The sequence below is a fragment of the Cottoperca gobio genome, chromosome 8, assembly GCF_900634415.1.
Source record: "Cottoperca gobio chromosome 8, fCotGob3.1, whole genome shotgun sequence".
In the NCBI taxonomy this organism is placed as follows: Eukaryota; Metazoa; Chordata; class Actinopteri; order Perciformes; family Bovichtidae; genus Cottoperca; species Cottoperca gobio.
The window spans coordinates 12,151,170-12,208,512 of NC_041362.1; the positions used below are offsets into that span (position 1 = coordinate 12,151,170).

Consider the following 57,343-nt stretch of genomic DNA (forward strand, 5'->3'; position numbering starts at 1 on the left):
TAATGGTCAGGTGATCACCAAAGTCTAAAGGATTTATCCTCTGGGGACCATTAATGTCAGGACTATATTGTTAAAACTCACTTCTTATGGAGATTTTAAAGTATTTTTAAACTGTATTAGTCCTACTGCTACCTTTACTTAAGTTAAAGACTTGGATACTTCTTCCGCCCCTGCAGATGGATGCTTAAACCTTGTATGATAAAAACAGTAATCTGCATGGGACTTTTTAGTGATTTTTATCATGTATAATTACAGTAATCACTAAACCATGTAAGGTTTCATTACTAGTGGCGTAATTAGGGGGAAAGAAAAGGTGGGGCAAAAACTATGCTGCTCAATTCCACGTAAATGTTACCCCTGTTGTCTTGCTGCATTCATGTTTGTTAATCCTCTCAGAAAGCTTAAGATCCTGAAAGTCTGTTCTTGACCAGGCAACAATCCTCTTCAAATAACATCCAGAAGCAAAATAAACCTCTTTGACAAGCTAAACGTTGGCCGTCTTTTCCTGGAGAACCACTTCCCGTTAAATCTGAACAATATCAGGTGGGCACCGAGGGGTTTGATCTCAAGTTTTCCTATAAAGAGCAACAGGCAATCAGCCCTGACGGGTAAATTCATGCCATCCGTTTTCAATGCATAAGGCATTGAAAAGTGTAGTTTTCCTACACTCGGGGCAAACTATATACTAGAGACCCTTTGCAATGGGATCACACCAGGCTGGTCAAACTGGCCCTGTGTTGTTTGGTGTTTGTGTTATTAGTATTACGGTAAGAGCAAGGAAGAAGTGACTTCAAAATAAAAACTAGGTTCCGGTTAATGTGATTTGCAATTTCATATTTATTCATTAAGTAAGTCAGTCTTTCAATAAAAATAAATAAAAATGCATTAATAATATTAATAATAATTTTGCATTGAAAGGAGCCAGTTGAGGTGGTTCGGGCATCTAGTAAGGATGCCACCTGGGCGCCTCCCTAGGGAGGTGTTGCAGGCACGTCCAGCTGGGAGGAGACCCCGGGGAAGAGCCCGGACTCGGTGGAGAGATTATATCTCCTCACTGGCCTGGGAACGCCTCAAGATACCCCAGTTGGAGCTGGAGGATGTGGCCCCAGAGAAGGGAAGTTCGGGGTTCCTTACTGGAGCAGCTCTCCCTGCAACCCGACCCCGGATAAGCGGTAGACGATGGATGGAAATAATATTAACACATAATATCTAAATTAAATGAATATTATTATTTTTTAAACCTAACATCTGCAAAATATTTTTCTGGGAAAAAATGAATTTCAATTGCATGAATAATAAGTTCAACTAAATAATAAAGAATACATTTCCAAAGACCAATCTGACTTCAAAATGACAGTACAACCAACTCAGAGTGTCACTCAGAAAATATCAGGACATTCTGATGTTGTCACGATCTGGTACTTCCTGTCTGTGTGTTTCCCCTCATTTTCTGATTGTTAATTTGTTCCTCCTGTGTCCATTTACCCTGCCCTGGTGTCTTTGCCTTTCTCCCCCAGCTGTGTCTTGTTCCCTCATTTGGTGTCTGTGTATATATCCCTGCCTGCCCCAGTGTGCCTTGTTGGATCGTTCTGTCACGGTTCATGACAGGGGAGGACCCAAATGCAGTAACCAGACGAAGATTATAACAAAGAGTGAGCCTTTGATAAAACAAAGCTGAATCAAAAATACAAAGTAACAAATAAAACAGAAAACACAAACCATTTCAAAATAAAACAGGAAACCAAAGTACAACCAGATCGTGACAGATGTAGGATTTCAGAATTGAAGCTCTTTAAATTGTGTGATTAAAGCAATATGTAATTCATTTTCAGATTAGAATCAAAAGGAAATTGCCTGTTACCACAGACTAGTTCCACTTAAGAGTCATATATGACCACCTATGAGTGTCACACATACATTTTTAGTATATTTTGATGTGGAATCTCAAAATGAAAGCCCTTCAAAATGTAATATTTATTCTGATATTCTCCGAATGACACTCTGAGGTCTTCTTCTCTCACTTTAAAGTGAAATCAGTTCCTGGCAAAAGAGTGTTTCCTTTTAAAAGGCGATTCCTTTAAGTCACGTGGGTGGGAAGAACACGAAAGTGAAAGCGAGCTGTCCGCTATAACGCTCAGTCATTATTCCCGTGAACATTAAAACACAGTAAAAGCGTCATTTCAGTGTAGAATAGTTATGGTGTTATTATTATTCTACTCTCAAATACTTAAACGCCCTGTAGACCTACAGCTTTAAAGAAAAAAAGAATACGTAATCGGGTAATGTAGGTACCTAAACGTTAAAGTGAAAACTTGTGAACTATAACTTGTGTTTCGTTTTTAAACGGGACTACCTACTATTCTTATCACCTTCTTCTTGTCACAGTTTAACTGCTAACATTGATTGCATAACATGTTTATATATTTTTTATTATTATTTGTATTGTGTCTATAACGCTGTAACAGTTGCAATATACAGTAGGCGGACAGTATAGATTTACAAGATAAAAATTACCAATAAAAACTAATTATGAAGAGAGAGAGAGAGACAGAGAGAAGAGAGAGAGAGAGAGAGGAGAGAGAGAGAGAGAGAGAAGAGAGAGAGATCTGCTCTTCTCCTCCTCCGCTCGCTTCCTCTCGCGCTCTTTCATACTTTCGCTCGCTCCGCTGCTCTCTCGCTCGCCGAGAGACTGAGAGAGAGAGAGATAGAGAGAGAGAGAGAGAGACCTCAGTCCACTTTTAGATTTTAGGCAACAATAAAATCTTTCTCTTAACTTTTTATTCATGCACATTTACATGTACATTTCTTACTTTACAGCTATGGGAGGAGGTAGTCTTGACCTGTCACACTTTTTAGGTTGTAAGATGTTCCAAATATTGCGAAAAGTTATTGAAATGTTGATAATGAAAACATTCACAGAAAGGAATGCATGATGTTGATGAAGTTTTGAAATACAACTTTGTCACACTGTATGTAAACATTATGCAATTTTCCCTTTAGCATCATTTAGTCAGCCATGGAGGTCTATGCCATGGTGAGTATGAGTTGTCACAATGTTGTGTATTCAGTAATAAAAATCGTACATGATTTTATTCCAATGTTTTTTCTTTCATTAAAAAGGACCAACGAGGAGAATCTCAATTTTATTAAATCTTACAAACCTCAAAACAATGATGTCGAAAATCTCAGAATTCTGCTTCATGGACCAGTCGGTGCTGGCAAGTCCAGTTTCATCAACTCTGTTGAAAGTGTTTTACTCGGCAGAGTTACCGGTCGAGTTATAACGGATACAATCTCTGAGAGCAGCTTTACCAAAAAGGTATGAATAACTATAGATAGTGGTGATTCTAGATTGTGATTGTGTATTTATTTTTGCCAACCACACAGTTGTGTTTTTTTCATCCATCATTGTCAAATATAAGTCCTGCACGCTGTGTGTAGCTCTCATAACCACCTAACTCGTGTATTATAAAGTAATTACATTCAATATTTATTCCTTTGCACTATTTGTATTTGATTTGTATAAAGACATTTTATGTTGTTGGCCATTGTTGCTTTTATATATATTTATATTGTATATAGCTTACATCTGTTTTTCACCTACTTGTATGTACATACTAGTTCTATGTTCATGTATACCTATCTTTGTTCAGCTGTGTGTTTGTTTAGCTGTATGTGTATTTGTATCTTCCTTTAAATTGTTCTTTGAGCTGTGTGTGAGTAGACTGAGACCAATTTATAATCGGAGTCAATGTCACATGGCCAATAAAGCAGATTCTGGTTTGATTCTATATTCAGAAACAAACACATTTGCTTTATTTCAATTGCATCCAGTTATTATTTGGTTACTCTTCAGATATAATGTACAAGCTCAGAATTGAATCCAATGCCATCCTGTGTTTCTCTGGAAGAAGCAATGACTTTGACTTTTTATATTGCAAACTTATCTGGGATTTGCTAACATTATGTAAATAACTACACCTTCTGCTTTACAGTACAAAGCTTTTAAAATCCACAAAGACCCCGAGAGCTTTTACCCTTTCATTTTCAATGACACCATGGGCTTTGAGCAAAGGAATGGAGTGAATGTGGAAGACATCAAACTGGCCCTGATGGGACATGTGACAGAAGGTTACAAGGTACAACCCTTTGAACTCTGACATCATTTAATTTACTTTATTTATTTTTTATTAATATTTTGCATTTACCACTTTTTAAACTTAATTATGCATTGCATTGTGCCAAATGTTATTGGTGTTGTATTTTTTTTCCAAGTCCATTCCTGGAGTCCAGTTGAAGGAAAGTGATCAAGGATACAACTCATGTCCCTCTCTGGACGACAAGGTTCACGCTCTGGTTTGTGTCATGCCTGCCGACTTGGTATCTTTAATAAGTGATGAAGTTGTGAAGAAGATGAGAGACGTCAGACTAGCAGCCAGTGACATGGGTAAGAGCAGACATCTCAATAGTTAGGAACCCCCCCCCCCCACCCAAAAAAAATTAAAAAAGCAGAAAACATGTTTAAAATACTGATTAGGTTTGTGTCTTGACAGGGATTCCACAACTGGCTATTCTCACCAAAGTTGATGAAGCCTGTCCTGAGGTGAAGAACAACATAAACAATGTCTACAAGAGCAATGTACCTAAAGGAACAGGTACGTTTCTATCTGGGGATTTTGTATTTGTTGTTAGATTTGTAATATCAAAATGTTATTTAAGTTCAATTTGAAGAATTTCAGCACGAAAATCTCCTTTGGTCACCACTTTGCAATTTACTGATAAACTGAAATGCCGTTACTCAGGTCGACAAATTCAGCTTGATACTGGGAATTCCACAAAACTGCATATTTCTTGTGAAGAACTACGAATCAGAACTCCAAACAAATGAAGACATTAATGGGCCGATACTGATCGCATTGAGACAGATGATTGTCTATGGAGAAGACTTCATCAACAACCTGTAGACCCACATACTGCTGATCTGAGACAGACCTTAGGATCAAAGCATGAAAACAACACTACTCTCAAGAGTCTTTTTCTGAACAGTAATGTGCAGGGTACTTAAAAAAAGAAAATGTCAAGCATGTTATGGATATACTGTATCATTTATATCATACAATGCCATGTACATCAGCATTGTATCATGTGAGGCTTCATTCCTGGCTTTTTAATTTAATTGGAAATTCTGTTTGAAATGTGTTTGTTTCTGTGATTGGCTGCTCATTCAGATCGAAGCAACAGCTTCACTTGTCCCTAAGAAAACTCATTCAATGTTTGAAGACAAGGTGTTTGCATGTGGTTATACTCACAACTGTCCATGGTAAAAGGTTTTATGGTACAAATAAACTATGCTGCCGTCGTCATTGTCAGCATATTTGTTTATTTCACATTAATTGAATGTTTGACTTATTTTCTGACCATATACATTTGGAGATAGAAGTGCGTCTGAGAGGTCAGCTTTTATTATTTTAATGGAATCAATTCTTCATTCAATTGTACATTCTGATGTAGGATATATTTAGAAATTAAAGCTCTTTAAATTGTGTGATTAGAGCAATATTTAATTCATTTTCAGATAAGAATCAAAAGGAAATTGCCTGTTACCACACACTAGTTCCACTTAAGAGTCATATATGACCACCTGTGAGTGTCACACATGCATTTTTAGGATATTTTGATGTGGAATTTCAAAATGAATGCCCTCCAAAATATAATATTTATCTTGATATTCTGCGAATGACACTGAGGTGGTCTTCTATCAGTTTTAAGTGAAATTAGTCTGTAGCAATAGGATGTCTCCCTTTCGTTCTAATCTGAAAATGAGTAAAAACATTGCATTAATAACACATTATAAGGGCTTTCATTTTGAAATCCGACATGAGAATGTCTTTTATTGACTCAGTGACTTTCTGAGGTGGTCTGCTATCAGTCTGAAGTGAAATTAGTCTGTGGCAACAGGCCGTTTCCTTGCTTTAATAAGACATTTTAAATCGCTTGACTGCCGTAAATCGATCCAGAGGCGTAAATTTGCGTTTACAAAATCTGTAGACAGACAGACAAGCAGACAGACAGAATTATATACACCAGGCACAGTAGGTTATTCAAATCGGCTTCTGTGGTAGTATCCAGGAACACATTTTTCCACAATTACACAACACACACACACACACACACACACACACACACACACACTGACTCGCAGGGTGAAAACAAAAAACACAATTTTTTCTGTTGCCAGTAGTTGGAGCTTTGTCACCGTCTGTTTGCAGGTTAAATAGGAGGATAAATAAAGACAAGATGACATCTTCCGATCCTCTGCTGTGCTCACAAACGTCTGTATTCTGGTCCATCATAATGCTGAAGCATAAAGTAATGCTGAACAAAGTAGAAACCAAAACTTTACTTTATGTGGTCGTTATTAGTAAAAACATTGTTTTTGCGAGACATTTTCTTGATGTGGGAGGAGTAGTTAACCAAATTGTAAATGCAAATGGGCGATTCCTTTAGGGCACATGGGTGGCAGCAAAACGAAAGTGAAAGGAAGTGGTCTGCAATAACGCTCATTATTCCCGTGAACATTCAGTTGAAGGGCACTGTCTCCAGAGCCATGTAAATAAAGGTAATGACTTTCTAATATGTCTACCAACAAAGTAAAGTCTCTTTATGCTACCGTAATTTTTAGTATAAGCGTCATTTTAGTGTAGTAGGCTATAGTTACTGTTGTGGTGTTACTATTCCACTCTCAAATAAGTAAACGCCCTGTAGATCTACAGCTAAAAAAATAAAATGGAAATGTAATCCTTCCACTTCAGGGTAATATGAAACTCTTTAACTAATTAGGCTACTTAAACGTTCAAGTGAAAACTGTGTAATTTGATGTACGTTTACAACCTTGAACTATAACTTGTGTTTCGTTTTTAAACGGGACTACCGTCTTCATGGTTTTACCTACGTCTCTCGTTATCATATTCTTATCACCTTCTTCTTGTCACAGTTTAACTGCTAACATTAATTGCATAACATGTGTATATGTTTTCTATTAATTATTTATATTGTGTCTATAACGCTTAGCCCTTCACTCTGCATCCGTCATTTTCTATTTAGCAAAATCCCCATTAAAAAATAAAATAAAAATTAAGATAAGTCTCCAACGTAGTAGATAGATAGATAGATAGATAGATAGATAGATAGATAGATAGATAGATAGATAGATAGATAGATAGACAGACAGACAGACAGACAGACATATATACAGACAGATAGATAGACAGACAGACAGACAGACAGACAGATAGATAGATAGATAGATAGATAGATAGATAGATAGATAGATAGATAGATAGATAGATAGACAGACAGATAGATAGATAGATAGATAGACAGAAGATAGATAGATAGATAGATAGATATATAGATAGATGGATAGATGGATAGATAGATAGATAGATAGACAGACAGACAGACAGATAGATAGATAGAGACAGACAGACAGACAGACAGACAGACAGACAGACAGACAGAGAGAGAGAGAGAGAGAGACAGACAGACAGACAGACAGACAGATAGATAGATAGACAGACAGATAGATAGATAGATATATAGATATATAGATAGATAGATAGATAGATAGATACATAGATACATAGATATAACTTAATTTATCCCGAGGGAAATTGTTGTGCAACAGTTGCAATATATAGTAGGAGACGGTATAAGATTTGCAAAACAAAATAATTTACATGTTTTTTACAAATATATATATAAACATTTCAGAATGAGATGAGATGAGATGGGGTAAGGTGCAGTATTTGGCAAAAATAACAACATAAAATCACAAGATAAAAATTACCAAATCAAACTAAGTATGAAGAGGGAGAGGGCGAGGGAGTGAGAGAGAGAGAGAGAGAGAGAGAGAGAGAGAGAGAGAGAGAGAGAGAGATATGAGAGAGAGAGAGAGAGAGAGAGAGAGAGAGGACCTCAGTCCATTTTTAGATTTTAGGCAACAATAAAATTCTTTCTCTTGAACTTTTTATTCATGCACATTTACATGTACATTTCTTACTTTACAGCTATGGGAGGAGGTAAGTCTTGACCTGTCACACTTTTAGCTTGTAAGATGTTCTAAATATTGCAAAAGTTATTGAAATTTCAATAATTTCACAGAAAAGACTGCATGATGTTGATGAAGTTTTGAAATACAACTTTGTCACACTGTATGTAAACATTATGCAATTTTCCCTTTAGCATCATTTAGTCAGCCATGGAGGTCTATGCCGTTGTGAGTATGAGTTGTCACAATGTTGTGTATTCAGTAATAAAAATCGTACAGTATTTTATTCCAATGTTTTTTCTTTCATTAAAAAGGAACAACGAGAAGAATCTCAATTTTATTAAATCTTACAAACCTCAAAACAATGATGTCGAAAATCTCAGAATTCTGCTTCATGGACCAGTCGGTGCTGGCAAGTCCAGTTTCATCAACTCTGTTGAAAGTGTTTTACTCGGCAGAGTTACCGGTCGAGTTATGACGGATACAATCTCTGGTTGCAGCTTTACCAAAAAGGTATGAATAACTGTTATTCTATATTCTATACTGATAGGAAAATACAGGAATACTGATTGTAAAGCACAGCAGGAGACAGGAGGTGAACTGCTCAATCAAAGAACAGTCCTCAGTCGATTGAATTAGCACAGTCTGGGACCTGAGTTGAGTAGTACATCTGTGTTTACTGTAAACCCCCATCTTGTAGAACAAAGGAAGACTGACCTGGAAGCTCTTCATGACTTCCTGTTCTTTCAATGGGTATAAATTGTTCCCTCGGGATGAATAAAGTACCTACCTACCTACCTACCTACACCTACACTTACCTACCTACCTACCTACCTACCTACCTACCTACCTACCTACCTACCTACCTACACCTACCTACACCTACCTACCTACCTACCTACCACTGGGAGAGTTGTTCCGGTGAGCAACACAGCAGACCTTACAAACCTATATATGTGTGAGTTTGATCATCCGTTGTATGTATTAAACTCAAGCTCCTTCTTGCAAGAATATAGATTAAACCCTTTTATTTGATTTGAATCCTGACTTTGTGGTGTTATTAGGAAAAAAATTCTAACATATACCATTTTTGCCAACCACACATTTGTGTTTTTTTCATCCATCATTGTCAAATATAAGTCCTGCACGCTGTGTGTAGCTCTCATAACCACCTAACTCGTGTATTATAAAGTAATTACATTCTATATTTATTCCTTTGCACTATTTGTATTTGATTTGTATAAAGACATTTTATGTTGTTGGTCATTGTTGCTTTTATATATAATTATATTGTATATAGCTTACATCTGTTTTTCACCTACTTGTATGTACATACTAGTTCTATGTTCATGTATACCTATCATTGTTCAGCTGTGTGTTTGTTTAGCTGTATGTGTATTTGTATCTTCCTTTAAATTGTTCTTGGAGCTGTGTGTGAGTAGACTTGAGACCAACTTACAACCGAAGTCAATTTCACATGGCCAATAAAGCAGATTCTGGTTTGATTCTATATTCAGAAACAAACACATTTGCTTTATTTCAATTGCATCCAGTTATTATTTGGTTACTCTTCAGATATAATGTACAAGCTCAGAATTGAATCCAATGCCATCCTGTGTTTCTCTGGAAGAAGCAATGACTTTGACTTTTTATATTGCAAACTTATCTGGGATTTGCTAAAATTATGTAAATAACTACACCTTCTGCTTTACAGTACAAAGCTTTTAAAATCCACAAAGACCCCGAGAGCTTTTACCCTTTCATTTTCAATGACACCATGGGCTTTGAGCGAAGGAATGGAGTGAATGTGGAAGACATCAAACTGGCCCTGATGGGACATGTGACAGAAGGTTACAAGGTACAACCCTTTGAACTCTGACATCATTTAATTTACTTTATTTAATTTTTTGTAATAATAATTTGCATTTACCACTTTTTGAACTTAATTATGCATTGCATTGTGTCAAATACTATTGTTGTTGTACTTGTTTTCTAGTTCATACCTGGAGTCCGGTTGAAGGAAAGTGATCAAGAATACAACTCATGTCCCTCTCTGGACGACAGGGTTCACGCTCTGGTTTGTGTCATACCTGCCGACTCGGTATCTTTAATAAGTGATGAAGTTGTGAGGAAGATGAGAGACGTCAGACTAGCAGCCAGTGACATGGGTAAGAGCAGACATCTCAATGGTTACGAACCCACCCCCCCAAAAGAAAAAGAAAAAGCAGAAAACATGTTTAAAATACTGATTAGGTTTGTGTCTTGACAGGGATTCTACAACTGGCTATTCTCACCAAAGTTGATGAATCCTGTCCTGAGGTGAAGAACAACATAAACAATGTCTACAAGAGCATGTACCTAAAGGCACAGGTACGTTTCTATCGGGGATTTTGTATTTGTTGCTAGATTTGTAATATCAAAATGTTATTTAAATTCAATTTGAAGAATTTCAGCACGAAAATCTCCTTTGGTCACCACTTTGCAATTTACTGATAAACTGAAATGCCGTTACTCAGGTCGACAAATTCAGCTTGATGCTGGGAATTCCACAAAACTGCATATTTCTTGTGAAGAACTACGAATCAGAACTCCAAACAAATGAAGACATTAATGGGCTGATACTGATCGCATTGAGACAGATGATTGTCTATGGAGAAGACTTCATCAACAACCTGTAGACCCACATACTGCTGAGCTGAGACAGACCTTAGGATCAAAGCATGAAAACAACACTACATTATTGTTTGAAATGTGTCCTATTTGACCTCTTTTGTATAAGTATATGTAGTATATGTATAAGTAATCTGTTCAAAACCTGATGCTTGTTTGTAGTGTGCAAGATTATATGAAATACATTTTTGAATAAATTATATGAATAAATACACAATAATAATAGCCATTTAAAAAAATGATAATATTTTTAAATGACACATACTTTTTGTCTGTTTGCTTCCGTGATTGGCTGCTCTTTAAGAAAACCCTCATCAGGTTTGAAAACAAGGTGTTTGCATGTGGTTACACTCACAACTGTCCATGGTAATAGGTTAATATGGTAAATGTTTGTTTATTTCACATTCATTTAACATGTGACTTATTTTCCTACAATACGCATTTGGAGATAGAAGTGTGTCTGAGAGGTCAATTTTTTTATCATTCAATTGTTTTACATTATTTGTTCATCCATATTTTGCGACAATGGTGCACTGGTGCAAAATCATGTGACCATTAGAGGCAGCCTTCTACAGTATTTTTAGCCTGTGATGGTTAAATTATAAGGCATTGGATTCTGTTAAGATGTAGAGCACTGCTGGTTGTGGGAGGGCAGACTATTATGTTGCTCTACATCATTGGTTTGATTCTGATCAAGAATATTTTGAGCCGTGAATGCATTCACTTATTCAGTTGTGATTTAGTATACTGTCGTCATTTGGTGGCTCTTTCAGAAATCATTGTAATAATGCTGTGATTGAAATCTTAATTGCTGATGAGTTAAGATTGAAACATTGAAATAGCTGAACTACTTGAAAATATTTAAGTTCAAAATGGAGGCATTTATAAAGGTGAAAATATCAGTTGAAGTGTAAGCATTAAAAGAAGTTGAGGTATCAACTGCACTTTCTTCAAACAATGAAATGGGGCAAAGAATGACTGTCACAAGTGTAAGCATTACAAGTTGAAGTTAGAAGTTGGATTGCAATCACTGAAAAGCAGATGAACTTGCAATTGAAGAATAAGGGATTTAAGTAGGTGAACTGCCAGCTGAAGAAAAAAAAGGGCATAAAAAAACTGCAATTACAGAAAAGCTTACAAAAGTATAGAAAGCTGAACTAATATGATAAAGTACAAAGGGAAGTGACTCGTTTCTCTCCGGGAACCATCACCTTACCGTGGTGGAGAGGTTTGTGTGTGTTGTCTGGAGCCTGGTACTCCTGGTAGGGTCTCCCAAGGCAAATTGGTCTCAGGCGAGGGGCCAGACTAAGAATGGTTCAAAACGACCTCATGATACAGAGGGAAAGAAGGAGAAACCCTGCCTGGAGGAAGCCCGGGGCCCCTGTCTGGAGCCAGGCCCAGAGGGAGGGCCCGACAGCGAGCACCTGGTGGCCGGGTTTGTCACAGAGCCTGGTCGGGCACAGCCCAAAGGAACTATGTGGTGCCTCCCATCCATCCATCTTGTGGGCCTACCACTCATGGGAAAAACCGCTGGGGTCGGGTGCGCTGTCACACGGGTGGCAGTGATGGTCAGGGACCTCGACGGACCAGACCCGGGCAGCAGAAGCTGGCTCTGGGGACGTGGATCGTCCCCTCTCTGTCAAGGAAGGAGCCGGAACTAGTGCGGGAGGTGGATCGCTACCAGTTGGATCTGGAGGGGCTTACCTCTACGCACAGTCTTGGCTCTGCAACCGTACTCCTCGATAGGGGTTGGACTCTATTCTTCTCTGGAGTTGCCCAAGGTGTGAGGCGTCGGGCGGGTGTGGGGATACACACAAGTCCCCGGCTGAGTGCCGCTACGCTGGAGTTCACCCCGGTGACGAGAGCGTCGCCTCCCTACACCTTCGGGTTACGGGAGGGAAAACTGACCCAAACAGCAGTTTGGAGTATTCGGCCTTCTAGGAGACCCTGAATGAAGCCCTGCAGGGGGCTCCAGTAGGGGACGCCGTAGTCTTGCTGGGAGACTTCAACGTGCACGTGGGAAACGATGGAGACACCTGGAGAGGCATGATTGGGAGGAACGGCTTCCCTGATCTAAACCTGAACGGTCGTTTGTTGTTGGACTTCTGTGCTAGTCACGGAATGGACATAACAAACACCATGTTCGAACATAAGGATGCTTATAAGTGTACGTTGTACCAGAGCACCCTAGGCCAAAGGTCAATGATCGATTTTGTGATCATATCATCTGATCTGAGGCCGCATATTTTGGACACTCCGGTGAAGAGAGGGTCGGAGCTGTCAACTGATCACCATGGTGAGTTGGATCAAGGGGTGGGTGAAGACTCTGGACATACCTGTGGAGGTTGGGGGCATTGAACCTGAGTGGGCAACGTTCAAAACGTCTATTGCTGAAGCTGCAGTCAGGAGCTGTGGTCTCAAGGTCTTAGGTGCCTCAAGGGGCGGTAACCTTCAAACACCGTGGTGGACCCCGGTGTTTAGGGAGGCCGTCCAACTGAAGAGGGAGTCCTTCCGGGTTATGTTATCCGGGAGGACTCCGGAAACAGTTGCAGGGTTCCGACGGACTCAAAGGGCGGCAGCTATGGAAAAGGACTTTCGGTCGGAACCGAGGTGCTTTTGGAAAACCGTCCGGCACCTCAGGAGGGGGAAGCGGGGAATCATCCAAGCTGTGTACAGCAAGGGTGGGACCCTGCTGACTTTGACTGAGCAGGGTATCGGGTGGTGGAAGGAGAACTTTGAGGAACTCCTGAATCCAACTAACACGACCTCTATGGTAGAGGAAGATCTGGAAGCTGATGGGGGACCATCGTCAATCGTCACTGAGGTAGTCAAACAACTTCACAGTGGCAAAGCCGCAGGGGTTGATGAGATCTGTCCAGAAATGCTGAAGGCTTTGGGTGTTGATGGGCTGTCTTGGTTGACAGGCCTCGTCAACATTGTGTGGAAGTCTGGGACAGTGCCTAGGGGGTGGCAGACCGGGGTGGTGGTTCCCTTATTCAAAAAGGATGACCAGAGAGTGTGTGCCAACTACAGGGGTATCACAGCCTCTCTGGTAAAGTCTACTCCAAGGTACTGGAAAGGAGGGTTCGGTCAATAGTCAAACCTCTGATTGAAGAGGAACAATGCGGATTCTGTCCTGGTCGTAGAACAACGGACCAACTCTTCACTCTCGTAAGGATCCTGGAGGAAAGAGAGCTGAGCCAGAAGGCAAAGCATCTCCCTTAGAGATAGGGTGAGAAGCTAAGCCATCCGGGAGAGACTCGGAGTAGAGTCGCTGCTCCTTTGCATGGAAATGAGCCAGTTGAGGTGGTTCGGGAATCTAGTAAGGATGTCACCTGGGCACCTCCCTAGGGAGGTGTTCCAGGCACGTCCAGCTGGGAGGAGACCCCGGGGAAGATCCAGGACTCGGTAGAGAGATTATATATCTTATATATTATCTTATTATATTTCCTCACTGGCCTGGGAATAATAATAATAATACATTTTATTTGTAAAGGCTTTTTTGAAAAGAACCGACCCTTGAGGGACACCACAGGTTACTGGGTGTATCTGGGAACTTGCACCTCCCAAGGTTACATATTCTGTTCTTCCAGAGAGGTAGGACTGGAACCAGCTCAGGGCAGAGTCAGAGAGTCCAATGGTGTAGTGGAGACGCTGAAGAAGGATCTGATGGTCGACCGTGTCGAACGCTGCAGTCAGATCCAGGAGGTTGAGTAGAGATGGGGAGCCAGAGTCAGCCGCCATTAGGAGGTCGTTTGTGACCCTGACTAGAGCTGTTTCGGTACTGTGGGTGGAACGGAAACCGGACTGAAATTTCTCAAAGAGGCAGTTGGCTTTGAGATGGTCCTGAAGCTGGGCTGCAACTACTTTATCCAATACATTTGATAAAAATGGCAGGTTGGAAATGGGCCTGTAGTTGGTGAGGACATCCGGGTCTAAGGTGGGTTTTTTGAGAAGTGGTCTGATGACGGCAGTTTTTAGAGCAGATGGGACATGACCAGTCTGGAGCGAGTGGTTGATGACTTGGGTGATCAGGGGGCTTAGAGCATAAATGTTGGATTTTACCAGGGCTGTGGGAAAAGGGTCCAGGTGGAAGGTTTCATCCTGTGGATGATGTCCTCAACCTCTTGCTGAGAGATCTCCCAGAAGACGCGAAGAGGCGGAAAAATCCCAGGCTGTGGGTTGACAGTAGGGACAGACTGAGCGGAGGAGCTGGAGAGAAAAGAGCGGATGGTGTCGACTTTAGTTTTGAAGAATGTAATAAAGCTATTGCACTGCTCTTCTGTGGTATCGGTGTGTGAGAGAGTTTGTGGCCTGAGGAGATGATTTATGGTGGAGAACAACGCCTCGGGATCCCCCAGTCGGAGCTGGCGGATGTGGCCTGGAGAAGGGAGGCTTGGGGTTCCTTACTGGAGCTGCTGCCCCGCGACCCGACCCCGGATAAGCGGTAGACGATGGATGGATGGAGGAAGAACACTGTGATAGCTGCAACCCAACAATTAGACCAAGACCACATCCTGGTCCTATCACAGGTGATGCAGTGTTTGACAGCTGGGTCAATATGCCAGGACTTGACCCTGGAGAAAATATGCAAATCTGTCTGCAGAGTTCAGGTAGGCCAAGTGCTGCCAGTGGTACTGCATCAGGTATTACGACTTTGCTCTTGAAGCAACCAAAATAGGCACCTGCACAACAGACAGTCACCTCAGCATCTCCACAGCTTTCTATTGGACCCATGGGTGACCAAGAACTGCTGAAACTTTTCAACTTTTCAATGTGTGACACACCCGACCCACATACATCCAATATATACTGTGACATCCTGCAGCAGAGCATGATCCCCTCTCTTCGGAAACTGGGCCGTAGGGCAGTTTTCCAACATGATAATGACCCTAAACACACCTCCAAGATGACAACGGCCTTGCTGAAGAAGCTGAAGGTTAAGGTGATGGACTGGCCAAGTATGTCTCCAGACCTAAACCCAATTGAGCACATGTGGGGCATCCTCAAGAGGAAGGTGGAGGAGTGCAAGGTGTCCAACATCCGTGCGCTCCGTGATGTCGTCGTGGAGGAGTGGAAGAAGATTCCAGAAGCAACCTGTGCAGCTCTGGTGAATTCCATGCCCAGGAGGGTTAAAGCAGTGCTAGATAACAATGGTGGTCACACAAAATATTGACACTTTGGGCACAATTTAGACATGTTCACTATGGGGTGTACTCACTTTTGTTGCCAGCTGTTTAGACATTAACAGCTGTGTACTGAGTAATTTTCAAAGGACAATAAATCTATACTGTTATTCAAGCAGCACACTGACTACTTTAAGTTATATCAAAGTTTCAGTAGGATAATGTTATCCCCTGAAAGGATATAACAGAATATTTGCAAAAATCTAAAGGGTGTACTCACTTTTGAGATATACTGTAGCTCCCACATGCCTGAGATAGGCATGACAATATTTGTAAAAATTAAATCACATGACCCAAAGGAAACCGAAAGGATTTGAAAACATTTAAAGCTACGTCCTCACACCATACACATCCATGTAGATGACACCAAAAACGCATCTTAGCACTCTTAGGTAATACACTAGTTAAGGAAGGACAACTCGTGATTATGAACTGCTTTAATTTGAGCTCAAGAAACTGTGGTCAAGTTCTATAGTCACATCATTTACAAAGGTGATTAAAAAGGAACTTGGAATACAGTATAAAAAGCCAAATTTCTCAATTTCAGAGTTTGTAGTTGAGGTAAACCATCACCACTTCCTTCCACGGACGCAATATATATATACATATATATATATATTATATATATATATATTTGTATACGGATAAATGTTATATTAAAGTTTCTAAGGATGGAACAATTAAAAAAAAACAAGGAAATGCAGTCATATTACTAACTAAATGTTATTTATAATGGCTTATAACTTTGCTTTCTTTTCATCCAGGTGGTGTTGTAATTGCAACAAATCCGACGGTAAGTGAAGCCACCATCACAACAGCTGAGTTGTTGACCAGATCACGTGATGACGTCACGTCATGCCAACAACGTAATTATTATTTACCACAAAGCATAACGGTATCTTTTTTTAGAAGAAGGCTACTGTATCAGTACTACTTTTGATCGTGTGAAAGTGAAACATGTTTCTTTGTTAGTTTACCTGTGTAGTTTTCACTTGAACACACGTAATTTGCTGTACAATATATTTTCTGCGATAAAAATGTAATAGAATGAAACATATTCATAAAGACTAAATAGTTTGCTTGTGCACCACACTTGAGTCAGTTTTACTGGTGAGAAGATGCGAAACGTCTGAATTTACAAATAAATATTCTGAAATTGGGAATGGGAAACATTTGGTTCAATTCTGAAAGTAAGATACTCAAAATATTTCTGAACATTGTTTAAACTCATAGATAAAAAATAACAGATTCATCAGTTGTCAACAAGTTTTTTCCTTTGAATGTATTACATCAACATGTGCACTTTACTTGTCAGTTTTACCTCAAGAATGGAGGGACATACCATGGGGGTAAGTAATGTATTTTAAAACCAAAACAATGAAACTGCACACACCCCTTTGTTGAAGCCGCCTTTTGTAATGTCAGTTCGTGTTTGTTTTCACTGACCAAATGTGAAAACCTCTTTATGCTTTCTGAATTTTGTCATTTCTTCACACAATCTCTTTCAGAGTATGGTTGAGTTATCTCTGTGACACCATATGCAAAACTGATAATAATATTAAAGTACATTTTGATCTAAAATGCAATCTAATCTTTTCTTCATTGAACAGCAACAAAGAGAAAGACCTGCAGTTTGTGGAGAGTTATCAGCCTCATAACGAGGTCCAGCTCAGGATTCTGCTTTATGGACCTGTTTGTTCTGGCAAGTCCAGCTTCATCAACTCTGTGGATAGTACTGTACGAGGCAGAATCAGTAGTCTAGCTCCAACAGATACAATCTCTCTGGAGAGCTTCACCAGAAAAGTATGAATCCCTTTTCAGTGTGGTCAAAGGTTATGAAATTGAACAACTCACCTAATATTTTATTTCTTATGTGCACCTGCAACAATAATTGCAGTACACAGATCAGGAGAGCAGCAGTGTTGAGCATGATGAAACTAATGAGCAAAGAACAAACGGCTTACGGACATTATTCAATAGGTGGCACTATTGTCATTATAACGGCATTTTTCTGTTTTACAGTACAGAGTTTACAAAATCCAAAAAGGACAACCAGGGACATTTTACCCTTTTGCCTTCACTGACATCATGGGCCTTGAGTCAACAAAGGGAGGAGTTGGTCTGGAAGATGCATATATTTCAGTAATACAATCCAGCTTTGTGATCTGTTTTGTACTAAAAATGTTATTCATATAAAATATAAGAAACTATTGTATATGTACTATACACATGCAAAACTCATTCTTTGATTTAATTTTACATTGTTTTCCAGTTCAAACCTCTCGCTACCTTATCTGAGGATAGCCCAGACTACAACAAAGAGCCTACTCTGAATGACCAAGTTCATGCTCTGGTTTGTGTCGTCTCTGCCAGCACAGTACATTTACTGAGTGATGATTATTTGAAAAAGATGAGGGAAGTGTTCGGGGGGCAGACACCCTCTCCACATTTCCACAAGAGCAGGCTAAAGACTTTCCTTTTTGATAAAGCTTTTGAATTATAATGTTGCTAGTTATGCTTTGTTGATTCAGGTGGTAATTTCTGATGTTGCAGTCTTCCAGTAATTGTCAAAAGACATGTCTCGGATAAAACTGGGCTATTTTTGGTTAAAGAGTGAAACCATATGCTGTTGTTCCAAGAGTATTTTCTATTTAAATGTTAGGACTTGCTATGTATTGAGTCATTGTGCTACAGTACTGCTGTTCAGGTAAAAAACACAATAAATAACAAAAATATTGAAATTTGTCATAAGTAATTTATCTATTAATTTCTTCTATTTCAAACACCATCACATGTCTTGTAACGCAAACCATAGGAAATGATTCACATATTATTATAATATTATGTGATACAGTGGTAATGCATTAACACTATTCAAGAAAACCCCAAAACTAAACTGAGGCATGAAGTGGCCCCTTATGGTGACAAATAAAATTGTAAGTAAAATGATTGTATTAATATATATATATATATATATTTTAATATATATATATATATATATTGAATATATATATATATTGAATATATATATTGAATATATATATATTTTAATATATATATATTAATATATATATATATATATATATATATATATATATATATATATATATATATATATATATATATATATATATATATATATATATATATATATATTAAATAATCATTCAAACAAATAAAAAACTTGCAGACATGTACTCAACGGTATAGAGAAACAAGAAAATGAATTTGAATAAAAACATTTGGTAAATAGAAATGGGATTAATACACTTCAATAATATACAATTACAATGAAAAAAAGGATCTCGTTATGCTTTGTGGTAAATAATAATTACGTTGTTGGCATGACGTGACGTCATCACGTGATCTGGTCAACAACTCAGCTGTTGTGATGGTGGCTTCACTTACCGTCGGATTTGTTGCAATTACAACACCACCTGGATGAAAAGAAAGCAAAGTCACCAACATGGATGAAGAGCTCTTCATTCTTTATAACCTCAGAAGTGATATCATGCACATGTCTTCCTGTGTGAAAGTATTAATACATTTCCCAATACAACAAATCAGGCTACATAAATAAATGGTGTTTTTCCAGCGTATATTACCTTTTTGTTATGTTGGAGTACCACCGCCGTGCCACATTACTGCGATATATTACTATAACATTTGTATATAATATTACCAGAAGATAAAAAATATATATTTCGTTACTTCGGAGTCTTCGGATTCAATTGTGTGATTTCGGTCTTCCAGTGAAACTGGGAAGTAGAAGCTTTGGAAGAGCATTTGAAGGCAGCATGGGACAAGTGAGGGGAAAAGAGGAAGAAATCCACGTAGCCTGTCCTGCATCGTCCAGCCGTGTAATGTCCTCAATGTGTACGTTTATTTGAAGAAACGCTGCTTTCAATTAAGCGGATAACGGTATTCATAGTGGCAGGCTAACGTGGAATAACCCAAATTGGTCCAGTTTGCTGAAAGGGAGAGGACTAAAATGGAGCTGGAAGACGGAGTTGTGTACCAGGACGACCCGGGGACATCAGCGATGATGTCTGAGAGGGTATCGGGCCTGGCCAACTCCATCTACCGCGAGTTCGAGAGGCTCATCGGTAAATACGACGAGGACGTGGTGAAGGAGCTGATGCCGCTGGTCGTGGCTGTGCTGGAGAACCTTGACTCGGTGTTCGCGGAGAACCAGGAGCACGAAGTGGAGCTGGAGCTGCTGAAGGAGGACAACGAGCAGCTCATCACCCAGTACGAGCGGGAGAAAGCGCTGAGGAAACATGCAGAGGAGGTGAGTTGAATGGATCTGGGGGAAAACGGAACTAGGCATCCTTGTGGGGAGGAGTGTAGGCTGCCTCAGGTGTTTTGTCCTCCCTGCATCCCTGTGTGATGAATTAACCTAAACACGTGGCCTGGCAGCATCCAGACCCTCCTGTCCTGGTGCTCATTGGGGATGTAAACAAGGCAGTGTCATGGCTAACGTCAGGCTGAATTGGCCCTCTCTTTGTATTAGCTGTGTGTCATAGCGGGATGGTCAGTGACATAACACAAAGTATCTCTAATCCAAGGATTGGAGTTCTTACTCTGGGTCTCATCAAAATGTATCTAACAACATAAACACCTCTTCCAAGTCCATCTATAACCACCAGCTTGCCTTTTGCATCAGATAGTGAAGTAACGTCTGAGCTCCATGAGACCCTGAGTGAGGAAACAGCAGGTGAAGTGACTCAGCTTTTTGACTCAAACTCAAACATACAGGGACAAGAGGATAGAGACAGACAAGCAGTCACAATGATGAAAGATTTGCTTGTAATAGAAAGTAGGTAAATGTCCCAAAGCATCCAATCACAGCGTTACTCAAACTAAATCTTATGATGAGCATGTTACTATATATACGGTCCGCCACTTCTATCAACACCCTGCACTGCCAGCAGGTCATCACGTCCAACCTTCACCCCTGTGCAAATCACTTTAGCCATATTATCACCCACATAATCACTCAATCATACATCAGGCAAACAACTGCACAGTGTACATCACAGTGTATTCAGGATACATTCATATCTACATGCAAAGCCTGACACTGTGCATTGAGGGCCGTGGATTGCTGCCGCCGCGGGTGACTGAACTCACCAAAACCCGCCTTATTCATCAAAAGCTGTTTGGAGCATTTAAAAAAAATCTAAATATCAGCCCTTTTCACATAAAGGCAAGTCAAATTGGTTGACAGAGCAAATCAATGCCATGATGTTTAACCAGTGAGCACAAACTATGTCAGTATCTGTCACTTAAAGGAGTCATCAACCTTTATAAAGTTTGGGGACTTGCGATAGATGGATATTTTTTTAAAAAGCTCTAAGTTCATACAGCAGAGGCCGAGTGTGTCCTTTAGTTCTTAGTGTGGTTAAAGCTACAAAACACTGGATCCTACATTGCCTGTAATGCAACTAGATAGCATTTATCATAAGACTCTCCATGCCTGGTAGATGCCCACATCTTCAGTTAGTCTTTCTGTTATAAATGTGTAATGACAGATAGTTTACTGACTTTGTAAAGCTCCCCCAGAGCCACATAACACATTACGCAACAGTTTTAACAAATATGAAATCAAGAGAGGATCTGCTGCTGCACAAAGTTTCCAACGTGGAACCAATAGCAACCAAATGGGTGCATTTGATAGCAAAAGCTCATCAGAAGTGACATTTTGTTTGTGTGTGCATGTCAGGCATCTAGTGTTTTGGTCAGGATAATGCCTAAGATGTGTGTGTGGTTTATACGTGTGAATCTGCCTCCTGGCCCGGAGCTTTTATGTTGAAGGGAAACGTGATGTGACTCGGACCTTCTGTCCCAGCTTGCTTCTTTATCTGAGGGCATCGGGACAGCAGGGACACTGGCGTAGTATGCTGTGGACATGTAGTCCCCTCCGCACACACAGTGACACTGAAGCAGTGTGACATTCAGGCACACAAACACTCATACACTTGCACACTGACAATACCACTGTATCATCCATTGTCATAGTAACCTATCATGGCAAATATAAATGCACTGTGTTTACGGGATTGTCCTGGGAAAGACCCTTTGTCCACTCCCCCGAGGAGGAGTCAGCAGGGGTACGCTGAGCCTGTTGGAGATATTACTTCCAGGTCATGTGATCCTTTGTCAAAAACGAGCAGAAAGGGAACTTCCCTGCATTTTTGCTTCCTTTCCCTTTTTTTTTTGTTTGCCTTGGTTTGAGTGTCACATTCTGGTGTAGCAGACTGACCGCCTCACATTTCCAGAGTAGTGAAGGGTGTCCCATTTCCTTTTAGGAGGCTGCCTCCAGATGAGATTAATTGATTCTTTAAGACCTTTCGCCCGCTGGATTGACCATTCATTGCTTTTCAACTCATTATCTATCTATTCTATTTCACATTGACACAAAATAGATATCATCCTCCCCGCTCTGGTATTATTGCAACCCTGTTTCCTCTAATCTCCAATGTCATTTGGAGACATGGACATGAACTTAAACAGTGCAAATTACTTATGATATTGATAACTGACATTACATTGATTTTGATTAAGCCTGAGGCATCGAGCCGTCTGTTCAGATCATTAAAACTCATTTGCAGCCTTCTCTAGTTCCTCATTGGTTCCACACCTGCATTGTGACTGCTGTTTTTGTCACATGTATCTCCAGACCATCAATCATTTGCTTTATGACCATGGGATTGCTCCTGTTGAGATGCATTGCATATACCTACATTATTTAGCAGCAAACATTACTAAATAACTACACTATGCACAAAAGGTATTTAATCTTCAGATAATTTGCCACTGAATCCAAACAAAATACTTTTTTAATTTCAGTCATATAGTGCAAAATCATTGTACTTGAAACTACAGTAGAACAATGCGTCCAGAGGAGGAGGGCAGCCACATTAGGGCCTTGGCTTGCTCAGCTGGATCGGATGTGGACGCTGACACATGCACACTCTCCCGCTCAGATGTCTGGGAGGAACTGGAATTTCCGGATAAACATAAAGTCAAGATCCTGTCCCCCTCCTAATGCCGATTCAGACACATTTATAACATCCACCACGATCACGGTAGCCTACATGTTGTGGAAAGTTATGCTGTCACAGTGACACATGTTGTCTGTGCTATTATGTAATGCACTGTGTATAAGGCTGCAACTATTAGTTAATGATTCTTTTTTATCATTGATTAATCTTCTGATAATTGTTAATCCATCAATCGTTTCTATGAAATGTCATAAAGTAGTAAAAGAAAAAACACAACCATCCATCCTCTCGTTTCCAGCTCTGTGTAAAATATCATATACATTATTTTACTAATACTACTTATGTGTTGCATACAAGTATACATGCTGATGCTTTAATGGTTTCAGGTTTTCAGTACCTTAGTAACATCAGTAGCACATTGATGTGTTTGGATACAGCGTTGTAGTAACTGTGGTGAGACATACGTTGGGTCAAGTTCTTATAGGAAATCAAATAAAACAATCACTTTAAACAGCATCTACTACAAATGAGTTTTGATGGGTTTCAGATGAATGAAATTATGTAATTATTCAAATGAATGAATTCAGATACATTTTTGGCAGTGAGTCTGACCAAGCTCTGTATGTGTTTGTGCGTTCCTGAGTAGAAGTTCATTGAGTTTGAGGACACTCACGAACAGGATAAGAAGGACCTGCAGAACCGCGTGGACAGAATGGAGTCCCACTCGCGGCAACTGGAACTCAAGATCAAAAACTACGCAGACCAGAGTAAGCGCGCGCACACACACACACACACACACACACACACACACACACACACACACACACACACACACACACACACTTACACAACTGTACACATTCACACATTCCCTCTTTGCGACGTTAACAGTAATGGGATTATAGGATTTCTGTTATTCATGTCCTCCTAATGCGGCAGTGCATTACCTCCCATTTTATTGGTGGATTAAGGAGTAGAGCGAAAGTGATTGGCTCGTACATTCTGTCTTGTTGTATGAAATAGATTTGCACAATGACTGGTCCGGTTAAAGTGAGTCATTCATTCACACAAAGCTGTGCGGGGAAAGAAAAATGGCAACATTTAAATTCTTCCATATCTAACGTTCAGCAGAAGCATTAACCTTTCAGTGTTTGGTTTATTCTGGAAAATTAATTCCTATTTGGGAAAATGTAGATCCTACAGTGTACACGCTCACCGACTGAGTGTTGCTGCCACTCCCTGTGAAGTCAATCATTCATTCCTTACTGTATTGTGCACCTGAGCTGATTGCGTCCTGAGGCAGAGTCCACAGCTGTTGATGGGCAATGACACTATAGCTCAGATCTTTGAGGCCATTCTCCTTCTTGGGTCTGAACTTAACATTCACTTGCCTGGTACTGAAAAGACCAATCATTCATCAGTTTTGTTTAATCTGATTTCAACGAGCGATTTTGAGATATGGGACGCTCCTTTTTAATAGACAATTTGAATCACAGTGAGGCTCTTTCCTGGTTGAATAATGTTATATATTATTAGGTAATATGTGCAAAGGGCTTCAGCATGTTATACTGCATTGGTTAGGCATAGATAAATGACACTGTTGGCATTTCTTTGGTGTTGTGTTACAGAAAGAAATGTCTTTTTTTTTGGGTCAGTGTTAAACAGCTTTTTAGTGTAAATCAATGATTAATTCAATCAATATCATTGGCTTAATGTTCAGCCGCACATTTGGCTTCTCCACACAGTGATTTGCCAAACTTGCACATCGCTAATACGAACACACAGGAGGGATTACTTCAGTCTTCAGCTGTCTCCCCCCTGTGTATAGCCTTCCTTACTTCCCTTCATTACATGTCTCCATCCCCGGGTAATGCCAGAGTACACACTTAGGCAAGAAATCATCACACAACACGAAGAAGCTTTAGCTGCTGTAATTGATAGTATCCAGCCTTTCTGCTGTATATCCGTCTGTCGCAGTAGCTCTCTGTGTGGCTTAGGCTAGACGTGACGGGTTAACGGGGGATTAGGTGTGACTTCATAAATCAGCCCAACATTGAAACCCATTTGACTGAGATTACCCCTGCTGCCTAGTTCCAGTGCCAGCCTGGTAGAGCAAAGTTATGCAATTGGGTAATGCACACTCGTTTATGTACTACAGTGATGCAGTGGATATGAAGCCAGCAGCTAGGTTACTTAGCTTAGCATAAAGACTGCACACGAGCAAACCAGCGACTCCTAAACTCATTATTTGACATTGTATTACTGTTACTGGGCCCAGGCAAGAAATCGTCTGTAACATAACATGGTTTTTGGACAGACAAGATATAACTTGTTATTTTTAATGATCATTTGACAAATAGTTCATACTTAAAGTATCCTTGTCTTGTGCCTTGGTAATTATTAGCCCTAAACTGAGCTGTGTTGCATTGTGTTTCAGTTGGCAGGTTAGAAGAACGAGAATTGGAGCTCAAGAAAGAATTCAACTCCCTGCACCAGCGACACACGGAGGTAAGGGCGGAGAAACGAAGGAGGGAAATGATGCAGAGTTGTAATCCTTAACCACAGTCATGATTAGTTTCCTCTGGATCTTTGGCTTGACTTCTGCAGATGATCCATAACTATATGGAGCATGTCGAGAGGATCAAACTGCAGCAGATTAGTGAGACTTCAGAGTCGAGCGCGGCCGGCAGAATCAGGTAAGACCACAACAGATACAGTAAGGTTGTATTCACATGCGTTGGTTGTGTGTAGAATAATATTCTGTCCATTACAATGTCCAAAACATTTGTTCAATTATATTGAATTACAGACTTTGGCTGATGTGATTTGTTTTGCTTTCAGACACTTTCGTATGAATAAGTGCCAATCTAAATATCCCAGTTGTAATTAAAACTTGAATGTGGACATATACTCTTATATGACATGAACGCTTCGTTACATTACAGTTCATTTAGCTGACGCTTTTGTCCAAAGCGACTGACGCAAAGTGCAAACTTCATAAGAGACACACTTCAGAGAGAACCCTCTTTTTCATGGCACACAGCTCAATAGACAAACCTGTGAACAAGTTTATGTGATTTTATAGTAGGACTGATTTTTAAGGGCTCTTAAAGCGTATTTTCTGAATGTTTTATCACTATTGTATCAACTCCACCCAAAAAGTAGTTTTTTTATAAAGAGCGCAAACATAGAGAAGGCATACTTTTGCATTACATGGTGGTAAAGTTTTTCACTTTTATATTGTTTTCAATGCTTATAGAAAGTTAATCATTTAAAAAAAAGTACCTGCAAATCAAAACCGTACCCCAGCAAACACTTTAACAAAGGCTCAACTGAGACATGAGACGTAAATTGCGACTTTGGGAAAAAAATTATTCTTTTCATGTCCCTCCAGGAGAGAGCGGCCTGTTTCTTTGGGGATCTTCCCGTCACCTGGTGGAGCGCCTATGCTAGTCCCCAACCCCCAGGCCAAAGCAGAGACACCGGGCACAGAGGGCTGGAGGTTCACCGACCCAGCGCGGTCCAACACTAGCCTCAAGGTAGGTGTGTGGACGGCACCTCCATGTGAACTTTAATCACAGTAGGTGGGAAATAACGACTTATTCCAGTATGATTTTTCTTCAGAGAATAAACTAATTTCTGGATCAGATTACATGATATGGAATGAAAATGAGCCTTCAGACATGCAGTGTATTATATTGAAAGACAATTAATGACATGTCTTTGATGTTCCGACACAAAAGGCTGATTTTCTTTTTCTAATTATATATTCCTCCTAATTATTTCCTTATCTGCTTTGGTCCAGAGTGTCAGCTGTGCACCCATTTAAATTCTAAATATTTGACACCTGAATATTAAGTACAACCTGAACGCTTTCACCGGTTTATCTGTTTGATCCAAATGAGTGTCAACCATAAACAAAGCGTGAAATATGGAGAATGATCTGATCGTTCTAATCCCTTTTCCTTGGCTGAGTGTTTGCAGCCCTCCTGCCAGTGCTAGAAGAAAGAGGAGTTTTGGCTTTGGATCTATTTAAAAATAGAGAGCCTTTGATAAGTCTCGGGCGTGTTTAAGCATATTTCAGTAGGCGTCTGACAAGGCCATCTCTGTTTTTAGACATCCTCCTCTTTAGCCATTGATGAATATGCAAACTTGTCTTTTGTCCTGATGCAGCCGTCAGAGGAGATCATTAAATGTATCACATGAATATTAATAATCAGAATAGATATCATTTTCTGTTTGATGCAGTTGCAAATTATAATACTGAGCTTAAACTGCTTTAAATACTATCATTGTTTTCTAACGTAGACATTATTATTATGGTTATGTTCTCACAGATAATATGACATTATGCAATACGGGGACTGCTACTACTTGTGTGTGAGTTATGTTTGTATCTGTGGCAGTTAAGACCTGGAGGGTGACGACGTTAATTCATCCCACTGCTGCGTCTTTGTTAAAACTGGGACATCAGCTCTGTGGCGCGAGGCATGATGGGAGTGATGCCGCTGTATGGCTCGCAGCCAGTCACTGAGGAAGAAAAAGGCTGGCTGGAATGTGATTAGTTCTTATGTAATCGGTGCTACAGGACGGTTATTGTCGCTGGCCTTTTGAACACGAGTGGCTTTGATATGCAGACAGGTTCTGAGTTTTAACCAGAAACGTCATATTTATTTACCGGCGTGGGTGGCGCTTCAAGTGAAAAGGAACGCCAGGTTAATGATGTGCATATGCCCGCATGCCAGACATGATCTAATCTCATCCACAATATGAGTCATATAAGCAAGACCATCCCATTAAAGCTGGCATAATTATATTTTCTAAATCACTGCTTTTTGTTTCATTCAAGGGATCGTTATGAAGCAATGTTATTAAAGAGGAACTGCACTGATAGGAATACTACTGCCTATGTGACAAAAAGTTGTATAAAACCTTTGGTGAATTCAAAGGGAGCTGCAACACATATGATAAATGTCTGTTGGGGCTGAAGACTAAAAGTTTGAAAATCAAAAAATAATTCTGGGGTTGTGGATTTAGAAAGCAGTGAGAGCTCTGTAGCTCCTCATCTCTGCTGCAGGCTAGCTACGCACACACACACACACACACACACACACACACACACACACACACACACACACACACACACACACACACACACACACACACACACACACACTCACAGGCTGGCTTTACCTGTATCTACATACTTTGTCACACAATAGTGCTGTTTCATTCACTTCACAGACATGCACACTTTAGGGTGTATGCATTTCTGATGAACTGCTTCTGCACATGTGAGCTTCATTCTTACTTTCCCCCCCTTCCAAAGCAGTTGGACTTTGTCGACCCCCCAAAGGAAAGGGAGGGTAAGAGTGCGCAGGACTCTACTTGGGGGAATTCAGTGGCAGACGACTGCAAGGTAGTTGGATGAGTGGCGGCCGGCGGAAGTGCCAGCAGCAGCACGCCTGCATTGGCTGTGAACAGCACACTGTCTGTGTTTGCGTCTGTGTGGGCTTCAGTCGTCTCCCCCACTATGTTGTTTCATCATTTCAAAAGCGTCGCCTCTCACTTTGTTCATTTATAGACCCTCACTTCACAGACCACCTGCGCTAGATCGTGCTACATGCAACCATGTGCTGTTTAAAGGCCACATTGGGTTCTTAAACATCTAAGTGCACACAACCATCAGCTGTGTCACGGATGGAATTGGTTAATTATTAATCGCTTTTTAAATTCAATAACAGCATGGTTGCATCTGGCGTCTAATTTAGTTTATTTTTAGTTGATATGCATGACTTTTTATATATTTCACTTGCTTCTTTGTATATTTGCTTCATTCATGCAGACCTTTTAACATAGCAGGGACATCACTCATTGTGCAATAACAAAGCATCATACATTCAAATAGCATTCTGTCTTTTACTGCTGTATTTGTGTAACATTAGGTTTAACGTGCAGTAGATTTACATTTTCAGTCGTCTCTGTTCAGTTTCTTCTTGACTGTTTTCCGTTGTTGAATATTGTGTGGGTTTGTGCTGTGTTTTGATTTGTTGTGTACTAGAGGTAGAATGGCAGCTCCCATTGTGGTGCAGTTGATGTCGTGTGAAGCCCCCCCCCTCCCCCCGCAATCTGTGTAGCTGTGTGGACTACCTTGTCTGTGTTTGTGTGCTAGCTCTGTGTCGTTCATGATTTCCCTCTGCATCTGATTGGAAAGCAATCCATCCTGAACTGTGTTTAATGTTTCAAGGTTCTTTCTTTCTTTTTTTTGTGAGTTTTTAAGAGATCCAATTCCACAAAAGTTCCCTGTAGCTAAGTATGTTAAATTGTTGTATTAAAGGGATTTAGAGGTAGATTTTCACTTTGAGATTATAACGATGCTCTTGCTCTACAAAATGTAAGAGCCGAGAGAAATTGGACTCTTGTGTCTTCTCTTTTGCTGCATGTAGCGTTTGTAGAGAACCTCTAACTCTCTCTAGTTTGTGATCAGCGTTTTCAACCTGTCCGACCACGTCAGATCATAAACTGTGGTGTTATCGTTCTGGTCCGAATATGTTCTGTATGTTTTCCTTTTTTCATTTTGTCACTATTTCATTCTACCTTTTTGTTTTGACCCTTGTCCGTTAAAGACTCTGTGCTTTTTGCTGTTATTAAGCTTCTTTTCATTACAGGATGAACTGTTGGACCTCACCGGCTCTACGACACCGATGTCCACCACAGCGTCTGACATGGAGAGGGAAGATGGGAAGAGCACAGAGGTGCAGGATAAACCGGGGACCGGATCGAAATTAGTGGGTACGGTCAAACATCAAGTTATCTGTAATGAATGAAGTAATGAATCACATTCATTAGTAACCCACTTGTCTCGGTGGCATTCATGTATTTGTTATATGCAGTATATGACAAAAGGCTTTGGCATACGGTGGATTTTTGTTACTTAAATCTAAAAATGTCCTACCGCTGGTGGTTTTGTAGATTTCTACTCGCATATGTCCACATGTCCTTCCTTCTCTTTGATGTTTTGGCATGTGCTGCGGCTTACGCAGGTTTGCCTGAAAATGAGGACAGCTCAGACGTGCAGGACATTATTGAGTCCACTCCTGAGCTGGACATGGATCTCATTGGATACAAGCCCTGCAGGTAGTACAAAGAACATGCTGTCTGGACAGTTTCAAACAAAGTTTCACCTGGTAGCACAACATCTCCTCCTCCTGTTCTTATTACTCCTCTAGTACTCCTACTCAAGGCATTGAGAACCTGGCATTTGACCGAAACACAGAGTCTCTGTTTGAAGAGCTGTCATGTGCAGGCACTGGGATCATAGGGGATGTGGATGAAGGGGCCGACCTGCTGGGTGAGTAAAAACTTTACCTTCATTGGAACAGAGCAGCACTGAAATTAAATAATGAAGCAGGCTGTCAGATCCTCTGAATACATTTCATCTGTATTGTGTTGGAAAAGTCTTTGTGAAATGTCTTCATTCACTGAATTGACTCAATAATTGTTAATTGTTTATGTGTAAAAAGCCCTGACACATGTCTTTCTCTGCTACTTGAGTATTTAATATATAATTGGTTGTACACATGCTCAGTTTCCAATGTTTTGCAAGTTGTATGATGATTTAACTTAATAAGCCACTTTGACCTTACGTCATGTTGTGGTCATTATATGACATGATGGTAAACATGTGATTACAACTGTTTATCGTGTTGTGTCAGCGAATCGTACTGCACACAAATGAACTGTATAATAACCCTGAACATTTCTTGAACATGCTCATAAAGCGGTTTTACTTGCACTCGACTGCGATGTTTGGCTAGCAGCTGTTGCTCTACTGATGGTACATTGTAACTGCGACACCTGCAGTTCGCTGCAGCGCTACACTACTTGCTTTGGTGCAGCTGTTATACGCAGTGTTAGCCATCTACCCATGTTAACATCACCTCTCTCTCTCCCGTATCTCATCCTCTGGCTTATTTCCATAATCCCAGTGGAGTACTCTGGTGTGTATGACCTCAAACCTTTCCTTAGTTCATCTTCTGTAATGACCCTCTTGACCTCTACTCATTAGTCACATTCTGCCATATCAGCCATCGTTACCGCTCATTATGTTTGATAACAGTACAGTACAGTTGGTACAGTAATGCACAGTTTACATCTTTTCAGCTTCCTACTTTTGACAAGTTTGGTGCATGTATGATGGAGTTCAATGCTTCCTTTTTTGGCCTAACTCTTCTTTTTTACAGTTTAATTTCTTTTTTTGGCCCCTTGTATTTTCCTGTTTTCCTTCTCTGTACCGCTGCGATTGTCGTATCTAACTATCTTTAGAGACCCAACAGCATCTTTTGCTTGTGGAGTCCAGAGCTACACGTTTAGCTCTGGCTCCTTCATCATTTTGGTCATTCCACTGTCTCAAACTATATCCGCATTTCTCTCTCTCTCTCTCTCTCTCTCTCTCTCTCTTCCTTGTTCTTTCCGCCTGACTTGGATTGCATGGTTTGCTCAGACCTTAGTTTGATTGGTAAGACCCCACCCACTCTATCCATCCTTCTCCTGTCAGTCATGTGCTGTGGGTTTGTGTGTTTGTGGTAGTTTCTTGTGTTGTGAAACCTACAGTGACAAATATCTCACTTGGAGATATTCACATCCTTCATAGTGCGTCCTTGTTGTATTTCTACCCTTGTAAACATATTATGTAGTGATGCATCTTAATCTGTTTATCTCGTCACTGCTCTAGCTTGTTGTCAAACTGCTTTTTGTATGTAATAAAACTCTAATTTCATCATCATCATCGCTGTTCAGGTATGGGCCGGGAAGTTGAAAATCTCATTCAGGAGAATTCACAACTGCTTGAGACAAAGTTAGTACATAACTCAATTATTTTGTGTCATGAATTTCATATGTGATATCTTAAACATTTGTCCCTGTTAGAATATGCCTAGCGTATTTTTCAAGTCGACTAAAATGTCCTTGTTCCCGTCTGTCCAGGAATGCTCTGAACGTGGTGAATAAAGACTTGATACTGAAGGTGGACGAGTTAACCTGTGAGAAGGAGATGTTGCAGGGAGAGATGGAGGCTGTGCTGCAGGCCAAGGCCAAGTTGGAAGACAAGAGCAGAGAGATGGAGGAGGATCTCAAAAAGTAGGTCAACACTCAGAGCAGGTAGCGCTGTCAGGTTATTACTGCTGGGCTTGTAAATAGTAAAATAACAGAACAGGATTTTTTCTATTTAAATACATTTCTCTTTCTGTATGTCCTAATTTATTTCCTTTGTCTTTTCCAGAGTGCGACTGGAAGTGGAGGAAGTGAAACACAAAACTAAAGAGGAAGAAGACGTGAGTCTTTTGCACGTAGTCTGAGATTTTATATATAGGGTTAGGGTTAGTGTATATTTTAGGGTATATTTATATATATATATATATATATATATATATATATATATATATATATATGTATGTATGTATGTATGTATGTATGTATGTATGTATGTATGTATGTATGTATGTATATATATATATATATATATATATATATATATATATATATATATATATGTGTATGTGTATTTCTTTTTTTAAAACCTTTTTATGAATACATTTTTTTTATTATTATTATTATTTAATTATGTTAATTAAAAAAAATATTGTAATTCACGATGATATTATACCACTAATTTAAAAATGGCAATAAAACATATTTGAATCACTTAACCTACAAATGTATTTATTGCATCAAAGATAGGACACACATCAAAAAACAAATAATCCAACAATCTTAAATTAGGTAATTGTAAATTGTAATTGTAAAACCCCCCCTGTATAAAAAAGGATAGATAAATAAAAAATTGCAACTTTGTGTGAGTCTGTAGAAGATGTAGAAGAGAAAATGTATTTCTGCGTGTTCACGTGTGGGTTCAATTATGTGCTACCGCAGAGTGATGTACCTACAGCCCAGAGGAAGCGCTTCACCAGAGTGGAAATGGCCAGAGTGCTGATGGAAAGGAACCAGTACAAAGAGAGGCTGATGGAGCTACAGGAAGCAGTGCGGTGGACAGAGATGATCCGGTACAGAACAAACGGCTGCACATTTACACGTGTACATAATCACATTCTTGTTTACATTGAGGTTATTATTGGAGTATGTTATTGGCTGTCACAAATTGTACCAGGCATTGGTAAAGTCTCTCTAACTCGTACACACATAATCCCGGTGTCTACTTGTTCTGTGGGAACGATGTCTGCTGTTATCCATAACTTTACAGTGAAAGTTATTTGGTCTTGCTGCTGTCGAAAAGACTCTTTTCAGTATTACTGTTTCACCCACATAACAAGCAGTAGGACATCCTCAACCTGCGTGTCATTAAACTGACATCGGGTAACGTGATGTCGTCTTGTCTTCTTCTTTAGGGCCTCGAGAGAAAATCCAGCACTCTCAGAAAAAAAGAAATCCAGCATCTGGCAGTTGTAAGTCTTCCCCATTTTACTCTTTCTTTCTTTTCTTTATTCATCTACCTTTTTTTGTCAGGGCTTTACTTTAGACAGCCTATTGAGGTCAACTCCTCCTGTGACCTTTTCTCTCAACTATTCAAATACATTTTTTTTCCTCTTTTTCCGGGATGTGCTATTGAATTTGCAGCATTAGGTAAAGATGGATTAATAAACCTTCACCCAGCCAAACCTCTCTCTTTTCCCTCCATTGACACAGAACTGCTCCTCCATTACAAATGGATCCAACTTTGATGTGTCTATAACCATAAAATTCTCTCTCCGTGCAGTGCATCAGTTGTTGTTATCAAAAACTGCTCAGACATGACTCTCCTTGTGGCCCCGGGCTTTTCCTGTCTCCTGCCTGCTGTTTGTCTTTTTTGATGTTTTCCTACTCTGTCTGCTCATAGGGAGCTAAAGAGGGACAGAGCTCCCCCAGCAGCCTAGATACATGTACACAAACCTGCAGATCACTGTGCTTTTTAATTACAATGTTAACAGATTTAGTAGGTGTGTTCTCTTTCTTTTATGCGGCTTATTTGAGTAGACTTCAAGAAAATATCAAGCCGTAAACTAATGCCTCATGTGTTATTTCCTTTCAGTTTCAGCACAATTAGTCACTTTTAAATCGTCTGTTATTTTATTTATTTGCTTTTCTAGAACTGAGTAATGTGCTCTGTTTATTTACACATGCTAAATGGTTTGATTATACATAAGTGTAAAACTATCTAACTTGACACTTTAAGATGCTGTTTGGTTAGTGCTTAAAATGTGTCGATGTTCAACACGGTGATTGGAAATGCTGAGCAATTTCACGACTCCCAGCATGCACTGTACAGTAAATGTTGGTGTTACTTGGTTGTCTGGTTGGTTGGTGACCCCCCCCCCCTACCTGCTTTTTCCCTGCTCTCCTGTCTGCTCTGTTTCCCTCTTGGCTTTCTGTAACTCTTCCACCTGCAGCTTCAGCAGACTGTTTAGCTCCTCCTCCAATTCCCCACCTATGAAGAAGGTGGAATCCCAGTCCAACATCAAGTACAACGCTCCGGGCGGCATGGTGAAGAGGAGCAGCACCTTCTCCCAGTTCCCCACAGAGAAGTCCAAGACGTTCGACTTCCTCAATGAAGAGTGAGTAACGGCGTCAAATCACTGAGCTTGATGTGTTTGATCGAGGTGAACGGGTCGAGGGAAATTCTGAAAAGGACCAACATGGGAAACTTATATTGATATAAACCCCAGCGTGTTAAAAATAAATGGAAATTCAATGGCTACATTTTAATAATTAGATTTCTATTATGTTATTCTAAAGCAGTGCAAGCCATTTGGGTTTGATGTCCATCATGACTCTTTCCACAAATAATTGTTGTCATCTAGTGGCGAATATGTACATGTATATAATGTATCCGTAAGCCGATGACGTTTCTTCTTGTAGAAAGGACCAGTGCAGCTCGCCATCGCGTAAAGAGCAGAAGAGAGCGCAGTACAGACAAGTCAAGGCCCACATGCAGAAGGAGGATGGACGAGTCACCGCACACGGCTGGAGCCTGCCCAGCAAATACAAGGTAGGAAATTAAGGTTTGAATACGAGTCAAACAGCAGGAAATATGTTTTTCATTGGATCATTGATAATGATTATGATCTGGTTCAGTTAGTTTTGTAAAAAAATCATTTATTTAAATTGTGAGCTCAAACTCACGAGATTTAGACGTACAGTATGTCGAGGAATATTTTGCTTTCATTTTATTTCCTCACGAATGTAGCTGTCACTTCTTTCTCCGTATGAGCTCTATGTTCATGTTGATGCCAGAACATGTCATATATTTACTCCTGCATTGCACATACACCCGTAGTTTTCAGAGTCTGCCACTGTGTGCCCACCCTCAGACAACATCGAGACAACTGCAACTCCCCTCTATATAGAAACCTCCCCCCCCCCCCCCCATATCAGGAAATCATGCTGAATCTATAAACGTGTGTTTGTGTATGATATCTGTGTGTTCAGATTTGAGTTATGTTGCGTCATGACTCAGGGGAGGAGTGCACATTTGGACTGAAATAGCAGCTCACTTGTTGGACATTGACTTTGGAAACATCATGTATTTAGAAACAAAAAGTTTATCTGCTGCACTTTGAGAGGAAAACCAAGAGGCTGCTGTAGATCTACAAATAACTTTGTGCTCTCGGTCAAGCAAACAATTTAATCATAAACACATTGGTTGTTGGCTATACAGTGTGTATATATATATATATGAATGGTGATGACATGGCAACAAGACACAGCGAGAGCCTCATTGTGAAACGGAATTCAATTAAAAACACTTAATTTGCCCGTTTATTTGAAAGTGTAATGTAACAAAACACACAAACCAGATTAAAAGTATGGATGCCAAGTAGTTTTGCTAGCTGGTGCAATTTCCCCGAACACCGAGATGCTTTCTGCAGACCCTACAGTGTCATTACTGCAGAGAGATGCTAGCTTTCAGCTGTGTTGATCATGTTGCCTTATTGTCTAAATGTAGGTGAACATCTGTTTTAAAAGCCTGTGTTCTGTTGCATGTGCTGGTTTCCCCCCCCCCGACAGGTAGCAAACGGTGGACAAGTGGAGAACAAAATGAAACTACCTGTACCGGTATACTTGAGACCTCTGGATCAGAAAGATGCTTCTATGAAGGTACGTTAAGTCAACAACTGGAGCCACAAGCAGCACACTGTCTATCTTTTTAGTACATTTCTTTAAATTCTGAAGAAAATCTGACATTTCGAACATCTTTCCCCCTCTGTTCCCCAGCTGTGGTGTTCTGCAGGGGTCAACTTGTCTGGGGGGAGGACATTACCAGAGCTCATGAAGCAGACGAAGGGTTCTCAGAGTAGCCTGGACCAGTTGGAGCAAGAGAATAAGGTAAGAGTCAGTAATCCAAGGAAGAGGCATTACACTCCAGTAAACCCAGTGAGTTCAGAAAAGTTCTTCTCACTTTGGTTTTAAATTCTGTGGAGACTTTTTGCTGATTTTAGTTTTTGTCCGTAAAGGATCAGGATAAAGGGGAGCAGGAGAAGGAGCTGGTCCTTCAGGACGAGACCAGTAGGGTGTGGGTGTGCACCAGCACCCACACCTCCACCAAGGTCATGGTGCTGGACGCCAGTCAGCCCTCTGACCTACTTGACACCTTCTACGCCTGCAACACCCACGTCGTCTGCATTGCCAGCGTGCCAGGTAGGTCACATTGTGCTTTTTAAAAGAGAGACTGGCCAAGGTAGCAGCCACACAAAATCACAACACATTGAAGAATACAACATGACATACAGCTGTTTAACGCTGTGGCATCTCAAGAATAAACACCCACATATGATGCCCTTAGATTCATCGATGGATATACACTTAATCTCATTTTAGATCTTTGTGTAAAAACCCGCTGTTTGTGTGCGTGGGAGGGATTAGTGGCTTCCTTTGTCTTCATCGGCCATAATCGCATCATTTCTTTTGCCCTCTATCAGCACCGAGTTTTGAACGTGAGGTCGTCTGTGTTGTTTTTGCAGGCGTGTTGGAGACGGATTATTCGTCAGGTGAGGAGGTTCCTCCAGACCTGGAGGCTGGCCAAGGTGACAGGGTGTCACTGGCCGGCAGTGTGGCCAGTGTGGGCTCAACAGGCAGCGATGGTGCCATGGCAGCAGAGGGGACCACCGCCATCCCCCAGACGGCCAGCGCAGGTGTCACCGACCAGCCGGCGGAGCACAGCGGCATCTCCAGCTCAGGTGCAGTAGTAAAGAATGCTTGGATAGAATATGTCCTTACTTGTTTTAATGCTAGCATTGAATGCAGCAGGGGCCATTTGCTACAACCTAAGGATCCAGCAGGGGGCAGTATCACAGATAGCTAGCTAAATCAATGTTTAAAAGGCCTATGTAATCATTCACTCGCTTAGACTTACTTTCAATACTCGGATATTATTCCTTCTTCTTATGCTACATGTGTGATTATATTGTATGTATTCTGCCTGGCTGTGATTCCCTTTTCGTAGTTGCAGTATTCTAATTTCCCTGCTGATATCACAGTTTCATTTCATATCGTATTAATTACTCCACTCAGGGTTCTAGATTGGAAAAACCCAGAGTTAGATGATAGCATTATGATACCGGGGGTTAATATCCAGCCAAACCTTCGTGTATCATTCATATACCGTGTGATCCACGATGCCCACAGTTGAGCTGTCCAGAGAGACCAGTCCAGCAGAAGACGGCGTTCCTGCAGCAGAAGAGGCAACGGAAGCTACGGAGGCTAACGCAGGTGTGGGCGAAGAAGGAGAAGAGGACCAGGGAGCGGATCAAAACCAGCCAGGAATGTACACGGAGCATGTGTTCACTGACCCGCTGGGGGTGGGACCCACTGACTCCCCTTCTGCTGACGCACAGAGGTGAGCAGAAATGTTCCTTTATCATCACTTGTTGGGTGTTTTCTTTAGTAAAGGTTAAGATATGTAGAGGTAAGGGTCAAGGTGCAAATTGCATTTACTATTTCTTTTAGGAGAAACATTTTTTCTGCGTCCAGTGTGAACCACATCTTTATTTGAACACTTTAATGATTCTACAGTACAAACACACTCACTAAACTAAACTAGCTACAGTAGTTTAAGATCAACTGGCCTTTTGAAGTCAACATTGTTCCTGCTAAAAGGAGCTAACGTGCTTGAATCACAGAGATTGTGTATAGTCAACTTTTCTACATACAAAGAAAGTATGTAGTGTTTCCTCCCAATGCCATTTATAATAATGTAATGTGTTCTTCCTTGGCCTATGCACTCTTCATACAAGTTTCATGTAAATGGAGTCCGTAGTTTTTTCTGTAATCCTGCTGACAAACAAACCAACCAACAAATCGAACCAAAAACAAAACCTCCTTAGTAATAAATTATATTTAAATAAGTCCACACTTTGTGTGTAAGGTGCTTTTGAAAACCTGAATCTTCTGCCTTCTGTGATGCAGGGGCTGTGGCCATGATGGGGAAACCTTTCCAGAAGACTCAGACCTGTCAGATGGGGAAGTCCTGAGGGTGAGCAGCGCCCTCCCCACAATGTGGCTGGGAGCTCAGAATGGATGGTGAGTAGGACAACGGCCACTAGAGGGCAGCGGCAACATATATGGGCTGGTTCCCGCACAACAAATAGGAAGAATGCTATACTTTTTAATATGTGACTGAAGCCTTTTTTAGTCCGATTATCATTCTGTTTTTGGCAGAGCAGAGAGCAAATGTATCCATACAGTTATACTTTCTTCATTCCTCTCTCTCTCTCTCTCTCTCTCTCTCTCTCTCAAGTCTGTATGTGCACTCGTCTGTGGCTCGATGGAGGAAGTGTCTCCATGCCATCAAGCTGAAAGACTCCATCCTCAGCATAGTGTAAGTACAGAGTTACATGTGTAGTTATTCAAGGACACACACACACACACACACACACACCAAATATAAATGTTACCTCCAGGGAAAAAAATTGTGAAAATTGTGTGTTCATCTGTTGTTACAGGCACGTTAAAGGGAGAGTCCTGGTAGCTTTGGCTGATGGGACGTTAGCAATTTTCCACAGAAGCATTGGTGAGTCTGTGGGTTAGTGCTGTTTGTGTGTTCGACGTGCAGAATTAAGAGCATTTACATTTCCAGGTCTTTTCGGTTTAGTATGAATCACAGTCACAGTTGATGGATATTTGTAAATGTTAAGTTGTAGCAATTTAAAAGGAAGCAAAAAATATCCAAAGAAGGTATTTATTTTTAATAGTATTTACACTTTCTCCCGAGCAGACGGTCAGTGGGATTTAACAAACTACCACCTGTTGGATCTGGGCCGGCCTCACCATTCCATCCGCTGTATGACCGTAGTCCATGACAAGGTGTGGTGCGGCTACAGGAACAAGATCTACGTCATCCAGCCCAAGGCCATGAGGATAGAGGTACAGCCGTCACTATATCTAATAAATGTTCTGTCATTCAAATTAGTTTTCTTTTCCAATCCTGCCTTTTCGACAAAGGGCAAACCAGCAAAAATATTGTATATTCTTACTTTTATCTAAAACATGTCTGATAGTAACGTCTGAAAATCTTACATTTATCTTACATCTTACATTCTGTCATGTCTGAGCAGAAGTCATTTGACGCTCATCCTCGCAAGGAGAGTCAGGTCCGGCAGCTGGCCTGGGTTGGAGACGGTATCTGGGTTTCCATTCGACTGGATTCAACTCTACGTTTGTTTCATGCCCACACATACCAGCACCTCCAGGACGTGGACATCGAGCCCTACGTCAGCAAGATGTTGGGTACGCATACCTCAGAAAACCTTATCTCTTCTCTGTCTGATGTTTTCATTTTTTTTTTTTACAATTTGAGAGCAGCATCTGTATATTTCAGAGAGATACTGAACTCCTTTCTCATTGTCACATGGAGTGAAACAGCAAACACGTGTGTGTTCTGTGTGTGTGTTGCAGGTACGGGTAAACTGGGCTTCTCGTTTGTGAGAATCACCGCTCTGATGGTGTCCTGCAGCCGACTCTGGGTGGGGACAGGAAACGGCGTCATCATCTCCATCCCGCTGTCTGAAGGTATCACACACTTGCACAGCCCACTCAGGTTTACCCCCATGCAACAGTCCCCCTCTTGTCTGGAGGGCCACCTCTGCTCGTAACCCTGCTTTGTGTTGTTTTATGGATGGGAAATCACTTTGTGTGTGTGTGTGTGTCAGTGTGTGTCAGTGTGTGTGTGTGTGTGTGTGTGTGTGTGTGTGTGTGTGTGTGTGTGTGTGTACAGTTTCTGCTCTCAACCTGTTGTGGGAGACTTGAGATTTGATGGTCTCATTTATGACCTCACACTCTGCCCCACTTCACCCACAGCTGGCCTTTATGTGCAAAACCCAGATAATATGCACATTGCCACGTCAGCTTTTATTCATTTCTTTCTTATTCTGCAGCCAACAAGACTACGGGAATTGTGCCAAATCGGCCCGGCAGTGCTGTACGGGTTTACAGTGATGACGGTTCAGACTGTGCCATGCAGGGCTGCTTTGTGCCATACTGCTCCATGGCCCACGCCCAGCTGTGTTTCCATGGACATCGAGATGCTGTCAAGTTTTTTGTCAGTGTGCCAGGTAAGCGACATCAAGTGGCAGAAACTGTGACGAATGCGGCAAAATGAATAACTGTTTAGCCCAGTGGAAATTGCCAGCCAGGTGTGTGGGTCATATTGCAGCTTCTGAAATGTGATCATTTGCTGCTTTTCTCTGTTATCTTTGGGTTTTTGGGACTAAACGATAAATCAAGAAAATAATCTGCAGATATAAACTGATTTGTGAAATTGTCAATAATTTGAATAATAGTAGATGAAAGCTTTGACATTCTTAAAATCAGTTATGGAGTAAAAATGGCATCTGCTTCGTGACTACGTCTTCCTCTCTTTACTGTGAACCAAAAACATTTTTTTGACTTTTGTGTCACAGGTCAGGCGATGCCCCCCCCAGGCAGTGCAGATTCAGGCTCTGATGACCCTCCATCTGAATCCTCTGACACAGCGACCTCTGAGGCCAAAACATACCTGGTCATGAGTGGAGGCGAAGGCTACATTGACTTCAGAATGGGTGAGTGTGTCACACCACGAACACCATAAATCACAGATGTCGAGCAAAGTGAATTATACATTATAATTCCGTTAATGAAATGCAAATGATTAAAGCTTGTATTTGAACCCACATGAAAAGTAATATAGCTGTTGACTGTACTAATACTGTCGGACTTAAAGCTGGTTAAACGGGTGCAAAAAGGCCCCGCGTCTCCACTGTGACACACCTGGTCTGCTGTTTGATTGACACATCGTCCTCCTCCTCAGGTGATGAAGGCGGCGAGTTGGACGGTTTATCAGAGCCAACAGCCAGCCAGCAGTCACCGCCTACCAAGGCCGAGCAGAGCCACCTCATCGTCTGGCAGGTCGCAACTTCTCATGACTGAAGAAAAAAATAAATAATCACAGACTGTCTCAACGCCAGGGCCGCCCACCAAACCCCCCCGCATGTCCTCCTTGAAGTTTTTAATTTGATATTACTGATTGTTCTTAATGCCTGAGTAGTTGAATACTTTGTAAAAAAAAAAAACACAATTATTTTTAGTCCCATGTTTTGTACAGTTTTATTCTTTATGAATTTGAATGAGTTATGGTGAGGTTTATGTAAACTTAAAGAATACGTCCAAGGTCCAAGTGTTCCCTTCTGCCGGGTTGCATGTTGGAAAAGTGTGAGCACAGCGGAAAAGTTGGCACAACTAAAGTTGTAGGCATAGTGTGATCAGGTTATGAATGGAAGTTGTTGGTTTTCCAAATGTTAAAAAGGGTTTAGATGTGAAAGATAAAAGGGAAAAGCGCTTTCTTTAAAAAGTGAAAGAGCAGAAAGTTGAACTGAAGTATATTTTATATTCTACACATACTGACTTTTACATTTGTAAACCACATGTCTGTGTGAGCATCAGGTGTGTGTGTATGCATTCTCTGAGCGTTTTTATTAACTTAACCCTTAGGGCTGGGTGTCAAAACATGTTCCCTACAAGTCAAAATGTATACAAAATTTCAAAAGGTTAAATTCTTTGAATGTGTTATCTGAGACTAATTACTCTACTGTATGATCGGATTATTAGAAAAGCAGCTTGCACGTACCTGCGGTAAATTAAATGTGCTTTTGTTTTGCAAAGGTTGTAGGATAAAGCATTCTGAAAAGGTCGTATTAACATAGATGACGCAGAGCCCCGTTTGCCACAGGTTTATGTTTTAAGACATGAGTAATGTGTAAGCAGCTTGGGTACTGCTACTGAATAGAAGAACCAGCTTACTGTACTGTAGGTTAGCATTAGCTTGGGGGGGAAATCCTGTATCATCGTCCCAGTGTGTGTGCCTGCTCGGACGTTTTTAAAGCTAAACCCTCGTCTGTCGTGTGAGGAAAATCTGCCTGTGCCACCAGCTTGGTGCTTCCTGTTTGCTTCAGCTCATTGGCACTTTAAAATGTTAGATGTTAGTTGCTTGAGGTTTGGAAGAACACCCATAGTAATGTTCACTACACTACTATGTGCTAATCGTGAGAAGGGAACAAAATGTACAAATATTTGTAGCGAGGTGTCACCCCAGTAACCAAAGGACGAAAGAAGAAGCACCGTGAAACTGACTGTTTTATTATTTTTCATCATTTCCAACTTAAAACGTCTTGTGAGTCTAATAATTTGAGGGTGTACGTGCGTTTTCAGGGCGTCATCTAAATGGGAAATAAGCTTGAATAAGGGAATCTGACTAAAAAATAACACGTGTGTGTGGCATGCACACAGCACTAAAGGTAGTCTCTCCTGACTGCTTCATCATTCCTTGTTTTGTTGTTACAAATACATTTGGAGAACTGGAAGGCAATTATCTTTTAGACATTGTTTGTGTTTTGTATTCATGTGTGAGACACTTTTATTAAGTATTTTGATTATGACTGTAACACGATAGAAGGATGCCAATATTAAGCTGGTGTTTTAATTTGTTTTTATACCTGAAAAGTCTGGCCAAGATTGGTCTTCAGTCCATTTAAAAATAGGAACTTTGTATTATGTTCTTGCCATTCCAGTATTTATTTCCTTTTGTTAATGAGCCTATATTGGTTCAGAATGTAACTTTCTACATGAGCAAAATATAATGGGAGGCTATTGTAAACAAAATAGTCCAATGAGTTTACGTGATTGTTAATAATAGTCAAATAAAAAGAAATCAATGTTATCATGTTGGACATTTCTGACAAACCATGAGATAAAAGTTTGCAACAATAACTTGGTGGTTTTCGAACAACACATTCATGTACTAAGCTATGCATGTTTTTGTTTTTTTTAAAGAAGACACTGCTATGTTTTCAGCTAAAGCTCCGTTTATTGCCACCGTTTTGGGTGGGGTGGATGTGTGTTTGTGTGTACAGTACATGTAGGAGTTTGAACGCGAGACACATTTGTCAGTGTATGTTTGATTTTGAAAAAAATGTACGGTGTATGTGTGCTCACTGTACGTCCATCTGTATTACCCCAGAGACTGGTCACATTAACCTGGTGCACCGGGCTTCTCTGGATGCCATGACGGTGATTCCTTCTGGTCAATGTTTGCTAAAACAGCATCATAGCCTTATTTTTAACAATCTATTAAACTCAGTTTCATGGAGACATTCCTGTTATCATGCGTCTCATTGTGAAATGTTTTTTTTTCCCCACTGAAGTATGCGGCAAAGGGGCCATATCATGCTTATTAACATGTAAACATGCTTAAATTTTCACAAACACATTCTTTTTCTCATACTGTCTGTCTGAATAATATATCTGAGTCCACCCTCTGTCTAAAACGCTCCGTCTCTTTAAATCCCCATCTCAAAAAACCCATCAGTATGCTCTGATTGGCTAGCCAGAAAAATGGAGAGATTTTGCAAAGATAGTTTTCTGGCCTTCTGTTTTCTGGAGATACTCATTCTAATCAGGGTTTCTTATGCAGTATAGAATTAGATGTTTTTGTCATTTCCAGGTCTGTGTAAGTATCTGCAAAGTCGATACACTTTAGTTCTCTTTTCGAGTTCCCCGGTACAGACCTGGTACATGAACATCCCTTCTGTTTCTGTTTTTTTGACATGCTATAGAACTTTCCGATAATTTTATAAGACATACTATACCAGGACTATTTTATGATTGTTCATGACATACTATTATGACATTACATACATTTTTGCAACTTTGGTTATTGCTTTTTTAAATTTGCGGATATTAAATATTATAAAGAAATACTTGAAGATCTGAAGCCCAGTTTTTAAGGCCTTAAAGTGAGAAAACAAAGCAGTCCTACAGTACACTGATGACATTTAATCATGATTGAAAAAGTAAAACATTGCCTTGTCCTTCCCTCACTACATCCTCTGTATCTGCATGCCTCATATGCTTGTCTGTATGACATGTTTTAATGATGCAGTGACCTAAATACATCCCACTACTTACTGAATCCATTAACAAGGTCAAATGCCAAATACTCAGTTTAGAATTTCAGATATTAAAGTTTATCAAGAATCACAATGAAATGCTCACAATTTCCAGCAGATGGTGCTGTATGTTTATTTTCCAAAATATGTTGAAGTGTCCTCTCAGTTCTACAGCGGTCACATTCAAATACGATTATCATCTCTGGTAACACAATACATGATGCCTTTTGTATAATGTCAGAGGTTTCATTGAAGTCCAAGCTTTTATTAATCTGTGCTTTTTTCCATAATCCTGTTGCAGTGATGTGCGGTGAGGTTCATGGCTGGGGAGGCACTGACTCTTTCAGAGTCAGATTTACAAAGATATGAACCCAACTCTGTAGCACTTTGAGTTTTGTTTATTCAAATGAAGAGTGTGCTTATAAATATATATATATATATATATATATATATATATATATTTATAAATATATATATATATATATATATATATATATATATATATATATATAATTATAACTGAGTAGCTTATTCACCATTTTCTTGGCAGCATGAACATTGACTACTGGTTATTTTTCATATGTCATTTCAGCATTCTTTATACACACACAGGTATGGGACATATTTGGCCAAAAAAGAAGCTACATTTATAGCGGCTCAGAGAGGTATTTGTTCTGCACTCTCCATTCTTCGTGTGCATGTGACGTCACGCTTATTTCCCAAACCAGAAGTCAGCCATGTTGGATGATATACACAACCAAGATGGCGGCTGTTCACGTGTGAGTTGCTGCAACACTTCGTAGTTTTCTTTGTATTTAAACGTCTAAGATTGAAACAAAATGCCAACCTTGTGCGCAGTGTATAACTGTGGTAATAACGCTACTCGTGACACAGAGAAATGGTTCTTTAGATTTCCTACAATCATCAAAAACAACGATCCACAAAAGAGGGATGAACTGCTGTTTACCGAACGCCATAAGCTGGTTTAGCCACATAACTCGTGAGGATTTAACAGAAGAAAAAGCACAATTCACCCGTGTGTGTGGCGTCCACTTTATATCTGGTAAGAGCTCATGCTAAAGCTATGTCTTCAATGTTTACGTTAAACATTTGTGATATACCTGAACACTGTAAGAGCTTACTTCTCACCTTCCTTCTCGTCACTAGGAGAAGCGGCAAAGCCTTGTGTTAAAACAAACCCAGATTGGGCGCCAACACTTGTTTTGCTTATTCTTGAGACTACTTCACTTGCGAAAAGCAAAGCACCAATGTGAGAACATGCTTCGCTTAATCCCGCCATACAATCACAGTGTGCGAGGATAACATCGCCGCTCTTCTCACTCACAAACCACGGCTTGAGCGGTGTATCTCGAGCTCTTTGAGAGTGATTTACACGGGCATGGACGAGCACCCTGTCATCTTTCACTAGTTTGGTAAGAAGACTACCAACCCAGCCAGAAACAAAGAAATTATAAGCATATAAACTCTTGTATGCCTTCATTTGTGCGTTGGTTGCCCACGACGTTTGTAGCACAAGATAGTTCACAATATTCGGATATTCAATCGGCGGTAATGAATCTAAATCCTCAATATAATCAACTTACGGCTTTAGCGTGTACGGGTCACGACCACAAATTTGGACTTTGCCTTTGCAGAGGACTCCGGCAGAGTCAAAATACTTTGAAGAAGTCGGAGTTGTATTGTTGTTGTTGTTGTTCGCTTTAGACGCCATTTTTGATATGTATATCATCCAACATGGCATCGCACGTATATGTCACACAGTTTTGTTACGTGATTGCACATGAATAGAAAGAATAGCGTTTTTAGTCTGATGCTTTGATTAATTTTATACAGACTGCACTATTAACAAAATAATATTGTATTTAAGGTCAAAATGTAGTTTTTAATTTAAATATTGGATTGTTTTCTCTTAGTCAGATCCCTTTTTCATAAAATAGTGGTCTTACCTTTACTTGTAAACAGCAGCTACACAACCTGTGGGCTCACGTGCCCTCTTCAGTGAGACAGAGTACTGTCTGCCTCACCTGGTGTTTTTTCACTGTGTTTTTTTTTTGTCACATCAGCAAGACTGCATATGTTACACACATACATTACATACATTAACTGGACGATGGAAAGCCATGACACATAATAAACGTTTCTGTAAACATTATATTGGCGACATACAGAGAGATAGCAACAGGCACGCGCCAAATGCATGCGCTCAACCTAGTTTGCGAGCGATTGCGCAATCCGAGGGGAGGCTCAGCTCGTCGCTGCCTCAACTCACAGCTCTCCTGTATCTGAACAGAGAATACGCAAATTCAGCGATTCTGACTATGAAAAGTATAACAATTATTGGAATCATACAGAAAATGCATTTATAGCACAAACCAGTTTTTTTTTTTATTGTTATTTGTTTTTTACTTTTCATGATGACAGAGGAGGTCCCCTGACCGCACGTCCCTGTCCTATTGACAGCTCAAGTAAACTCTGCATGTTTTTAGAATAATTAGTATAATGAAAAACAGTTTATCCATTCATTATGTTAAAAATACATTCGGTATCATTTGCTCCGAGAAGAAAAGGTTTGTTGATGACAAAATGAGGAAGCACTGCTGCTGAATTTAAGGTGGCAACACAAACATATTTTCCCAGCCAGATACACAGTTGTACACTGTTCTGTGTTCATGTGGTCTTTTCTTCGGCCGGTAGGAGGCTGTGCCGCTCAATGCTCCTGTAAGATGCAGCATCACCACAAATAACAGTTTCCATGAAATGACATCACAGCGTAAAGCCCACCTCCGTCTCCCTCTGTGTCCCTCCATCCCACCTCATCCACTCCTCCTCGTTTGCCATGCGGGGGTTGACAGCGATACATACATACAAACAGCTTTCTGACGTCACAGAGTGTGTTGCGGCCCAGATGGGAGATTCTTGAGACTGTGGACATACCAGGCTTGAGCTGAATTACAGCTGGGATGCTGCAGAAGAAGAACTGATCCCAACTTCCTGTGTCAGAGCTGTATCCAATGGATGGGGATGGGGGCTAAAAGTACTTTCAGTAGTTTCAGTTACAGACTGTAGGTTAGTTTTAAACAGGAGCTTCAAGGCCTAAACTGATGTTGCCATCTTCAGATTTATAAACAAAGAAATCCAGAGTATTAGAAGACAATAAATGTGATTGAGACATTTTTATATTTGTTATAACAGTTTCATAACATGAAAGAGAAGCAGAGAGAGAAAAACAGAGAGAGAGAGAGAGAGAGAGAGAGAGAGAGAGAGAGAGAGAGAGAGAGAGAGAGAGAGAGAGAGAGAGAGAGAGAGAGAGAGAGAAAGGAGGAAGTTGAAAGAGAGGGGGAAAGGAGAGGCCACCCAGGTGATACTGGAGTGAAATATTGGCAGTGGCAAGGAGAGAGGGGAAGAGATGCATCTGCTACATATTATCAGGACTCCCCCCTGCTGGTGGTGCAGCTGAAAGGCTAGGTAAACAAGAAGAGAGGTGTGTGTGTGTGTATGTGTCTGCATCAGCACACTTTTTATGTGTGTGGGAGTAGTTTTTAAGTTTTACATTTTAATTCCCAGATTCAACAGCATGATTCTTTCTGCAGACCTGTGGAGGGAGACAGTAAAAGTACTCAAATATTTGATCATTAGTCAGACCTCTGCAAACACTGGATGTTAAGCATTTGTTGGTTCTACCGCCCTATTTTGTCCATTAAGCCTCAATTCTGAGTAAAGCATGTCATCAAGAATTCATAGAATAGCATGTCATAAATTTTAAATTTTTAAAATTGTCAAAAAATGTATAGTATACTACGTTATAAAAAAGTTGAAAAAAAGTAATTGTACAGTATGTCATAAAAAAAGTAACGTAAACGTAAAAGTAATGTCATACAAAATGTCAAAAAGAATCACAGTAAAGTATATATTTTTCTGTCAATTTACAGTCTTATCACCTATCAGCCAAAAATAAGAAATACATCGGAGTATATACAGTTTTTCCGAAGAGATCTACCTGTGCTGCTGCCTGAAATCAATAGCATGCTCTCTGCAAGAACATTCTCCCAGTAAAGAACAACCTGATGTACTGTTCTTCCAAGGTTTCACGGGATGAGTCAAGACAAAGTGGGACAATTATTATTTAATAGCTGAACACACCATTTGACCCAAGTCAAGGCTTCTTTTTCCTGTGTATACATTCACAGGCAGCCCTCTGCTGCTGGTTGTGGATACAGCAGCTCCAGCACCACAAAGTCACACTACTGTGAAACCAACAGAGCCAAGCCTTTTAATCCAGGCAATATTTTATATAAGGCAATAAAAATCCTAAACATGTAGAGAGAAAAGGGCTGCTAACTACAATGTCCTGAAGAATAGGATAGGTGTTTTTCCTTTTAGAAGAGCAGTCCATACGCATTTGGTTACTCACACAATATTATAAAACATGTATATACAGCGTGTGTCTAAGTGTTTGTGTGCACCTGTGATCGCCTGTGTGATTTAAAAGCCACCCTCGGCTCTGGTGGGAGCGCCCTTGGCCTCCCATGGAGGTGCGCAGTATTTCACCGTGATGGGCTGGGCTAAGCATTTTCTGAGCCAATACAGCACAGCAACACAGCGTTCTTTTAGATTGCGCTGTGCACAGCGTCAACACAACACGAGCTTGCAGGTGAGGCCTCATCACCGCTGAAATCTCATTAGCTGGAAAATAAAAGTAGACAGGCAAAAATGGGCTGGTGGCTGAAGTGTTTGTGTGTGTGTGTGTGTGTGTGTGTGTGCCTATTTATAGCAAATGACTAAAGTGCTGAGAGGACTGAACTGGGGTTGAAAGTGGGGACACAGTTTAGTGTGACACCATGTGCTGGCCAGCAGTGAGGCAGAGATTATACCTGTATATGGGTGCAAATCCATCAGATCCCCCCCCTCTCTCTCTCTCCCTCCCCCCCCCCTTTCTCTCTCTCTCTCTCTCTCTCTCTCTCTCTCTCTCCCCCCTCTCTCTCTCCCTCTCCCCCCCCTCTCTCTCTCTCTCTCTCTCTCTCTCTCTCCCCCCCCCCTCTCTCTCTCTCTCTCTCTCTCTCTCTCTCTCTCTCCTCTCTCTCTCTCTCTCTCTCTCTCTCTCTCTCCCCTTTCCTATATTTAGGTAGAGCCTCTGAAGTGTGCGGTTTAACCTTGTTTGCGGAATAGGAGGAAACCTGAATCTTATGTTCTTTCTGTCTTTGCTGAAGTTTAACTTTAGATGTTATTAAAAGGTTTTTTTCACAGCATTTGTAAGTAAGTGTAATCCTTGCATTGCCAGTCTACTATGAATTATTGACCAGATAGCTATCAATGAGGAATCATGTGTGTGTATAAATATCTGGTGTCTTGAATAATTGAGCATCTGCAGAATGTGTGTGCAGTGCTTTACATACTTGTGTGTTTTTGAGTGACATCACTGCCCAGCAAAACATAACAGTCGGCCACAAGCAGCAGGGACATGTGGGTAATATTAATCCTCGCTCCTTTATTTATCCCCTCCTACCCAAGGGTCTTGTTACTCTTTCATTGATGACGTAGACCTACTGCTGTTATCGCTCACCTCCTCCCTCTTTCGCCCTGTCATTTTTTTTTTTTTGCACTGTTGTGTTTTTGCATGCAGGCAGCAACTGTACGATTTTAGTCTCATGAGTCACTCTCTTTTGAAATATGATTCACGGGCCTGGCAGTTTGTCTGAAGAGACAATATAAGCTGTCAAGCACAATTCCTGACAATCATCCTACATCTGCGATTCAGCTTTAGATCTTCTTTAATCATGCATGCCTGGATGTAGAGCAGGACTTTAGTTCTCAACAAGAGTACAATATTGGATTACCATAACATACAACCTTAGTTAGATTCATTTTAATTAGACACATTTTTTGAAAAATGTTTATTTACATTTTTGCCAAGTAAGACGAGTAGATCGATACGCTGTCATGTCTGTTCGATAAACCGTGACGATACATCCACAAGCCCATTAGCTTAGCTTAGCACAAAGACTTGAAGCAGGGAAACAGCCTCGGGTTGTCAAAGGTGACAAAATATGCCTTCCAGCAACCCTAATGTATAGTTGTATAGCATCAAATTTAACAGGGAAAGTAAATAAACTCTTTCCGGCATGGTGAAGAAAAAGAGTATGCCCTGCTTCGAGCATCTTGTTATACAGCCATAACATTTCCATAGATAACCTGTCAAAGTCATCTGTGTGTGAGTGAGTGTGCACAAGGCGTAGCTTCATGCTTTGGATAAGATGGTGTATCACTTTAGTCTACACCCCAATCAATTGTCTGTGGAATGTAAAGGGTTGGGAAAAAGCTGAAGAACTCGGAGCTTAAATGTCGAATCAAAACAGCAATCTCCTGGTGTAATCTATATATTTATTTAACGCAATAAGTCAAACAAAGAAAATATTCTCAGCTGAGGACACATTTCGCGTCGCCGTTTCCATAGACCGCATGGCTCAAAAAGCCCCATCGTTGCGGTCTCACGGCTCCGCTCCAGGTGTGTCCCGAAACATTTGAAATCATCGCATCTAATACAAGGAGTAGGCGTTGACCTTCTCCTCATTGGTCCCAGTTTGGCGCCAACACGATCCTCCGTCAGCAGTCAGGAAGTAATGGTTTGTTGACCCGTTTTCTTAAAGGGGAAGTGCCCCTATTATGTTTGTAATACACTCAGTGCAGAAAATACATAATTGCAGAGAAACATATTCGTAGTGTAGATATATATATATATATTGATTGAGGTAAACAAATACATACGATAGTCTTTCCAATATGGATTAATTTACCTGACAAATGGAAATAGCAAACATAGGTGCTGATTACAGGTGACTCACAATGTACCTACCAGTAAAGCTGCCACTTCCTGCTCACCTATTTGATGTCTAAGCTCCCTCGCACACCACCGCTCCTCCTCTTCTCCTCCGATCCTCCTTTAAGCTCTTCTACCAGACCCTCCCTTTTTGTCACAACTCACTGTTGAATCTTCTCATCTTCTCATCTTGCATCTCCTACACTTCTCCAGGATCCTTGATGCCCCACTGAGAGGTCTTACTGGTGGGCTACATCCTAGCTTTTGATACCCCAGTGTTGTGTTTGATGAAGCTCCACCAGGGCTCTGAGCTGTATTGACCTTTCCCATGGGCCCTCCCATGTCACACTCATCTGAAGATCCCTGGAGAGAGGCCCGGGGAAATATTGACAACCTCTATCATCAACGACGGATCTTTCTATGTGCAGTGTGTGTGTGTGCGTGTGTGTGTGTGTGTGTGTGTGTGTGTGTGTGTGTGTGTGTGTGTGTGTGTGTGTGCATGTGTATGGTGTTAGTGACCTGCAACTTACAGATGGAGAGGTCTGTTTTGAAGTCATGCACAGCTGATTAATACTGATTAGTCTGGAGCTCACTGAGGTGTTATCCTCCTGGGTCCTAAAGATCTCAACTACGGTGGGTTCATCAGTATTCTGGATAAGAGGGCAACTAATATGACTAACCTATGTTGGGTTAAATTTGTAACATTTTTCTAGCTAATTAATGGCCCATAATAAGGTTCCTTGATTGTAAGTGCCTCAGCTCGCTTACTTGCAAGGCTACAACACGCAAAGTCACATGCACAAGTACTTGTCACATGCACAGGAGCTCTATAGAAGAATCAATAAGCAGTATGTATACAAATCCAAGGTTAATTCAGTGAATGTAAAGCTCATATAATTCAGTGCCAGAGAGAAAGATTATTCACACATTTCCTCAACTGAGTACCTGCAATTATGTTTGTTATTCAAAACACATGAATGCAGAAAGACACTTCATTTCATTTATAAGATGAGCTACTACAATGTGACTTCTATCATAAATCCTTTCACAGCAGTTACTTTTGTGGCCGCTGTTTTGAAGCTTTGACAAACTGTAGTTTTAGTAATAATAATAATAATAAAAGTGAGAAATGATGTCAGGCAACATGTTGATTCTGGTTTATAAAACGGTCCTCTGCTTCTTGCTGCACTGTGGGGTGTTTATTCAATCAAAAGGGTTCAAGTGCAGTGTTCAGACCTCTGCAAATGATCGCTGCCTCAACAAAATGTGTCCATGTCCTTGTCAGAACACAGAGAGCTAAGCAAACCTGAGGACGGATGTTGCGAGGTTAGTTGTTACTGTGATGTCAAGGTAACTGGAAGGCATAAGGAAAGATAAATGCGTGCTTGTAAATTGTGAAGAGAATAACGCCTTATATATTGTATACGCTCTGTTTTCTTATAAAAAGTTTGTTGTGATTGTGAAACTACCTTTCCAGGGGTCATTGTGTGCAGCTAAGATGTTTTATTTTTGTGTGCACACAATGTGCTACCTAATAGATTTCCCATTGTGTTTTATCACAGCTTTCATGGATGTTTTATTTAGCATGTGCTTGTCAAGACTTTACAACATAGCAAACATTCATTTAAGAGGCTTTGCAAAAAGCAATAGTCACATGTATGAAATCATTTTCAGTTATTGTGTTATTCTGAATTCTTTGCGACAGTATTACACAGCAGGCAATGCAACTAGCTAGCTGACAGAACTGATGCTAAAGAAAGATTTCCACATTTTTGGGATACACAGTTATACAGAGAGTTAGATGAGAAGATTAATATCACTCACATGTTTGGAGGCTAAGGTATCACCGGCTAATTTAGCTTAGCACAAAGACTGGAAAAAGCTACTCTGTCGTTCAAAGGTAACACAATCTGCTGACCAGCAAACAATATATCTTGTTCAATCTGTACCACAATGTAAATGTTCTGTTTTATGTACTGGACATTTTCTTGTCTGGGAACAGTGACTTCCTGGAATCTCCGCTGGTTGCCTGGCAACTGGTCCTGTTTTGTGTGATGGACCTAGTCCATAAATGGGGCCGTGGTGTTCATGGTCACTGGTTTCATTCATACGACTGTTTGTTTAGGAGTTGAGCTGCAGCCTGATTAGTACGTTTGCTAATTCACAATATGGTAGTGTTCTGCCAGAAGTGCCCACGTGACGTGTTGAGAAGTTATTTTGTGGTAAATGACATTATATATCTCTCTACTCACCCTCCTTCAGCCGCTCACAGTCCGCTATCAAAGACAGTGGAATACTGCAGTTTGCCACTATCTCCCTTTTATGAATGAATGAATGGATGAATAAATGAATTGTGAGTATTGGTATGTGCGTTCTTATGGGAGCAGTTCTCAGTAGACCGCACACACCAAAATCATCCATCCATCCATCCATCCATTCATTCATGTGCACGGTCAATGTTCTGTGTAATATCATATTTTATAAGTGCAATAATTTGAATTAAACTATTCAGTCTAACTACTAAGTTTTTTTATGGTTTACATATTTATTATATTCTTTTGTACAGTTTTCTGTCTGATGCAAATTTCCCCCTGGTGCGACTAATAAAGGATTATCTTATCTTATCTTAACTTGTTTATATTTCTGCCACCCTCCTGTACATTATGGTTTATCTTTACTTGAAGGCAAAGAGAAGCTGCTCTTCAGCTATTTGCTAGTCTGCATGAACTCTGCGATGGTTGAGAAAACGATACAGTTTGTATTTCAGATGCATGGGGGCCACAAGCAAAAGAAAGCGAGAGCAAACACATTTCCGTGTATCCTCTATAGTGTTAAAGAGGTATACTGTATTTAGATAAAACTGCCTGAAATGCAGAACATGTCCGACTACATGTTTAATAGAATAATAAATTGGCATGGAAAAAGCAACACAGCATACTGTATGCACTGTAACAAAATGATGAACTGAATAACTTGTCAAAGGCTGCTCCAATATACCTTCTCCTGGTTTCCATAAATAACACATGGAATTAGAAATGAAGGTTTGCTTATCCTCTTGCATGTATACTTGGATGTGGACGGAAATGTGTATTTACATTGCTATACAAAAACACCTCACATATAAATGAGCAAATGTTTTTGCAATCGTGCACTCGTGATGTGATTACTGAGCATCTTTAGGTACAGTGGCAGTGAGACAGAGTCATAAATCTCTGACAGGGAGACAGACAAACGAGAGCATGACTGAGTCTGCAATTCATTTACTGTAAGAGCTCCACATGTCTTTGCTGCTGGGACGATTTGTCATTCTCACTTAACAGTACAACTTAGCAAAGTCAATCTTGAATGTAAACACAAATGGAGATTACTAATAGGTACACTCTACTGCTTGGGCTCAACAACACAAATCAGCAAAACACCGAACTCTTTAAAAGAGAAGGAAAAGTTACACTGGCATGTTTAGGCCTACACACAGAACTATGCAGGTCTATTTGAGTCCTCCCCATATATGTTGAATTAAATAAAAATGAAATGAATATAATATAAAAATGAAACGTATAGCTGCAGCCTGATAGCTTAAAAAGGGTAAACATGAAAAAATAGGTTTGTATGTTAGTTTGTATTTAATTATTCATTTCTTTGGCTTTTAAACAATTCCCGTGTCAGTGTCACAATATCACCTCGAACTCCAAGATAAGAGGTGTTCCCTTTGAAAGATTGTCCACTGTGCAACAAAAAATACATTAAAATAAATATTTAGTTCCATTTTATTTTTTTGGTCAAAGCTACAGGGAGCCACTACAGAGGGGTTAAAGAGCCGCATGTGGCTCCTGAGCCGCAGGTTGCACACCCCTGAGTTAGGGGAATTAGCTCTTCCTCTACAAATATTTTGAATGACCACTTTCTTTGGAAGCGTAAAACATACTAATCTAATCTAAATCAATACATTTAAATTTTTATCTTGCATTTAATTAAGTGGTGGTAATAGGTCCCCTGAACTACTTTTTAGATTGACTTTAAGAATTCAAGGTAACATGGGCAAGAAATTAATACTTTGAGGAATGTGCTTTTGTGCTTTCTTATAGAGAGTTAGATGAGAAAACTGACTCTTGTATCTGTACGGTAAATATATATCGCTGGAGTCAGCAGCCGGCTAGCTTAGCTTAGCATCAAGACTGGAAACAGGGGAGACCAGCTAGTCTGGTAGCCAGGTAACAAAGTCTGCTTACCAGGACCTCTAAAGCTCATTAATTTCCATCTTGTTTGTTTGATTCGTAGTTCCTCGAGGGGTTTTGTGCAACTATCTTGGCACCAGTAACTTCCTGGAATCTCCTGTGGTTGCCTGGCAACTGGTCCCAGCTAAGAAATAGATATAAATAATAGATGTTGTTACCTTTGGACAGAGCCAGACAAACTGTTTCCACAAGTTTCCGGTCTTTGTTAAGCTAAGTTAGCCAGCTGCTGACTCCAGCTACATTTACGACATGAGAGTGGCATCAATGTTGTGCTGAAATATCGTAACCTATATTTGAAAACTGCTTAGAAATCTAATTTGTTTAATTCGGGGATCTGTGAAATCAGGTAAATCAAAACTCCGTAGGCTGTCACTGACTATTTTGAGTGCAAAATATACAGTATATATACGTAGAGATAAAATACCCAGTCACAGTGTCTGGATTCACTCTACTGTCCCTCACTGATGCTTCCTGATGATTCTGGTTCTCCCGTCGCTCAGCCCTGCTGCCTTTTTCTGCACTTCCTCTGCCTTCTGAGCGAGTTTCTGTGTTTTTGCTGCGAGGAAAACTGTCAAAGATGTGTTCCCATGACAACCTCCATCCAGTATTAGCAACATGAAGTGTCAGGGTATATCTAAGTCTGTGTGAACGAGAGAGAGAGACAGAAGTAGACAGTTAATGTAGGTGGAAGCCATTTCAAATGAAGCAAAGAGAAACTGAAAGAGACATGCATGTGGGTGAAAGGTGACCGTTGATATGGCCAGTGTAGAGCTTTCTGATGAATAAAAAATGTATATGTACACGCATGCATAGCCTAATATGCAAAGAAAATTCAAATATTTCCTGACAACCCAAGAGGGCACCTTCTTTTCATATCATCACATAAAAGGGATATACATCACAGATGCATTTACATTTATGGAAACAAGTATGCAAACACACACACTTATAGAATACAAACTAGCTAGCAAGATCAAGTTGTAGCAGGTTGAGATCCCAGCAGACAGGTCATGCTGGATGTGTTTGTGTTATTTGCGTCACGTTCAGCTAAGCAGTGAAGGACTTCTCTAAGTGTTGCTATACCACAAGGATTTCTTCCCTGAAAACTTTAAGAGAAGTCACAACAGTAACTATAATTAACATTTTATACTGTGGATGGGGAAAATAACTACTGATGATGTAAAATGACCGCTAGCTTTCGTGAGATTATTATCTTGGGTTTATGAAAATAGCTGAAAAATAGGTTGTGGTTAATTATATTGCCTCTTCTTGTGAAATAAATCATCGTGTGACATGTGCCTGACAGCTGTCAGCTCATGGCCTGAAGTATTCACTCACACTGCACGTCCTGACTAACTTCCTATCTGTTTCTCCTTCACTGTACAAGTTTTCATTCTCTCTCTCCACTTTCCCCCTCTCTCTATCTTTTACCTACAGTATCTCATCCAGCCTTCTCTCCATGTCCCTTCTTGTCTTCATACCTCAATTATATAGAAGAGCAAAATATTTTTCTGCATCTGTATATCTTTGACATTTAGTTTCCTTAAAGTCCAAGTTTTTTCTTCTTTTACACACAACACTCCTGCAAGACCAAACACATCTTCAGAGTTGCAATTTTGAGATACAATCTCGCTGAAACTCCAATTTATAAACCTTCCCCTCAGGGACGTGAACCTGTATTTCATACATGTCAAACTAAATGAATCTCTGCTCGCGCTACCTCTTTGTCTCTCGGACACATATGAAATACAGCAGAAGGAACAACGGCGTCTTGGCTTTTACTGGATGCTGCACAGACAACTGTACAACTAAAAGACATACAGCAGGGCAAAGGGAAATTACATTTACTAATGTATCTGCCAAGGTTGGGATACAGTGGAACATGGCTGTCTG

General features: G+C 40.4%; 3 protein-coding genes across 10 annotated transcripts; all 3 read left to right on the forward strand.

The window, feature by feature from the left end:
* The first annotated feature begins 1,591 nt into the window (after positions 1 to 1,591).
* Positions 1,592 to 5,259, forward strand: LOC115011932 (interferon-induced protein 44-like). The gene is given in 9 exon segments (XM_029437222.1): positions 1,592 to 1,652; positions 2,818 to 2,829; positions 3,001 to 3,034; positions 3,121 to 3,319; positions 3,996 to 4,139; positions 4,276 to 4,447; positions 4,554 to 4,639; positions 4,641 to 4,655; positions 4,803 to 5,259. Coding segments are annotated over 8 exon segments (822 nt in total). The 5' UTR covers positions 1,592 to 1,652; positions 2,818 to 2,819; the 3' UTR covers positions 4,965 to 5,259.
* Positions 5,260 to 6,524: 1,265 nt separating this feature from the next.
* LOC115011931 (interferon-induced protein 44-like) lies at positions 6,525 to 10,937 on the forward strand. 3 transcript variants are annotated; one of them, XM_029437219.1, is made up of 8 exons: positions 6,525 to 6,619; positions 8,070 to 8,081; positions 8,245 to 8,278; positions 8,365 to 8,563; positions 9,765 to 9,908; positions 10,047 to 10,218; positions 10,320 to 10,420; positions 10,567 to 10,937. In XM_029437219.1, exons 2-8 carry the CDS (start codon positions 8,072 to 8,074, stop codon positions 10,726 to 10,728), a joined length of 822 nt encoding a protein of 273 aa, XP_029293079.1. In that variant the 5' UTR covers positions 6,525 to 6,619; positions 8,070 to 8,071; the 3' UTR covers positions 10,729 to 10,937. The 3 variants fall into 3 exon arrangements, with proteins under 3 accessions (XP_029293079.1, XP_029293080.1, XP_029293078.1); XM_029437220.1 differs by lacking the exon at positions 8,070 to 8,081 and having other exon boundaries at positions 6,551 to 6,619; XM_029437218.1 differs by lacking the exon at positions 6,525 to 6,619 and having other exon boundaries at positions 8,003 to 8,081.
* Positions 10,938 to 19,711: 8,774 nt separating this feature from the next.
* On the forward strand, positions 19,712 to 43,585 carry spag9a (sperm associated antigen 9a). 6 transcript variants are annotated; one of them, XM_029437406.1, is made up of 32 exons: positions 19,712 to 20,197; positions 23,560 to 23,680; positions 25,351 to 25,421; positions 25,521 to 25,609; positions 26,308 to 26,452; positions 28,243 to 28,332; positions 29,582 to 29,705; positions 29,957 to 30,050; positions 30,143 to 30,264; positions 30,902 to 30,913; positions 31,417 to 31,431; positions 31,713 to 31,770; positions 31,899 to 32,051; positions 32,194 to 32,245; positions 32,844 to 32,974; positions 33,317 to 33,373; positions 34,355 to 34,519; positions 34,824 to 34,953; positions 35,973 to 36,062; positions 36,180 to 36,290; positions 36,419 to 36,602; positions 36,926 to 37,141; positions 37,590 to 37,800; positions 38,370 to 38,483; positions 38,701 to 38,781; positions 38,906 to 38,973; positions 39,178 to 39,326; positions 39,518 to 39,689; positions 39,858 to 39,971; positions 40,337 to 40,513; positions 40,862 to 40,999; positions 41,248 to 43,585. In XM_029437406.1, exons 1-32 carry the CDS (start codon positions 19,898 to 19,900, stop codon positions 41,364 to 41,366), a joined length of 3,873 nt encoding a protein of 1,290 aa, XP_029293266.1. In that variant the 5' UTR covers positions 19,712 to 19,897; the 3' UTR covers positions 41,367 to 43,585. The 6 variants fall into 6 exon arrangements, with proteins under 6 accessions (XP_029293266.1, XP_029293267.1, XP_029293269.1 ...); XM_029437407.1 differs by having other exon boundaries at positions 28,246 to 28,332; XM_029437409.1 differs by lacking the exon at positions 31,417 to 31,431.
* The last annotated feature ends 13,758 nt before the right edge of the window (positions 43,586 to 57,343 follow it).

Coding starts and splice junctions, on each gene's coding strand:
- LOC115011931 (XM_029437218.1), top strand. CDS start 8,036: ATGCACATTTACATGTACATTTCTTACTTTACAGCTATGGGAGGAG. Junction 9,909..10,046: donor ATGTGACAGAAGGTTACAAG/GTACAACCCTTT, acceptor CTTGTTTTCTAG/TTCATACCTGGAGTCCGGTT. Junction 10,219..10,319: donor ACTAGCAGCCAGTGACATGG/GTAAGAGCAGAC, acceptor GTGTCTTGACAG/GGATTCTACAACTGGCTATT.
- spag9a (XM_029437406.1), top strand. CDS start 19,898: ATGGAGCTGGAAGACGGAGTTGTGTACCAGGACGACCCGGGGACATCA. Junction 31,771..31,898: donor TCACAACTGCTTGAGACAAA/GTTAGTACATAA, acceptor CCGTCTGTCCAG/GAATGCTCTGAACGTGGTGA. Junction 38,782..38,905: donor GACTCCATCCTCAGCATAGT/GTAAGTACAGAG, acceptor CTGTTGTTACAG/GCACGTTAAAGGGAGAGTCC.